General features: G+C 44.2%; 1 protein-coding gene across 1 annotated transcript; it reads right to left on the bottom strand.

The window, feature by feature from the left end:
• Window positions 1-4,330: 4,330 nt before the first annotated feature.
• DOK2 (docking protein 2) lies at window positions 4,331-53,148 on the bottom strand. The gene is made up of 5 exons (XM_077262137.1): window positions 52,600-53,148; window positions 30,767-31,054; window positions 15,245-15,344; window positions 9,369-9,541; window positions 4,331-7,348 (listed from the first exon to the last, which is right to left on the bottom strand). Exons 1-5 carry the CDS (start codon window positions 52,660-52,662, stop codon window positions 6,704-6,706), a joined length of 1,269 nt encoding a protein of 422 aa, XP_077118252.1. The 5' UTR covers window positions 52,663-53,148; the 3' UTR covers window positions 4,331-6,703.
• Window positions 53,149-72,089: the final 18,941 nt, after the last annotated feature.

The following is a 72,089-nucleotide window of genomic DNA, read 5'->3' on the forward strand; positions in this document are numbered from 1 at the left end:
GTGAGCAGCCGGAGAAACTGAAGAGCTGCACATGGACAGATCAGCCGCCCCTGCACCACAGAGGAGATCGTGTGTGTGTGTGTGAGATGTGTGATGCTGCATTTGTGTGTGTCATGTGTGTATTAGGTATCTGGTGTGTGTGATGGCTGGGTGTGTGTGATGGCTGGGTGTGTGTGTGTGATGGCTGGGTGTGTGTGTGTGATGGCTGAGTGTGTGTGTGTGATGGCTGGGTGTGTGTGTGTGTGTGATGGCTGGGTGTGTGTGTGTGATGGCTGGGTGTGTGTGATGGCTGCATGTGTGTGATGGCTGCGTGTGTGTGTGTGTGATGGCTGCGTGTGTGTGTGTGATGGCTGCGTGTGTGTGTGTGATGGCTGCGTGTGTGTGTGTGTGATGGCTGCGTGTGTGTGTGTGATGGCTGCGTGTGTGTGATGACTGCGTGTGTGTGTGATGACTGCGTGTGTGTGATGACTGCGTGTGTGTGTGATGGCTGTGTGTGTGTGTGTGATGGCTGCGTGTGTGTGTGTGATGACTGCGTGTGTGTGTGATGGCTGTGTGTGTGTGTGATGGCTGCATGTGTGATGCATTTGTGTCAAAGCTGCATGTGTTTGTGAGCTGCGTTTGTGATGCTGCGTGTGTATGTGTGATACTGTGTGTGTGATGCTGCATGTGTGTGAGCTGCGTGCCTGTATGTCATTATACAGTATGGAGAACTGTGGCCATAATACAGTATGGAGCATCATGTGGGGTCATTATACAGTATGGAGCATCATGTGCAGTCATTATACAGTATGGAGCATCATGTGCGGTCATTATACAATATGGAGCATCATGTGCAGCCAGTATACAGTATGGAGCATCATGTGTGGTCATTATACAATATGGAGCATCATGTGCAGTCATTATACAGTATGGAGCATCATGTGCGGTCATTATACAATATGGAGCATCATGTGCGGTCATTATACAGTATGGAGCATCATGTGCAGCCAGTATACAGTATGGAGCATCATGTGCAGCCAGTATACAGTATGGAGCATCATGTGCGGTCATTATACAATATGGAGCATCATGTGCGGTCATTATACAGTATGGAGCATCATGTGCAGCCAGTATACAGTATGGAGCATCATGTGTGGTCATTATACAATATGGAGCATCATGTGCGGTCATTATACAGTATGGAGCATCATGTGCGTTCATTATACAGTATGGAGCATCATGTGCGGCCATTATACAGTATGCATGCGGTCATTATACAGTATGGAGCATCATGTGCGGCCATTATACAGTATGCATGCGGTCATTATACAGTATGGAGCATCATGTGCGGTCATTATACAGTATGGAGCATCATGTGCGGCCATTATACAGTATGGAGCATCATGTGCGGTCATTATACAGTATGGAGCATCATGTGCGGTCATTATACAGTATGGAGCATCATGTGCGGCCATTATACAGTATGGAGCATCATGTGTGTTCATTATACAGTATGGAGCGTCATGTGTGTTCATTATACAGTATGGAGCCTCATGTGTGGCCATTATACAGTATGGAGCACTGTGTGGCCATATTTTTTTGTTTATAACTATTGTATATGAAACAGTGTGATCAGCAGTGCTAAATGGGTGTGCTTGGGACGTGGATATGGGTGTGACTAATTATGAATGGGTGTGGTCAGAGGCGTGGCCTAAAATTTGCGCGCCGCAAACTTTGTCCCTCTTTCCCATCTTCAAAAGTTGGGAGGTATGATATACAGTAGATAACACAGGATCCACCATTCACAATAGGTGATGTCACATAATGCTTCTCCCATGTGAGCCCCTGATAATAGACCCCCAGCAGCATCTCTGATTCTCCCATGTGCCTTGTCAACCATCCAACAGGAGACCACCTATACCACCCTTAAAGGAGAATGCAACACTTTTGCCCCATAACAAAATGATGTGACATTTTCACATGGAGCATAAGTATGACCCTGCCGTGTAGAACATGACCACACCTTCAGACAGCTTTATTAAGGAAACAACAGGCGAGACGAATGACACACTGACATGTGATAAATGCAGAGTGCCATCTGCTGGACACCAGTGGCAGCACACGAAGAGCTGTAAATGGATATGAAAACACATAAAACTAGTTTTTACATGTTAGCAGATTATCACATTATCACTACTGTAGTAACAGACCCAACACTAGTAACAGACCCATGACAACACTTCTGGTAAAAAGATTTACTAAGATGATTGCTCCAAAATAATGGTGCACATACTTAAATACCTTAATAATATTACTAAATCCTACGTGTGCCAAATGCTTGGGTGTAAAAATATTAGTAGACTGGTACAGCAGGTTACGATACTTCACAGACCAATAAATACGGTAAATAATTTAAAAAAACATGAACTATCAGTTGTCAAACCTCCCTAAAGTACCCATAAGCGAGACTGAATTTCAAGCAGCCGGACTTTAATAAGCTTTTTTTTAATTCATTTTTATGTTTTTTCTTGCAGGCCATTTTTTAAATGCAGCCATATTAGGTGTCCTGCTCAGTTTCCTAAATCCTAGCATATACAGTCTTTTTTTTTTATACATGTTCTATCAATAACATAGTAAAAAGATTTTGCCATCAGAATTTAAGCAGCTAATTTAATGGAAACCTTGAAACTACGGCCGAACTTCCCGTAGTCACATTCATAAAAATGTCACCCCCAACCGAGCAAAAAAATACAATATCTCTGTGCGTAAAGCAAATTAAAATGACCAAACTCTAAGGCCTACTAGATAGAACGTTAGGTTTATTGTACCACCTCCCCAAGACCCCTGCCTAGATTCCCTTTATATCCCTATAGGGGTGTTTATATATATACAGTATATATATATATATATATATATATATATATATATATATATATATATATATATATATATATATATATATATATATATATATATTAATATCTTTTTGTATTTTTGATGTTTAATAAATTTATATTTTTTAAGAGAAACATGCTAATTATGCAAATTGTCTCTTCAGAGCGGAAGAGAACTAGAACTCTAGTGCCACCTATTGGAAGGTAGCAATCCAACAAGTCAATGTCGTGCTTAGCATGTCAATCTCCGCAAGGAGAAACGATACTTCTTGGATATTTTTTAAGGGGTAATTCTTCTTTTTGGTTTTTGATTGGCACATGCTACCCCTCCATTCATATTGGTTATTGATGGCATAGTGTGCAAACCACCTGTCGGTTATCGGTAGCACATTCCATGAAGGAACGCCATGCCAGGAGCTCTTTTGAGCTGTCTTTGGTGTGCTGATTTCAGCAGCGTGGTGAGCAGTAGCAGCCGGCATACTGGCTAGGGGCCGCCCGCTGTGCCTTTCCACCCTGCTCCCTCCTTTGCTGTGCTGCTGTGACCTCCTCCTCTTCCTCCAAACTGGAGGCCTCCGCTCCATGTGGGGTCAAGGACCTCATCATCCCTCGCATCATCTTCCACCGTCTCCTCAACCCTGCCCTCTTTACTGGTCTGCAAACTTCAGAAGGACGCTGCAGATGGCAACTGAGTTTCGTCATCATACGACATGTCCTGTGATGGTCTATTGATCGTGGGCACTAGCCCTGCCACGTACTCATCCTACAACATAATAAGTGGTTGGGCATCAGTGCACTCACTCTCTTCCACTTCTGGGGTAGGGCCAAGTGGATGGGCCACGGAGCCACAGCCAGTGGAGTCATCAAAAAGGAGAAGAGACTGCTGCATGACTTTGGGCTCAAATTGCTTGTCTGGTTTGTAAGGGGGTGAGGTGGAAGTCGGATGGCCATGGTCCTCAGGTGCCAACTGTGCACTTCCTGCAGTGCACCGGGTGGAACTGGAGCCACTCTCAGCCATCCAATCTAACACTTTTTTAACATCTTGTGGCCTCAGTATTCGTGAGGCATTATTGGGATTTACGAAAGGACGCATGACTTTCTGTCGCCTGCGTGCACCAGAGGAAGGTGCTGTTTTGGGCATGTAACAGGTACAGAATGACCACGTCCTCTCCCTGCGTCAGCTACACCACCACCATCAGCAGCTACACCAGCACCACCATGGCCACGTCCCCTGTATGATGCTCTCCTTATTTTTGGAAGTGATTTTTCTAATTTCTACTCTCAAAGTAGATTTGTTTGAAACAGCACTAGAAAACACACTGGTCCACAAATCATTTCTTTGGCATACTGATGGCAATAAGATGGCCGATGCCACTTATTTGCAACCCTACCAAAAAAAAACACAGAGGTCCAGAAAAAATATTTCTTTGGCTTACTAAAGAGGTGTTCCTGATGCAATTATTTATTTACAAAACAACTAGAAAACACACAGAGGTCATAAACAATATTTATTTGGCCTATAAATGGCAATGAGATGGGTGATGCCAATTATTTACTTGCAACACTACTAGAAAACACATAGCAGTCCTGAAAAATTATTTATTTAGCTTACTAATGGCAACAAGATGGCTGATGCAAATTATTTCCTAGAATACTAGAAAACACACAGCGTCTTTTTGGCACAGTACTCCCACAGGTGGGGGAGTGGGGGGCAGAGTACACAGTGGCTTTTGGCACAGTACTCCCACAGGTGGAGGGTGCAGAGTACACACAGCGGCTTTTTGGCACAGTACTCCCACAGGCGGGAGAGTGGGGGCAGAGTACACACAGTGGCTTTTAGGCACAGTATTTCCACAGGTGGAGGGTGCAGAGTACACACAGCGGCTTTTTGGCACAGTACTCCCACAGGCGGGGGATTGGGGGCAGAGTACACACAGTGGCTTTTTGGCACAGTATTTCCACAGGTGGAGGGTGCAGAGTACACACAGCGGCTTTTGGCACAGTACTCCCACAGGTGGAGGGTGCAGAGTACACACAGCGGCTTTTGGCACAGTACTCCCACAGGTGGAGGGTGCAGAGTACACACAGTGGCTTTTGGCACAGTACTCCCACAGGTGGAGGGTGCAGAGTACACACAGTGGCTTTTTGGCACAGTACTCCCACAGGTGGAGGGTGCAGAGTACACACAGTGGCTTTTTGGCACAGTATTCCCACAGGTGGAGGGTGCAGAGTACACATAGCAGCTTTTTGGAACAGTACTCACACAGGCGGTGGGCCAGAGTACACACAGCAGAACACAGTGATGCTACACCAGTGGGATGAAGCACACAGTGTTGGGATGATGCACATAGTGAAGTCATATTAGTAGGATAATGCACACAGTGAGGTCGCAATATTAGGAAAATGAACACAGTGATTTCACAATAGTGGGATGATGCACACATGATTTCACAGTAACGCAATGATGCACACAAAGATGTCACAATTGTGGAATGGTGCACACAGTAATGTCACAGCTCAGGCATAATGAACACAGTGAAGTCCTGCGTATACATAATCCAGTCAATAATGATCATAGAACAGCACATAAGAAGATCCCCATGTACACAATGACTTCAGAGCACAGGAAACACCATGATGATGTCACAGCACAGAAATAATGCAGATAGCCATGCCCATCCATCTACCATAGTCATCAGTGACTGCTCCTTATGTGCGAGAGGGCCCTATAGCTGCGGCTATGGCTGCTAACCTTGCAGTTACACCCAAGGAGAGAAAGCTTTTTTGGGCTCTCCATCATAACTAATTAGTAAGGGTCTACGGAAGGTTACCCCCTCTATGACTATATGGTAATAAGAGAAAAAGGGGCAGGGGTTGTCCAGTTGGGACAGGCAACTTGACTCCTAAATACTACGTAGTAGAGTTCATCAGCCCATACTACAGATGTGTCTGATATGTATGGGGTGTAATGAGTTGTGTAGTTTGGCGAATCGGGTTCCCACAAGTGAGTTTTAGTACTAAGTACATACAAACATTAACCTTAATAATATCCTTTCCTAGTAACTAGCCAGCTTGTTGACATTTTCCACTGTAGAATAAGACAATTTTCTACCCTGCAAGTAAATGCTAAATAAATGAAAGCATAAATAATAGTAAGTGCAGCTAAACTTAATCCAACACTGGTAGTTCATATGTTGACTTGGCTAATCTTGAAGAAAAGTAAGAGTACCCAATAAATACTGTACTGACTAATTAAAGGGAATTTGTCATCAGGTTTTTGCTATTTAATCCGAAAGCAGCATAATGTAAGGGATAAGACCCCGATTCCAGTGATGTGTCACTTACTGGGCTACTTGCCATAGTTTTGATAGAATCCCTGTTTTTTCTGGTGCAGATCTAGCAGTGTTCTCTGAATGCTGAGCTGTGTATAACCCCACCCACACCACTGATTGGCTGTTTTTTGTGTACAATGTCAGCAAGCTGCCAATGAGCGGTGGGGGCGGGGTTACATAGATTAGCCTGACTGCTCTGCACGCTACAACTAGTCCTCTAGTAATAATCAGCTGCTAATAAAACATCTACAACTAGTCCTCTAGTAATAATCAGCTGCTAATAAAACACTAATTATATTTCAACGACAGAAAGCTGCTGAACAAGTGACACACATCGCTGAAATCAGGGTCTCTGCCCATACATTATGTTGCTCTCAGAATAATTAGCAAAAACATGTTGACAGATTTCTTCTAAAAACAGAAAAAAATATGTACATTAATTTTCTGTACCGAACACTAGGGGAAAATATAGGTTTTTCTAGAGAATTTGATAAATGTTTTTCAACTTTCCTTTGTCCCGCGTAATGTAATATTGTCATATTCCCTGTCATTCGTACCCTGTGTTCCCCACTCCTCCTCTTGTTTTTGTGACCCTTCTGGACAGGCCTTTCCCTTTCCCCTGGGCACTGCATAATCATCCCATCCTGGTAAATAAGGATATTCATAGCCAATTTCATGGGCGTCAGTTGCTTGACTTTTCCAGGCATCCACCCTTATTCCCTCTGGCTCATCATACACCGGAGTCAGTTCTGGCTCGTCATAAATATGCTCAGGTTTGCGAACCTTCCTTGATTTTGCCTGTGGAGGAACATTTGGTCCAAGAAGACCTCCGAAGCCTGTAGCCAAAAGATTTTGCGCCACTTTATCGAACGGCACGGCATATTCACTCTCGGGTTGGTTGGCAGGCACATTGTTCTTCAAAGGCATAGTTGAGTGTGAAGGAGCCACTGCTAGAGAAGCTGAACGAACCGATTGACGAGGTAGATTGGAGGCTTCCTCGTGGTCATAGCTGGCCGAGGACTCGTTGCGACTTGCTTTGATGGCGGATTCAATGGCATTGAAAATGTGACTTCCGTGGGCTGTCTCAAATTCAAAGTTGCCTTCTCCTGAAGCACAACGGCGGCCGGCCTCGAAGGAAAACATGGTCTGTTGGTGGGGAGAAATGAGAACGATGAAGACAAGTTCATACCCAAGAAGAGAGCAGGTAAAATGCTAACATAAAACTGCTGCTTATGATCTACTTGGAAGCCACTGGTGATATATGGACATGGGAAACCTTCTAGAAGAGCAAAGTCCTTACATCTCTGTCATAGACCCAAGATCAGAAAACATGGCAACGATTAAAAGCTTATTCCTACCTTACACATTTATGGAAGCATGTGGCATAAACGAACCACGGCTTTCTCAAGAATGGGGGACCTATCTTGTATAGACACTAATTCTCGAGATGGATGAGGGTCCCAGAGGTGAGACCCTCATCTCCCAGATATTTCTGAGAAGGGAACAAACTCTTACCACACAGTGCCGTTTTGTGACAGCACACTACGCCAACTCCCAATCACCATAGCATTAAATGGATTGTATCAATGAGGCAACCTCTTTCAGTAGGATCTTTATTGGCCAACAGCATCTTACAGAGGGGCTCCCCAGTTATACCTCACCCCTATATTAGCCAGAGAGAGGCTATAAAGTGGTATTATCCCTATGGTGGACCCAGATCACCACTGTATTACATAGACTACCGTACTGCAGCTAAAATATTTGGCTAGTTGCAATTGGTGCTGACCACCAGGCCAATTATAATATAAGGGGGTGGTTATGTTCACGAGTAATGTGGATTACTAGGGATAGGATGTTAATTCAGGGTAGTTAGGAGGGATGTAGTGGAGCTATGTAGGGGCTTATCATGTATATAGGGGGCTACGCGGGGACTCACATTGTATATAGGAGTGCTACGTGGGGGCTCATTCTGTATATAGCAGGCTATGTGGGGGCTCATACTTTATGTAGGAGGCTATGTGGGGGCTCATAAGGTATATGGGGCTATGTGGGGACTCACACTGTATATAGGAGCGCTATGTGGGGGCTCATACTGTATATAGAAGGCTATTTGGGTGCTCATACTGTATATAGGGGGGCTATGTGGGGGCTCATACTTTATATAGGAGGCTATGTGGGGGCTCATAAGGTATATGGGGGCTATGTGGGGACTCATACTGTATATAGGGGAGCTATGTGGGGACCCACACTGTATACAGGAGTGCTACATGGGGACTATCACTGTATATAGGAGCGCTACGTGGGGGCTCATACAGTATATGGGAGGCTATGTGGGGGCTCATACTGTATATAGGGGGCTATGTGGGGACTCAGTCTATATAGAGGGCTATGTGAGGGCTCATACTGTATATAGGAAGACTGAATGGGAGCTCACACTGTATGTAGAGTGCTGTGGGGGGCTCACAATGTATATAGGGGGGTTGTGTGTGCTCAAGTGGTATATAGGGGGGCGTCTGCATACTTAATTCTGCTCAATATTATGTGATCCAAGTAATATTAATATAAAATAATAATTATAATGAATATGTTTATAATAATAATGAGCAGAATTAATTTCAGCCTATTGGTTCGGCCCTCCACAACAGTCAAAGCCTTTCATGTGGCCCCTCGGCAAAATTAACTGCCCACCCATCCTTACTGTAGATCAACCCAATAGGATAGTAGTTTGGACCTGTTTTTGCTTCAAACATATCGGAAGACATTTGTCCGGCCTTCCTATCAGTAATTCCCTTCACAGGACACTTTATTCAACTTTTCCGATTATACTAATGAAAGAAAACTTTTTTTAATATCTCATTAAGAAGAGTTTGTCAGGAAAGCATAACTGTTCAAACCAAATATTAGTGCTCAGTGCAACCTTGTTGTGGCCGCGTAGCTTGAAGCACCTTCCCACCTACTTCTTTTCCATCTTTCTCCTTGCCCCCTGTCTCCTGTAAAGCCACATCTGTCAATCAAGGATGGAGGAGGATGATGGGGACAGACGCAAAACAAATAGGCGGGACGTTGCACTGAACTGTTTGGCCAATGCTGGGGTGCAATGAGCACCTATGCTTGCTTTGAGCAGTCATTTTGTGCCGACAGAGTCTTTAAGAAAAGCTCTTCTCACCTTGTCTCGTCCAAACCTCCTCAGGTATGGATAAGGCCAGCTGAAGATCACATTTCCAGCTTGGCGATCTCTCAGAGAAAGACATTTGCCTTCAGCTAGGAGTGTGTATGTACCGGACAGTCTGCAGCGAGACGAAGCGTCTGTCTGCCTCACCCGCACTGCAAACTGGCCACCTAGAAACAAGAAGAAGCCACAAGAAGATTATAGATGTGTGTCCGGATCCAGTTTGTTATATTATAGCTGCTTTCATCCAAAAAACAGCACCACACTTTCCCACAGGTTGTGATGAGTACTGCAGTTCGGCTTTATCCATATCCACCATATCTGACAGATCGGACATTCAGTGTCTCCCTCCCCAAACCACCTCCTCACTTTGCCCCTTGTCTGTCAGTGTTCCCCAAGGCTCAGTTCTGGGACCCCTACTCTTCTCCATCTACACCTTCTGCCTGGGACAGCTCATAGAATCCCATGGTTTGCAGTATCATCTCTACGCCGATGACACACAGATCTACCTATCCGGACCTGACTTCACCTCCTTACTCACCAAAATCCCACACTGTCTGTCTGCTATCTCGGCCTTCTTTTCTGCTCGCTTTCTAAAACTGAACATGGACAAAACAGAATGCATCATCTTTCAAGCATCTCACTCTACCCCTCCACCAGACCTATCCATCAATGTCAATGGCTGCTCACTTTCCCCAGTCCCACACGCCCGGTGCCTCGGGGTGATCCTCGACTCTGCCTTCTCTTTCAAGCCACATATACAAGCCCTTGCCTCCTCCTGCCGTTCAAACTCAAAAATATTTCCCGGATCCATGTATTCCTTGACCGTGACATCACAAAAACACTAGTGCACGCCCTTATCATCTCCCGCCTTGACTACTGCAACCTCATACTCTCTGGCCTCCCCTCTAGCACTCTGGCACCACTCCAATCCATCCTACACTCTGCTGCCTGACTAATCCACCTGTCTCCCCGCTATTCCCCAGCCTCTCCCCTATGCCAAGCCGTTCACTGGCTTCCTATCGCCCAGAGACTCCAGTTCAAAACCCTTACAATGACATACAAAGCCATCCACAACCTGTCTCCTCCATACATCTGTGACATGGTCTCCTGGTACTTACCTACATGCAACCTTCGATCCTCTCAAGACCTCCTCCTCTACTCCCCTCTCAGCTCCTCTTCCCACAACCGCATCCAAGACTTCTCCCGTGCTTCCCCCATACTCTGGAATTCTCTACCCCAACACATCAGACTCTCGCCTACCATAGAAAACTTCAAAAAGAACCTGAAGACTCACCTCTTCCGACAAGCCTACAGCCTGCAGTGATCCTCAACCTACTGAACCACCGTACAACCAGCTCTACCCTCTCCTAGTGTATCCTCACCCATCCCCGTAGACTGTGAGCCCTCGTGGGCAGGGTCCTCCCTCCTTATGTACCTGTGTGCCTTGTTTTTTGCTCATGTTTAATGTATTTGTCTACATTTGCCCCCTTTTCACATGTAAAGCGCCATGGAATAATGACGCTATAAAAATGTATAATAATAATAAATAATAATTAATGGCGCAAGCTGCTATACTGGACAGAACCCGTGACAAGGTGTTTGTTGAAGAAAGCAGCCATTGTACAGCACTATCTAATTTGACTGGACATGTACTGTAGTCCGGATACAGGTAAGGACACACGGTGATCTCTTAAGGGGTGTTATAAATGTGGGGGGACATCACGCTGTGGATTATGCCAATATATACATATGTCTATAAATTATACCCCAAGTGTTACTGAGGCCACATCTGAGATTAAAACATTTACTAATTATAATTGCTCATGTCTTGTCTGTTTAGTCACATGGAAAACGTGTAACCTTCAATATGTAAGTTGCCCTACAAGAAAAAGCTGAAGGTGAGGATTCCGGTAGAAAAAGCAGACCCAAATATTAATAAAAGATCACTCTCACGTCTACTATGCCACTTGGTCATCTAGAATACTATGTCCAGTTCTGGGCACCACATTGTAAAAAAAAACAAAAAACTGGAGCAAATTCAAAGAAGAGCAACCAGGATGGGGAGCGGACTGCAAACAATGCCCTACGCGGAACAAAAGACTAAGAGGAGACTTAACAGCTGTCTACAAATAGTGATTAATGAGTGGAACAGGCTGCCACAAGAGGAGGTGAGTTCTCCTTCAATGGAAGTCTTCAAACAGAGGGTGGACAGACATGTGTCTGAGATGGTTCAGTGAGTCCTGCATTGGACATGATGACCCTGAAGGTCCTTCCAACTCTCACATTCTATGATTCTATGACTTCTTAGAGATGCATAATGGTGAAACAGACAGCTTGCAGATATGTGGCATTGAGAGAGCAGAGGATAGGTCTGCCCTCTCATGCACCCGTGAGGTTTTCTGGATTCTTTGCATGGATACTCGGGCCCTATTAGGTCTGAATTTTAAAACTGACTTATCCTACTATATAATTGTCTAAGGGGTACTTCCGTCTGTCTGTCCCGGATATTCATTGGTCGCGGCCTCTGTCTGTCATGGAATCCAAGTCGCTGATTGGTCGTGGCAAAACGCCCACGACCATTGCCACGACCAATCAGCGACGCGCACTGTCCGGAAGAAAATGGCCGCTCCTTACTCCCCGCACTCACTGCCCGTCGCCCGCATACACCCCTCCGGTCACCGCTCACACAGGGTTAATGCCGGCGGTAACGGACCGCGTTATGCCGCGGGTAACGCACTCCGTTACCGCTGCTATTAACCCTGTGTGACCAAGTTTTTTACTATTGACGCAGCCTATGCAGCGTCAATGGTAAAAACATCTAATGTTAAAAATAATTAAAAAAATAAAAAATGATTATATACTCACCTACTCCACCTTTCCCGCTCCTCGCGATGCAAGCGGCACGTTCCGGTGGCAAGGATGGTCTGGCAGAAGGACCTGCCATGACGTCACGGTCATGTGACCGCGACGTCATGTGACCGCTACACGGTCATGTGACCGCGACGTCATCACAGGTCCTGCGCGACAAGGACCTGCCGTGACATCACGGTCATGTGACCGCGACACGGTCACGTGACCGCGACGTCATCACACCCTGGGACCGGAAGCTGCCGCCTGCACCCCACACAGGCGACAGAGCTACAAAGCGCCTGCGGAAGGTGAGTATATGTTTATTTTTAATTTTTTTAACCTGTGTCATACGTGGCTGGGCAATATACTACGTAGCTGGGCAATATACTACGTGGCTCTGTGCTGTATACTACGTCACTGGGCAATATACAATGTAACTGGGCAATATACTTCGTCACTGAGCAATATACTACGTGGCTGGGCAATATACTTCGTCACTGAGCAATATACTACGTCGCTGGGCAATATACTACGTGGCTCTGTGCTGTATACTACGTCACTGGGCAATACACTACGTGGCTGGGCAATATACTACGTGGCTGGGCAATATACTACGCGGACATACATATTCTAGAATACCCGATGCGTTAGAATCGGGCCACCATCTAGTCTACTATATAATTGTCTAAGGGTCACTTCCGTCTGTCCTTCTGTCTGTCTGTCTGTCACGGATATTCATTGGTCGCGGCCTCTGTCTGTCATGGAAATCCAAGTCGCTGATTGGTCGCGGCAAAACGGCCACGACCAATCAGCGACGAGCACAGTCCGGGGGCAAAATGGCCGCTCCTTACTCCCCGCAGTCAGTGCCCGCTCCATACTCTCCTACAATCAGCGCTCACACAGGGTTACTGGCAGCCGCAGCGGACCGTGTTATGCCGCGGGTAACGCACTCGGTTACCGCTGCTATTAACCCTGTGTGACCAACTTTTTACTATTCATGCTGCCTATGCAGCATCAATAGTTAAAAGATCTAATGTTAAAAATAATTTAAAAAAAAAAAGTTATATACTCACCGTCCGTCGGCCCCTCAGATCAGGCCTTCCCCGCTCCTCGCGACGCTCCGGTGACCTCTCCATGCATTGCGGTCTCGCGAGACCACTACGTCATCATCTCGCGAGACCGCAATGCACTCTTGGGAGCGGAGCACGCGAGGAGCGTCGGTAACAGCTTCGCCTGGATCCGGGGCCAACGGAAGGTGAGTATATAACTATTTTTTATTTTAATTCTTTTCTTTAACAGGGATATGATGCCCACATTGCTATATACTGCATGGGCTGTGCAATATAATACGTGGGCTGTGCAATATAATACGTGGCTGTGCAATATACTACGTGGGCTGTGCAATATACTACGTGGGCTGTGCAATATACTACGTGGGCTGTGCTATATACTACGTGGGCTGTGCAATATACTACGTGGGCTGTCCAATATACTATGTGGCTGTGCAATATACTACGTGGGCTGTGCAATATACTACGTGGGCCGTGCAATATACTACATGCCTGTGCAATATACTACGTGGGCTGTGCAATGTACTACGTGGGCTGTGCAATGTTCTGCGTGGGCTGTGCAATATACTGCGTGGGCTGTGCTATATACTACGTGGGCTGTGCAATATACTATGTGGGCTGAGTTATACACTACGTGGGCTGTGTTATACACTACGTGGGCTGTGTTATATACTACGTGGGCTGTGCAATATACTACGTGGGCTGAGTTATACACTATGTGGCCTGTGTTATACACTACGTGGGCTGTGTTATACACTACGTGGGCTGTGTTATACACTACATGGCCTGTGTTATACACTACGTGGGCTTTGTTATATACTGCATGCGTGGGCTGTTATATACTACGTGAGCTGTCTTATATGCTACGTGGGCTGTTATAATCTACGTGGCTGTGTTATATGCTATGTGGGCTGTTATACACTCCATGGGCTGTGCTATATACTCTGTGGGCTGTGTTATATACTACGTGGCTGTGCTATATACTCCGTGGGCTGTGCTATATACTACGTGGCTGTGCTATATACTACGTGGGCTGTTATATACTACATGGCCGGCCGCGAACAATCAGCGACAGGCGCAGTCCGAATCCTGTGTATTCAATGTATTATTCTAAAATCTTCATAAATAAACTACATACATGTTCTAGAATACCCGATGCGTTAGAATCGAGCTACCATCTAGTTGCATTATATTAATGGTTATGTGCATTATATTGTGTAATTATGGGTAGTTTTTGGCAATGTCGTGGATTTATGTCCCAGTTTATAGGAGAGAAATATGAATTGGTTTAATATGTGGTTACATGGTATTGGTTCTGAATAGAATCATGGGTGGATAGAAACGGAACGATTAACATGCTCTTTAGTATGTGAGAAAATCATGTGTTACAAAACAGTGCTATTATTCAGGGCATGGAAATGCTCGATACGCGCGTAGGCCTAGTGTTATGTCTTTTTCTACACGTTTTTAGACCATATCAATAAATGATGTTTCAAGCATAACTTTTGGTTGCTTGTTTCTATTTGTAATATTACGGTGGACAGTTTTCCAGCCAAATTCATAACATTTGTCTAGCACTTGGGCGCAGACGCTCTTCTAATCAGGTCATTGTCCTTTAAGATCTGAGACCAGAGGAAATTAGAAAATGATTCAGCTTCTATTAAACCCCCCATCTCCTGCCCCATAATTATCTCGTCCCCCGCCGTGCCATCATCTGCAGATGCTTCGTCTATAGCGTCTGCATATTATCTATTGCCGGCACAGAGTTTTCCTCTGCACCTGCCGAATGCAGCTTCTCATCTCCGGCACAAAGCTTCCTCGCTACCACATCAAAGACTTCTCACCTCATTAGTTTCCTACATATGCACAAGCATGCATCTAGTACTGTGTTCTTGACCCGTTTCCATGTCATAAGATATTGTAGCCACGTCACCCGCTAGGTCTCCTCACCTGCTGAGGCCTTCTTGCTGGTGCTGTATAGAGAGTTCTCCTGTAGTTGGAGATTTGAGATGAGCGGCTGACTGGTTGTCCTCTCCAAAGGTCGGCGTTCCTGAACATAGACACAAGCACACTCAATCTGTAGCCAAAAACTTTTTTTTTTTTTTTTTTAATTCAACCATTCTAGACTTGGGAGAGACTCATCGCTTTACAACTAACAACCAGCATTCAAGAGATCACAGGTTGAAGTTCCTCAAAAGAGTTAAAAAAAAAGTAGTATCAAAATAAAAAAAGTAAAAAAAACCCTAAGAATTCAAAATTTTCTTTTGCCATTTGATAAATTGAGAAAAATCTGAAAAAAAACCATTGTTTTTAGGACTTTAGTACTTTTGTCTCTACATATAAGCAAATCAATTTAAGGGTCCTTGTCTAACGTCAAGGTCAGTATTCGGTGGCTGCCGGGCAGAAGCCTCCTGCCTGATGGCATTTGCGGCTCCGCTGTTGATTAGCCATCCCGGCATGATGTCGTGTGTGCAACGCTGAAGTCCAGTGGGACAGATTACTGACCCGTCCGCTTTAGCAAGATCCAGAAAATGCATTTACTCATCTCTTATTGTCTCTCATAGTGAACGTCATAAATAAAATAAACAAGTGGAAACCCTTATTCATCTTGAGGTCCTTGCCTTAAAGAGAATCTGTCACCAGGTATTTACTGGCCGATCTGAAAGCAGAAAGATGTAGGGGCAGAGACCCTGATTCCAGAAATGTCACATTAGGCTACTTAGTGTACTTTTGATAAAATCACTGTTTTATATGCTGCATATCTACCAGTAATCTGAATGCTGACCTCTGTATAACTCCGCCTACACCACGGATTAACAGCTTTCTGCCTACACACAGTGTACACAGAAAGCTTTCAATCAGTGCTGATCCTCTAGTGATAATCTGTTGATATTAGGATATATTGCCGATATTAGCATCTAGAGTATTAATGAGTTAATTTTCTTTAAATTCAAGTGGGTGTTGTCAGACAGTTTTAACTGGGGGTGTGTGCTTCTTCCCCCTGTATGATGCTGCCCAATCATAAGCAGGCAGCAACACACTAAGGAAAGAAGAACACGCCCACATCATAGCTTAGAGCAGGTTTGTCAGTGTGTGAGATATAATAATACAGCCCTGATCTCCAGGTCTAACCTCCTGCATAAGTCAATGTGAGGGGTAGCTCACTGCAGATATAAGTGTGATTACTAACACTCTCAGTAATCAGGAGAGCTGATATAAAAAAAAAGTTGACTTAAAAAAAATTAACTCATTTGGTGCCAAGTACTTTAATTGACAATATCTCAGCGAAGAGAGAAAATTTTTTAAAAAAAGTTTTATTCCACAATAAATGACAAATGACAATAAATGGCTTCACCCAACCGCTAACCATGAGTGGAGAAAAAGTTTTGGTGTTATGATTCATATTCTCTGGAAAAAGGCCAAGAAAGCAAAAATTCTGCCGGGGTATGTAAACTTTTGAGCACAACTGTATTACAAATTTGGCTATATATTCTTACAGTATTGATTCAACGTTTGTTGAAACGACAGATATGGATATGATTCCATTATATTTTGATTGATCCAATGTTTTTCTTAGCACAGAACTTTTTTATGGTTATGGAGAACATCAAGCCTATAGACAAAATAGCGCTTATATTGATTCAGTCTATATGTAGTGTCCATATTCCAAGTCTGCAATTTGTAAAAATGACATTTTTACTGTGCAGCAAAATGCAATGTAGTCATTGATCACAGATACGAGAGATACACAACACAATAAGTATAAATCTTCCTATGTCATATCCATAGCTTTTCTTCTACCAAATATATATGTCAGTCAGCAATTACATCAATCATTAATAACATTAACCTCGTCCTGAAAAGGCAAATTTTTATTTTTCCATTTTTGTTTATTTTACCCTCGTTTCCATGAGCATTAACTTTTTTTGTGTTTTTTTCCATCAATATGAAGTCTTGTTTTTTATGGGATGAGTTCTAATTTTTAATGACAACATATAATAAACTGAAAAAAGGGGGAAAAAAATGCAACATGGATAAAATGGTGAAAAATGTTAATTTAATCTCTGTTTTTGTGCTTAATTTTTACTAAATTTGTTGTGCTGTAAAAACGACCTAGCAACAGGATTCTTCACGTCAGATTTCGGAGAAACCAATCTTGTGCATTTTTTAACATTTTAGTGATTCAAAAATATTCTGAAGTTCGTTAAAAAAAAAATTGGTTTGTGTCACCATTTTCTGAACCCCGTAATAGTCTCATTTTTCCGTTGATGGAGCTATGTAAGGGCTTGGCTTTTGTTGCGTGATGAGCTAAAGTTTTTATTGGTCCTTACATTTTAATTGATTTTTTATTCCATTTTTTGGGAGAATTTTAAGTTATGAAAAAATTCCAATTTGGGTGATTCCACTTTCTTTTTCTGTAGATCATTTGGCGTATGGATCAATTAATTTTATAGTTTCATAGATCAGATTTTAACGGATGGTGCAATACTGTATAAGGATTTTTTCTGTTTGTTTTTTTTTTTTACTTGAAAAAGTGTGGGTGATTCAAACTTTTATGCTTTTTATTTATTTTTGTTATATTTTTAGAAACTTTTACTTATTTCTGTAATACGACTAGAGGACCTGAACTTGTGATTGATTGCTTGTACTATATACTGCAATATATACATATCCAGACTCCTTAACATTGGAATTGTAGCACCAAGAGAGAAAAGTCGTGGAGTTATGGAAATTACAGGTTGGGTAGACGCGTTAATTTTCTGCAAATGATGAAATAATGGAAACAAAATTTTCAAAACATCTCGATTTATTCAGTATCGAGTATTAGCGCCACATGCAGAAACACACCTTGGCATGTTATCGTTATAAGTAAGCCAAGATCCTCCTGGACAATGATCGTGAGCTGCATCCAACATTTATAAATGTGGGCAGAAAACATTCCTAAGCGTTGGATGTGCCGATCTACCTTTTCTCCATTTTCTACATACAGAATACCACAGTGCTGAATGTCCAATCTTAGGACCGAAACGGTGGTGTACTCAAGTATTCTGTCAATATACATCTGTAATAACACAATGGATTCATGAAAATACGAAGCATTGCTGGACTGGATTGTTAATAAAAGCAATCTGATGAGCATCAAAGGTGTTCTGGTTTCCTACTGAAGATTGTGAGTTGGAAAGACCTCCCTCTTCGATGGGCACTTACCTATCTTCAGGCTGCCCAACATAATTTAATAAATATTGGCATGCTATCAATGAGGCTGTTTTATGGTTGTTTTTAGGAATATTCTGCTGAGCTGAATGCACTTTGGCACAAAAATCATCAAGATCCGCCACTGGCAGCTCCTTTTACAATTGCCGATCAATGACGTCCCAGATGTACTCAATGGAAGACAAGTCTGGATATGCTGCCGGCCATGGTAGGACATTTAGATCACACAGGCTGGTCTGTCATGATTCCCAATGGCAGGGACATGGGCAAAAAACGGACTAGCTCTAGGAAGATGGTATCTCAGGTAACCGCGATGCTGAACCTAACACGCAAATAAAAATAGCCAGGGGGTGTGCCTACGTTGTATCCCTAGACACCTCGCGCCAGCCGGAGAGCTAACTACCCCTATAAGAGGAATACACAGACCTGGCTTGCCTCCAGGGAAACCCCAAAAGTTATAGTAGCCCCCCACATGTAATAACGGTTAGGTAAGAGGAAAACACAAACGCAGTATGAATATAGATTCAGCAAAGTGAGGCCCTCTGACTAGATAGATGAAAATACAAAAGAGGACTTCGCGGTTACCTCAAAACCCTAAGCAGCCATCCTGAAACTACCTTAACTCCGTTATCAACTCATGACACCGGAGTAGTAATTTCAGATCACTAGAGCTTCCAGCAGCACAAGAAATATAAATGCATGTTGGACAAAACAAACACAAAAAGCCAAAGATTTCAACTTAGCTGAATTGCAGACTTGGAGCAGGTAGCAAGCAACAGAGATGCTCTGGTAACATTGATTGCCGGCACTAGAGTGACTGAGAAGCCAGACTAAATAGGAAACTCCCAATTTCCTGATGAAAACAGGTGCACTGGAAACACAAGACCAAAGTCAACCAGTACCACCAGTAGCCACCAGAGGGAGCCAAAAACAGAATTCACAACAGTACCCCCCCCTTAAGGAGGGGGCACCGAACCCTCATGAGAACCACCAGGGCGATCTGGATGCGCCCTATGAAAGGCGCGAACCAAATCAGAGGCATGAACATCAGAGGCAGTCACCCAAGAATTATCCTCCTGACCGTATCCCTTCCATTTAACCAGATATTGAAGTCTCCGTCTGGAAATACGAGAGTCCAAAATCTCCACAACATACTCCAATTCACCCTCCACCAGCACAGGAGCAGGAGGCTCAACAGAAGGAACAACCGGTACCTCGTACCTCCGCAACAACGACCTATGGAAAACATTATGAATGGTGAAAGATGCTGGAAGGTCCAAACGAAAAGATACAGGATTAAGAATCTCCAAAATCCTATAAGGACCTATGAACCGAGGTTTGAACTTAGGAGAAGAGACCTTCATAGGGACAAAAGGAGAAGACAACCACACCAAGTCTCCAACACGGAGATGATGACCCACACGACGATGACGATTAGCAAACTGCTGAGTCTTCTCCTGAGACAACTTCAAATTGTCCACCACATGACTCCAAATCCGGTGCAGTCTATCCACCACAGAATCCACTCCAGGACAATCCGAAGACTCCACCTGACCAGACGAAAAACGAGGGTGAAACCCTGAATTGCAAAAGAAAGGAGAAACCAGAGTAGCAGAACTGGCCCGATTATTGAGAGCAAACTCTGCCAACGGCAAAAAGGCGACCCAATCATCCTGATCAGCAGACACAAAACACCTCAAATACGTCTCCAAGGTCTGATTAGTTCGCTCCGTCTGGCCATTAGTCTGAGGATGGAACGCAGATGAAAAAGACAAATCAATGCCCATCCTGGCACAGAACGCTCGCCAGAACCTAGACACAAATTGAGATCCTCTGTCAGACACGATGTTTTCCGGGATACCATGTAAGCGAACCACATTCTGAAAAAATAAAGGAACCAACTCCGATGAAGAAGGCAATTTGGGCAAGGGTACCAAATGAACCATCTTAGAAAAACGGTCACACACCACCCAAATGACGGACATTTTCTGAGAAACCGGGAGATCCGAGATAAAGTCCATAGAGATGTGCGTCCACGGCCTCTTCGGAATAGGCAAGGACAACAACAATCCACTAGCCCGAGAACAGCAAGGCTTGGCCCGAGCACAAACATCACAAGACTGTACAAAGGTACGCACATCCCGAGACAGGGAAGGCCACCAGAAGGACCTGGCCACCAAATCTCTGGTACCAAAAATTCCAGGGTGGCTGTTATGACCCCAGTGGACAGGGTCTCAGAGAAACGTGTAAGTCTGCGAGATTCAAAAATCCAGCTCATAGGGCTGTGGTAACTGGGTTGACCAAATAGCTACTCCTAACGCCAACACTAGAAGTAGCCGGGGATCATGCCTACGGATCGCTAGATGACTCGCGCCAGCCGGAGAATCTAACTACCCCTAGGAGAAGAAAACAAAGACCTCTCTTGCCTCCAGAGAAAGGGACCCCAAAGCAAGATACAAGCCCCCCACAAATAATAACGGTGAGGTAAGAGGAAATGACAAACACAGAAATGAACCAGGTTCAGCAAAGAGAGGCCAGCTTACTAATAGCAGAATATAGCAAGATAACTTATCTGGTCAACAAAAACCCTATAAAAATCCACGCTGGAGATTCAAGAACCCCCGAACCGTCTAACGGTCCGGGGGGAGAACACCAGCCCCCTAGAGCTTCCAGCAAATGTCAGGATACAGATTGGAACAAGCTGGACAAAAATACCAAACAAAACAAAAGCAAAAAGCACGGAAGCAGACTTAGCTTGAAATACAGGAACCAGGATCATAGGACAAGAGCACAACAGATTAGCTCTGATTTCAACGATGCCAGGCATTGAACTGAAGGTCCAGGGAGCTTATATAGCAACGCCCCTGAACTAACGGCCCAGGTGAGGATATAGGAAAAGACAGAAGCTCCAGAGTCAAATCACTAATGACCACTAGAGGGAGCAAAAAGCAAAATCACAACAGTACCCCCCCCTTAGTGAGGGGTCACCGAACCCTCACCACGACCACCAGGGCGATCAGGACGAGCGGCGTGAAAGGCACGAACTAAATCGGCCGCATGAACATCAGAGGCGACCACCCAGGAATTATCTTCCTGACCATAGCCCTTCCACTTGACCAGGTACTGAAGCCTCCGCCTGGAGAGACGAGAATCCAAGATCTTCTCCACCACGTACTCCAACTCGCCCTCAACCAACACCGGAGCAGGAGGCTCAGCAGAAGGAACCACAGGCACAACGTACCGCCGCAACAAGGACCTATGAAATACGTTGTGGATAGCAAACGACACAGGAAGATCCAGGCGAAAGGATACCGGATTAAGGATTTCCAATATCTTGTAAGGACCAATAAAACGAGGTTTAAATTTGGGAGAGGAAACCTTCATAGGAACAAAGCGGGAAGAAAGCCACACCAAATCCCCAACACGTAGTCGGGGACCCACACCGCGGCGGCGGTTGGCAAAGCGCTGAGCCCTCTCCTGTGACAACTTCAAGTTGTCCACCACAAGATTCCAGATCCGCTGCAACCTATCCACCACAGAATCCACCCCAGGGCAGTCAGAAGGTTCCACATGGCCCGAAGAAAAACGAGGGTGGAAACCAGAGTTGCAGAAAAACGGCGAAACCAAGGTGGCGGAACTAGCCCGATTATTAAGGGCAAACTCAGCCAACGGCAAGAAGGTCACCCAATCGTCCTGATCAGCAGAGACAAAACACCTCAAATAAGCCTCCAAAGTCTGATTAGTTCGCTCCGTCTGTCCATTAGTCTGAGGATGGAAAGCAGACGAAAACGACAAGTCAATGCCCATCCTACTACAAAAGGATCGCCAGAATCTGGAAACGAACTGGGATCCTCTGTCTGACACAATATTCTCAGGGATGCCGTGCAAACGAACCACGTTCTGGAAAAACACAGGAACCAGATCGTAAGAGGAAGGCAGCTTAGGCAAAGGAACCAAATGGACCATCTTGGAGAAGCGATCACATATCACCCAGATAACAGACATGCCTTGAGACACCGGAAGATCAGAAATGAAATCCATGGAGATATGTGTCCAAGGTCTCTTAGGGACAGGCAAGGGCAAGAGCAACCCGCTGGCACGAGAACAGCAAGGCTTAGCTCGAGCACAAGTCCCACAGGACTGTACAAATGACCGCACATCCCTAGACAAGGAAGGCCACCAAAAGGATCTGGCCACCAGATCTCTGGTGCCAAAAATTCCTGGGTGACCTGCCAACACCGAGGAATGAACCTCGGAAATGACTCTGCTGGTCCACTTATCAGGCACAAACAGTCTGTCAGGTGGACAAGAATCAGGCCTATCAGCCTGAAATCTCTGCAACACACGTCGCAGATCAGGAGAAATAGCTGACAAGATAATACCATCCTTAAGAATACCAACAGGTTCAGCGACTCCAGGAGCATCAGGCACAAAGCTCCTGGAAAGAGCATCGGCCTTCACATTTTTTGAACCTGGTAAATACGAGACAACAAAGTCAAAACGGGAGAAAAACAATGACCAGCGGGCCTGTCTAGGATTCAGGCGTTTAGCAGACTCGAGATACATCAGATTTTTGTGATCAGTCAAGACCACCACACGATGCTTAGCACCCTCGAGCCAATGACGCCACTCCTCAAATGCCCATTTCATGGCCAACAACTCCCGATTGCCCACATCATAATTTCGCTCCGCAGGCGAAAACTTCCTAGAGAAAAAGGCGCAAGGTCTCATAACAGAGCAACCAGGGCCTCTCTGCGACAAAACGGCCCCTGCTCCAATCTCTGAAGCATCCACCTCAACCTGAAAGGGAAGCGAGACATCAGGCTGGCACAAAACAGGCGCCGAAGTAAACCGACGTTTCAACTCCTGGAAAGCCTCCACGGCAGCAGGAGCCCAATTAACCACATCGGAGCCCTTCTTGGTCATATCCGTCAAAGGTTTCACAATGCTAGAAAAGTTAGCGATAAAACGACGGTAGAAGTTAGCGAAACCCAAGAACTTCTGAAGACTCTTAACTGACGAGGGCTGAGTCCAATCAAGAATAGCTCGGACCTTGACTGGGTCCATCTCCACAGCAGAAGGGGAAAAAATGAACCCCAAAAAGGGAACCTTCTGTACACCAAAAAGACACTTTGAGCCCTTGACAAACAAAGAATTTTCACGCAAAATTTTAAAGACCATCCTGACCTGCTCCACATGCGAGTCCCAATTATCAGAAAAAAACAGAATATCATCCAGATAAACGATCAAAAATTTATCCAGATAGTTCCGGAAAATGTCATGCATAAAGGACTGAAAAACTGAAGGGGCATTAGAGAGCCCAAAAGGCATCACCAAGTACTCAAAATGACCTTCGGGCGTATTGAATGCGGTTTTCCATTCATCTCCTTGCTTAATGCGCACAAGGTTGTACGCACCACGAAGGTCTATCTTGGTAAACCACTTGGCACCTTTAATCCGGGCAAACAAGTCAGACAACAGCGGCAAAGGATACTGAAATTTGACAGTGATCTTATTTAAAAGCCGATAGTCAATACAAGGCCTCAAAGATCCGTCCTTTTTAGCCACAAAAAAGAATCCCGCACCAAGAGGGGAAGAAGACGGACGGATGTGTCCTTTCTCCAGAGACTCCTTGATATATGAACGCATAGCGGTATGTTCAGGTATCGACAGATTAAACAGTCTTCCCTTAGGAAATTTACTGCCTGGAATCAAATCTATTGCACAGTCACATTCCCTATGAGGAGGCAATGCACTGGACCTGGACTCGCTAAAGACATCCTGATAGTCAGACAAATACTCCGGAACTTCCGAAGGCGTAGAAGAAGCAATAGACACAGGCAGGGAATCCTCATGAATACCACGACAGCCCCAACTAGACACTGACATAGCCTTCCAGTCAAGGACTGGATTATGGGTCTGTAACCATGGCAGCCCCAAAACAACCAAATCATGCATTTTATGTAGAACGAGAAAACGTATCACCTCGCGGTGTTCAGGAGTCATGCACATGGTAACCTGTGTCCAATACTGCGGTTTATTTTCTGCCAATGGCGTAGCATCAATACCCCTAAGAGGGATAGGATTTTCTAATGGTTCAAGAATAAAACCACAGCGCTTAGCAAATGAGAGATCCATAAGACTCAGGGCAGCACCTGAATCTACAAACGCCATGACAGGATAAGATGACAGTGAGCAAATCAAAGTTACAGACAGAATAAACTTAGGATGCAAATTACCAACGGTGACAGGACTAACAACCTTAGATATACGTTTAGAGCATGCTGAGATAACATGTGTAGAATCACCACAGTAGTAGCACAAGCCATTCCGGCGTCTATGAATTTTCCTCTCATTTCTAGTCAAGATTCTATCACATTGCATCAAATCAGGTGTCCGTTCAGACAACACCATGAGGGAATTTGCGGTTTTTCTATCACATTGCATCACATCAGGTGTCTGTTCAGACAACAACATGAGGGAATTTGCGGTTTTGCGCTCCCGCAACCGCCGGTCAATTTGAATAGCCAGGGACATGGTATCATTCAGACCTGTGGGAATGGGAAAACCCACCATAACATTCTTAATGGCCTCAGAAAGGCCATTTCTAAAATTAGCGGCCAGTGCACACTCGTTCCAATGTGTCAGCACGGACCATTTCCGAAATTTTTGGCAATACACCTCAGCCTCGTCCTGGCCCTGAGACATAGCCAGCAAGGCTTTCTCTGCCTGAATCTCAAGATTGGGTTCCTCATAAAGTAAACCGAGCGCCAGAAAAAACGCATCAATATCAGCCAATGCCGGATCTCCTGGCGCCAACGAAAAAGCCCAATCTTGAGGGTCACCCCGTAAGAATGAAATAACAATTTTTACTTGTTGAGCAGAGTCTCCAGACGAACAAGGTTTCAGGGACAAAAACAATTTACAATTATTCCTGAAATTCCTACACTTAAATCGGTCTCCTGAAAACAGTTCAGGAATCGGAATCTTGGGTTCAGACCTAGGATTTCTGATAACATAATCTTGTATACTCTGCACACGAGCGGCAAGCTGGTCCACACTTGTAATCAAGGTCTGGACATTCATGTCTGCAGCAAGCTTAAGCCACTCTGAGGTAAAGGGGAAAAGAAAAAAAAAAAAAAAAAAAAATGAGAGAGGGAAAAAACCTCAAAATTTTCTTTCTTATAATCCCACTTCTGCAATGCATTAAACATTTAATACTGGCCTGGCATACTGTTATGACCCCAGTGGACAGGGTCTCAGAGAAACGTGTAAGTCTGCGAGATTCAAAAATCCAGCTCATAGGGCTGTGGTAACTGGGTTGACCAAATAGCTACTCCTAACGCCAACACTAGAAGTAGCCGGGGATCATGCCTACGGATCGCTAGATGACTCGCGCCAGCCGGAGAATCTAACTACCCCTAGGAGAAGAAAACAAAGACCTCTCTTGCCTCCAGAGAAAGGGACCCCAAAGCAAGATACAAGCCCCCCACAAATAATAACGGTGAGGTAAGAGGAAATGACAAACACAGAAATGAACCAGGTTCAGCAAAGAGAGGCCAGCTTACTAATAGCAGAATATAGCAAGATAACTTATCTGGTCAACAAAAACCCTATAAAAATCCACGCTGGAGATTCAAGAACCCCCGAACCGTCTAACGGTCCGGGGGGAGAACACCAGCCCCCTAGAGCTTCCAGCAAATGTCAGGATACAGATTGGAACAAGCTGGACAAAAATACCAAACAAAACAAAAGCAAAAAGCACGGAAGCAGACTTAGCTTGAAATACAGGAACCAGGATCATAGGACAAGAGCACAACAGATTAGCTCTGATTTCAACGATGCCAGGCATTGAACTGAAGGTCCAGGGAGCTTATATAGCAACGCCCCTGAACTAACGGCCCAGGTGAGGATATAGGAAAAGACAGAAGCTCCAGAGTCAAATCACTAATGACCACTAGAGGGAGCAAAAAGCAAAATCACAACAGGTGGCCCGCCAACACAGAAGAATGAACCTCTGAGATGACTCTACTGGTCCACTCATCTGGAACAAACAATCTCCCAGACGGACAACGATCAGGCCTATCAGTCTGAAACTCCTGCAAAGCACGTCGCAAGTCTGGGGAGACAGCAGACAAAATCACTCCATCCTTAAGGATACCCGTAAGCTCAGAATCACCAGAGGAGTCAGGCTCAAAACTCCTAGAAAGAGCATCTGCCTTCACATTTTTCGAGCCCGGCAAGTATGAAACCACAAAATTAAACCGAGAGAAAAACAATGACCAGCGCGCCTGTCTAGGATTCAGACGCCTGGCGGACTCAAGGTAAATCAGATTCTTGTGATCAGTCAAGACCACCACCTGATGTCTAGCACCCTCAAGCCAATGACGCCACTCCTCAAATGCCCACTTCATAGCCAAGAGCTCCCGATTACCGACATCATAATTTCGCTCAGCGGGCGAAAACTTTCGAGAGAAAAATGCACATGGTCTCATCACTGAGCAATCGGGACTTTTCTGCGACAAAACCGCCCCCGCTCCAATCTCGGAAGCATCAACCTCAACCTGAAAAGGGAGCGAAACATCAGGCTGGCGCAACACGGGCAGAAGAAAAGCGGCGCTTAAGCTCCCGAAAGGCCTCCACAGCCGCAGAGGACCAATTGGCAACATCAGCACCCTTCTTAGTCAAATCAGTCAGAGGTTTAGCAACACTTGAAAACCCAGTTATAAATCGACGATAGAAATTAGCAAAGCCCAAGAACTTCTGAAGACTCTTCAGGGAAGTAGGCTGCGTCCAATCACAAATAGCCCGAACCTTGACAGGATCCATCTCAACAGAAGAAGGGGAAAAAATATACCCCAAAAAGGAGATCTTCTGAACCCCAAAGATACACTTTGAACCCTTTACAAACAGAGAATTGGACCGCAAAACCTGAAAAACCTTCCTAACCTGTTGAACATGCGACTCCCAGTCATCCGAAAAAATCAAAATATCATCCAAATACACAATCATAAATTTATCCAGGTATTTACGGAAAATATCGTGCATAAAGGACTGAAAGACTGAAGGAGCATTAGAAAGACCAAAAGGCATTACCAAATACTCAAAATGGCCCTCGGGCGTATTAAATGCAGTTTTCCACTCATCTCCCTGCTTGATCCGCACCAAATTATACGCACCCCGAAGATCAACCTTAGAGAACCACTTTGCCCCTTTAATACGAGCAAATAAATCAGTCAGTAGTGGCAAAGGATACTGGTATTTGACTGTAATCTTATTCAACAGGCGATAATCAATACAGGGCCTCAGGGAGCCATCTTTTTTACCCAGGAAAAAAAACCTGCTCCTAAAGGGGATGAGGATGGACGGATATGTCCCTTTTCCAAGGACTCCTTAATATACTCTCGCATAGCAGCATGCTCAGGCACAGATAGATTGAACAAACGACCCTTGGGAAACTTGCTGCCCGGAATCAAGTCTATAGCACAATCGCAATCCCGGTGAGGGGGGAGAGAACTAAGTTTAGGCTCCTCAAAAACATCACCATAATCAGACAAAAATGCTGGAATTTCAGAGGGAGTAGATGAAGCAATGGAAACCAAAGGTACTTCCCCATGAGCCCCCTGACATCCCCAGCTTAACACAAACATTGTTTTCCAGTCAAGGACTGGATTATGAGTTTGCAACCATGGCAATCCAAGCACTAAGACATCATGCAAGTTATGCAACACAAGGAAGCGAATCACCTCCCGATGGTCAGGAGTCATACACATAGTCACTTGTGTCCAGAACTGTGGTTTATTCCTAGCCAAAGGTGTGGAGTCGATACCCTTCAGAGGGATAGGAACTTCCAAAGGCTCTAGGCTAAACCCACAACGTCTGGCAAAGGACCAATCCATAAGACTCAAGGAAGCGCCAGAATCCACATAGGCATCCACAGTAATAGTTGATAATGAACAGATCAAAGTTACAGACAAAATAAACTTAGACTGTAAGGTGCCAATTGCAAAAGACTTATCAACCTTTTTTGTGCGTTTAGAGCATGCTGATATAACATGAGCAGAATCACCACAGTAGAAGCACAACCCATTTTTACGCCTATAATTCTGCCGTTCACTTCTGGACAGAATTCTATCACATTGCATAATCTCCGGTGCCTGCTCAGAAGACACCGCCAAATGGTGCACAGGTTTGCGCTCCCGCAAACGCCGATCAATCTGAATAGCCATAGTCATGGATTCATTCAGACCTGTGGGCGTAGGAAACCCCACCATGACATCTTTAACGGCGTCAGAGAGACCTTCTCTGAAATTCGCCGCCAGGGCGCACTCATTCCACTGAGTAAGCACAGACCATTTTCGAAATTTTTGACAATATACTTCAGCTTCATCATGCCCTTGAGAGAGGGCTAGCAAGGCCTTTTCAGCCTGAATCTCCAAATTAGGTTCCTCATAGAGCAACCCCAGTGCCAGAAAAAACGCATCCACATTGAGCAGCGCAGGATCCCCTGGTGCCAATGCAAATGCCCAATTCTGGGGGTCACCCCGCAACAAGGCAATAACAATTTTAACCTGCTGAGCGGGGTCTCCAGCGGAACGAGATCTCAGAGAAAGATACAATTTACAATTGTGCTTAAAATTCAAAAAGCGAGATCTATCTCCAGAAAAGAACTCAGGTATAGGGATCTTGGGTTCAGACATAGGAGCATGTATCACATAGTCTTGGATATTTTGAACCTTAGAGGCAAGAGTATTAAGATTAGAAGCTAAACTCTGGATATCCATTTCTCAACAGCAGAGATCTGAGCCATTCAGGGGTTAAGAGGAGAGAAAAAAAAACAAAAAGAAAAAAAAAACAGCAGATTGCAATTATGGCTAGACAGAACCTCTGAGTAAAAAAAAAAATGTCAGAAACTTCTTTTTTCTCACCTTCTTTAGCCAATACCTTTAATACATTAGGGCCGGCAATACTGTCATGATTCCCAATGGCAGGGACATGGGCAAAAAACGGACTAGCTCTAGGAAGATGGTATCTCAGGTAACCGCGATGCTGAACCTAACACGCAAATAAAAATAGCCAGGGGGTGTGCCTACATTGTATCCCTAGACACCTCGCGCCAGCCGGAGAGCTAACTACCCCTATAAGAGGAATACACAGACCTGGCTTGCCTCCAGGGAAACCCCAAAAGTTATAGTAGCCCCCCACATGTAATAATGGTTAGGTAAGAGGAAAACACAAACGCAGTATGAATATAGATTCAGCAAAGTGAGGCCCTCTGACTAGATAGATGAAAATACAAAAGAGGACTTCGCGGTTACCTCAAAACCCTAAGCAGCCATCCTGAAACTACCTTAACTCCGTTATCAACTCATGACACCGGAGTAGTAATTTCAGATCACTAGAGCTTCCAGCAGCACGAGAAATATAAATGCATGCTGGACAAAACAAAGACAAAAAGCCAAAGATTTCAACTTAGCTGAATTGCAGACTTGGAGCAGGTAGCAAGCAACAGAGATGCTCTGGTAACATTGATTGCCGGCACTAGAGTGACTGAGAAGCCAGACTAAATAGGAAACTCCCAATTTCCTGATGAAAACAGGTGCACTGGAAACCCAAGACCAAAGTCAACCAGTACCACCAGTAGCCACCAGAGGGAGCCAAAAACAGAATTCACAACACTGGTCACAGTAGCATGAGCAACAATGGACCTGGTCTTATCTTTAAAAAGCTCCTAGGACAATTTGGAGAAATGGCCCTAAAACTGATTCCACCACCAAATCAATGTTATTGTACCTAGAATGAAGACTATAAGGATCCGGCTACCATACATTATGCCACCACACACTGTAATCCTGAGAGAAGCAGTATGATGTTATTCAGTGATGGCCTCTTCATAGCATTACCCACGTGGTCTCCAGACCAATCTTCAGCTATCAGTGCATCCAAGACAAAATCGGGACTCATTGCTGAAGATAAACCTCTGCTCCAAGCTCTATAGCTTCAGACCATCCTTCCACATGTGAAACTGCATGAATTGGCCATCACGAGGGAAAGTCACACTTACTCCCGGGACTATGGTGTGAGTTGGGATAATATACACAAGCCGGACACCTCAGTTTTGGGACAGTGACTACCTGATTAGGTCTAGGCACTCTAGTGGTCACTGACTGCTAGTATCTGCCTCCTCTGGTCTCCGCTCTTCACTCTTGGTTTTGCACAAGCCGGCGTCAATAAGCACAAGCTACTCAGGAAACTTACCTGTGGAAATGCCAAACCGCAGAGGGCCCTCACCCAGTTTGGCTGTTCGGGGATCTCACTAGCGATCAGGTAGACCCTCTGTGCCGTCTCGATGCTGAATGCCCGAGTATCCTTTGGACAACTCTCTCCACAACGATCTGATAAACTCACACATTCGCTGAGTTGTAACAGTTTCCAGCATTCTTGCTTACGTCCTGTTTCAGGGGGTTGGGTGCCCTCGTACATCTCCAAGCGTGCCAGGCCGCTGGAAGTAGCTTCGAATAACAGTGCCCATACTTTCTTCCATTTCTGTGGGAGGGGAAAAAAAGCAGATTTAATAGGGTGGTGTTACCTGATGACATAAATTCCTGTGTCTTATCACCAGTCAGTACCATCCCGTCAAATAATTTAATTAACGTGCAACACATAAAATATGATTGGAGGAGACATTAGTACAATTTTTTATTAAGGCTAGAGATCACAGTGCTACAGTATCGTATAACTGGAGAAAGGTACTCTCTCCCTGCCTCAGTTTTGCAGACACCTTACGGCTCGTTCACATATGCAAGGTAGTCGGGTCTCAGCTTACAGTCGGACCCCAGAAATAAGTCATTAATCATTATCCTGTGGATAGGGAATAAATGTATTGGAAAACCCATTTAATTGTCAGCAAAGCAACTTCTTTGCTAAGAGGAAGGCTCACACCAGGAGTTTCTGGGAGGCCGTTGAGTTCCATTGGGCTTCTCTTCGCTTTTGATCTTTCCTCCTTGCCTTCCACCAACACTCCTCAACTTAAAAATGGCAATACCAAAAAGAAAAAGTCATGGAATTATGGAAATCAGAAGATGGATAGCCATGATCTGCAAATGGTGAAAAAATGAAAACAACATTTTCAAATCATCTTGTTTAATTCAGTATGGGGTATGAGCGCCACGTGCAGAAATCTCCACACTTACAGCCTATCAATGAGGTTATTAATGGTTGTCTCAGGAAAGTTCTGCTGCGCTGAATGCACATGGGCAAATCATCAAGATCCGCTGCTGGCAGCTCCTGTGCAATTGCTGATGAATAATGTTCCAGATGTGCTCGATGAGGGAGACAAGTCTGGAGACTCTGGAGGCCATGGTAGCACATTCAGGCCTCACAGTCTGCTGACAGTAGCAGCAACAATATTGTGGTGTTATTGTGTTGAAAAATGGCTTTTGAGACACTTTGGAAAAATGACCGTACCACTGGTCAAATGACAAAAGAAAAGTAAGTGAGTCCAAGTGACCAAACGGCAGCTTTTCCCATTTTGCTTCTCACTATATTGGCTAAATATTGTATAGTTTATTACTTGCGACATTTATGCACGCACCGATGACTAATATGTTCATTTTATTTTTAAGGGTTTTATTTACTTTTATTTATTGGGGTAGAAAGGTGGTAGTTTGTACTTTTTTGTACATTTGTCCTTTTCACATTTGTTATAATTCATTAATGACTTTGGCTGGACGTTGTCATTTTCCTGCTGCAGAATAATGTTAGAACCAAGCAGACACCTCCCTGATGGTATCACATGATGGATAAGTACCTGCCTGTATTTCTCAGCATTAAGGACACCATTAATCCTGACCAAATCCTCATCTCTATATCCTGAAATGCAGCTCCATAATTGCAGGACCTTCCACCATGCTTCACTTTTCTTGCAGAATCTCATTATTGTGCCGTTCTCCAACCCTTCAGTGAACAAATTGACTTCTGCTACAGCCAAATATTTCACATTTCATCTCATCAGTCCAGAGCACATGCCACCATTTTTCTGCAACCCAGTTCCTATGTTTTTTTGGCCACAATTCTTACATGAAGACCACTTTTGGCCAGACTTCTCCAAACAGTAGACAGATGTTGCTGTCATTTCTGAGCTGATGTCACTGCTGCCATCTTCTGATTTCTAAGGAAAGTAAGCATGATGTGTCTTTCATCTGAGTCCCACTGGTTGCTGCCATTTCTGAGCAGATGCCACAGCTGCCATCTTCTGGTTTCTAAGGAAAGTAAGCATGATGTGTCTTTCATCTGAGTCCCATGGGTTGCTGCCATTTCTGAGCAGATGCCACAGCTGCCATCTTCTGGTTTCTAAGGAAAGTAAGCATGATGTGTCTTTCATCTGAGTCCCATGGGTTGCAGCCATTTCTGAGCTGATGCCACAGCTGCCATCTTCTGGTTTCTAAGGAAAGTAAGCATGATGTGTCTTTCATCTGAGTCCCACTGGTTGCTGCCATTTCTGAGCAGATGCCACAGCTGCCATCTTTTGGTTTCTAAGGAAAGTAAGCATGATGTGTCTTTCATCTGAGTCCCACTGGTTGCTGCCATTTCTGAGCTGATGCCACTGCTGGGCATCTTCTAATTTCTAAGGAAAATAAGCATGATGTGTCTTTCATCCGCTGCACCTTTCCGATAAATGCATCTACTGTCCGTAACAATGCTCATAACATTGGTATCGGCGTAATCGTACTGAACGGAAGAACCATGTTGCCTGGTCGTTATTACCGTAATAAAAGCAAAACCCAAGAAAAAAAATAGACAGAATTCAGCAAAGAGATGTAAATGGTTTAGTTTAAAATTACTACTCTTGTAAAAAGGGGAGGAAACTAACGATAGCACAAAAATGAAAACTCTCCCATGAGCTAGAAAAGTCACATAATTAGAGTATAATCACATTGTCACTTGATTTCTGTATTAAAACACCTACAGTATAACCAAATAGGTCAACGTTGTGGAGGAATATAGGTCAGGTTTATAAAAAAAAATAAAGTTTCCCGTGAAAATCACGGTCTCCTTCAGGGACATGGATGTAATATTTTCAGGCAAGCAGCTATCGGTTCCAGCTCTGGAGCCTGAGCGTACTGCCTCTTAGGGTGCGTGTCTGCAGCGCCCCCACCGCCGCAGGGCCGAGGGGGTACCCGGTACCGGGCCTCTGAGTCTCTGTTCTGGGGTTGTCACGGTGGCTAGGCCCGATCCGTGACCCTGCCGAGGGGCGCCCAAATAAAGGAATGACAGTTCGGTGTGTGGTGCAGGACGCAATCAATCACAAGGACACAGGGGTGCAGTCTCTTTACCTCTTTACTGAAGGTCTCAGGGTCCTCAGTCCTGGGTACGGTTAAACGGGCTGCGCAAGTCCGGCCGGTCCGATGGCACCTCCAGAGTTGCCTTTGCAGGTGGAAATCTGTGCCTACCTGCTAGCGCTTGTGTGTTGTGGTCCTCCCCTGCTGTGCTTACGGGATAGTCCCCACAACTGTTGTGTCTGTTTCTTGTGTTCCCTCACAACTCGGTTCTGATGATGTTCTTCTTCTCCGTCCCTCCCTGATGCCTTGGTTGGGACGCACCCGCATGACGGGTAGGCTCGGAGCTCTTCCGGGACCCTAGAGTCGCCCCTCTCCTAGTGTGCCCCCTATGTCTTCGTAGGTGATTTAGGTGAGACAGCCCGCCTGTAACTGACTGTCCTGCCGTAGGTTTGAAGTATTGCCTGGAGCTCTATACTTCCTCGGCGTTCCGGCCACTGGTTAATTGCTCCTCAGTAGGATGTTGCCTCGGTCTAACAGCACGACTCCTACTGGTATTTCTCCTTGTTGCGTTGATCTCGTTTCTCACTCAGCACAATAAATCTTGCTTCTTGTCCTTTCTTAGGGCACCGCCGCTATGAAGTGCAGGCGCGGTCCAGTAACTTTCTCTCTGATTGCCAGGCCTCTGTCAGGATCCCACCCCTGACAGGGACCCTACCGAATCTTCCCCTACAACACCCTCTGCCACAAGGTGTTGCCTGGTTCCAACCCAGTCAGCTTTCTTTTTAACTTCCTGCCTAACCCCCAGTTTTACCAAAGTGTGAGGAGTGGCCTAATGAATAATACCCTTAGCTCCCCCTGGAGGCCAGACTGTGAAATGTATTGGTGTATGTGATACCTGGTCAGATGAATTCCTTCAGACCATCAGACGTACCATAGCCCCCCTTAGTGGCGGAGCAACAGTACTGCAACGACCAGGACTCTGGGGCGCTGCACGTCCACGGTCAGGATGGCCGGCGGTATCGCCGGAGCGGCGAAGCCGCCCGGCGCTAAGCCCCGCCCCCTTTCTGGGACACGATCATGCCGGATGTGTTAACTCTTCACATCCGGGATCATCGCTCTCTCCCATAGGGCCCTGTGATATGCCTTGCGGGGACGCTCCCCATGTAGTTGGCTGTCAGCATGTCCACATTACACCTGAACGGCTCTTTTATCCACGTTTCGGGGCTCTAGCTTTTCAGACCTCATCATCAATGATTTTTTTTTTTGGTACGCAAAAAAATGACTGATTTTCATCAGTGTTTTGGATCTGATTTTCATCAGTATTTGGTCAGTGTCGGTTTTTACCATGAGTTTCATCAGAAATTTTCTTATATGGAAAAATAAATAAGTTAGTTGAAAATCTTTCCTTCTCCATTGTAAAGTAAGGCCTAATTCAGACATCAGTGACGTCTGACGCACGCAAAAAATTGTCCGAGTGTCATCAGTGTTTCCATCAGAGTTTCATCAGTGTTTTTGATCCGATTTTCATCAGTGTTTTGATCCGTGTCAGTTTTTATCATTAATAATGATCAGAGATGGATAAAGAAATTACTGTAATTACAAAGCTTGTTCTATCCATTACAATACTAATCACAGACTATATACTGATGGCATCTGATTTTCAGGAACCCATAGATTTTTAAGGCAAATTTAAATATGTGCTTCCCAAAAAACACAGTCTATGGGTCCATGAAAAAAATCAAACACCACTCCGATAACATACAATTGCTGTCCGTTTTTCACTGACTGTTACATAAGAGAAGGTAGAGAAACTTTTTATTTTTTATTTTTTTCACATATGAGAAAAACTGATGACAATATGACAAAACTATGGCCATTATAAAAATAATTGATGACATTTGGTCTGTTTTTCTTGTATGTGAAAAAACCTGCCATCTGTATGAGGCTTTGGGGCTCAATCATACGTCTGATTTTTCCACTTTGGTGAAATTTTTGATTAGACTTTGACAAGAGTGTGGTCTGAATGTCATCAATTTTTCTCGTACGTGGAGATATTAAAAAAAATGTTTCTCCATCTTCATCTGTTATCTAACAGGCTGTGAAAATTGAACCATATTCGGATGACATTCGAGTGCGGTCTGATTTTTTCAAAGACCCATGGACTTGTATTCCTAATTTTGATCCAAAAATCGAACATGTCTCCTCGATTTTCCTCGGAATGCTCCTTTTGCGTAAAATCAAAGACATGTGAACAGCCTTATAAACTATCACATGGATAGCACTCATATGTGAAAATAGGACGAGTGAATGAGGCCTAAGGGTACTGTCACACAGTGCAATTTTGATCGCTACGACGGTACGATTCGTGATGTTCTAGCGATATCGTTACGATATCGCAGTGTCTGACACGCAGCAGCGATCAGGGACCCTGCTGAGAATCGTACGTCGTAGCAGATTGTTTGGAACTTTCTTTCGTCGCTTGATCACCCGCTGACATCGCTGGATCGTTGTGTGTGACAGCGATCCAGCGATGTGTTCGCTTGTAACCAGGGTAAACATCGGGTAACTAAGCGCAGGGCCGCGCTTAGTAACCCGATGTTTACCCTGGTTACCAGCGTAAACATTAAAAAAACAAACAGTACATACTTACATTCCGGTGTCTGTCCTCCGGCGTCTCAGCTTCTCTGCACTGTGTGAGCGCCTGCCGGCCGGAAAGCGAGCACAGCGGTGACGCGGTGACGTCACCGCTCTGCTTTCCGGCTATGGTGCTTACACAGTGCAGAGAAGCTGAGACGCCGGAGGACAGACACCGGAATGTAAGTATGTACTGTTTGTTTTTTTTACGTTTACGCTGGTAACCAGGGTAAACATCGGGTTACTAAGCGCGGCCCTGCGCTTAGTTACCCGATGTTTACCCTGGTTACCCGGGGACTTCGGCATCGCTCCAGCGCCGTGATTGCAAAGTGTGACCGCAGTCTACGACGCTGGAGCGATAATCATACGACGCTGCGACGTCACGGATCGTGCCGTCGTAGCGACGAAAATTGCACTGTGTGACAGTACCCTAAGTGTGGGATAAATCATATCCAGGCTTTGGAAATTTTCAACTGAACCACTGTGGTTAATGTGGGCTGCTGCTCTGGATGCAAAAATGTGAATGGAGGAGATTAGAACAGAAGATTTCTGGTCAACTTGACCTCTTGGCTGCCATGGTCCCAATTCACTACATAGTCCTGCCTTCCATAGACCTAGTGACAAGCCCAGCTTTCCTACATTGCTGGGTACTTTTGTATACGGCTGGTAAATTTTATTTTGGATTTTGTGATGCACTCAGCTCTGCTAGAAAATCGAGTCAACTCTGCCATATCTCTGGGCTGCTCAGCTCCTCGTTGCTGAGTCTACTCTGCTTCTTTGCCTCCCATTTGCGCCTCCTGTTGCCGTTCTGCCAGAACACCTTCCATCATTCCATCTGGATGTCCTTGCTGCACCAACATCATCGGTCTGTGCCGCATAGCAACTGCTCATCCAGACCAAGGGCTTTGAGAATCCACCTCACCAAGAGGAACATGACACACATCTTCTGCCACATTCCATACATCGCTATCTGATGGCACCATCCTCCTTGTGAGACTAGATATTGTTATGCCTCAAGTTGTGAGGTGGATCAATGAAAGCCCTTGGTCTGGATGAGCAGTTGTAATTCAGCACAGACAGATGACGTTTCGCAGAAGTGTAATCTAGTTTTTTCAGATGTAGAGACTGGGTAACAACCAGAGGAGCAGATTAGTTAGCAGAATCTAGCTAGTTGCCCAGTGGTGAGGCAAAGCAGAGTATCTGTTGGAATATTATGCATTATGTGTAAGAAGTATAGCAGAGCCCAGAGATGCAGCAGAGCTGGGTATGTGAGGAGACTCAATATACAGGTAATCAGCAGAGTTGCACAAAGTAGCAGAGCCCAGAGATGTAGCAGAGCTGGGTATGTGAGGAGACTCAATATACAGGTAATCAGCAGAGTTGCACAAAGTAGCAGAGCGCAGAGATGTAGCAGAGCTGGGTATGTGAGGAGACTCAATATACAGGTAATCAGCAGAGTTGCACAAAGTAGCAGAGCCCAGAGATGCAGCAGAGCTGGGTATGTGAGGAGACTCAATATACAGGTAATCAGCAGAGTTTCACAAAGTAGCAGAGCCCAGAGATGCAGCAGAGCTGGGTATGTGAGGAGACTCAATATACAGGTAATCAGCAGAGTTGCACAAAGTAGCAGAGCCCAGAGATGTAGCAGAGCTGGGTATGTGAGGAGACTCAATATACAGGTAATCAGCAGAGTTTCACAAAGTAGCAGAGCCCAGAGATGCAGCAGAGCTGAGTATGTGAGGAGACTCAATATACAGGTAATCAGCAGAGTTGCACAAAGTAGCAGAGCCCAGAGATGCAGCAGAGCTGGGTATGTGAGGAGACTCAATGTAGAGATGATTAGCAGAGTTATGCAAGGTAGCAGAGCCCAGGGATGTAGCAAAATTGGGTACATGGGTATGCACCACCTGAGCCGACCTGTATGCCTGAATGCGTGACCTCATTGGAGCACGGCAGGGTACCATGCTACCCTGATGCACAGAAGAAGCCGGTCGAGGCAGAATGAGAGCAGAGAGGCTGGAGCTGGGACAGGTGAGTAACAGATACACTTGACAATTATTTAGGATAATCTTACCCTTAATCCACATTTTCTTTTTTCTATCGTTCCTACCTTTCTTTCTGTTTCTTGAAATTAAGTATCTAAAGTAATAATTAGTTTGGATATATTATTACATCTTTCCTGATGACTCGGTATTATCCTAGATAATGTATATGATAATTTCTCATATGTTCTTTGCGTAGCTTAATTGTCAGCATTCCTACATTCATTCATGTACCAAATGTCACACTGCTGCTCTACTAGATAGCAATAGAGTGGAGGGTGTGCTGCACACAGCAGGAGCAGACCTACAGTGCAGCAGCGAGGCCACCACTAGGTGGCAGCGGAATAGTAAAACAAGCGGGATCGATATTAGTGTGTAGCGCAGTACCAAAGGAATAACCAAGCACAGAATGAGAAACAAGTCAAATGTGTCAATACCAGGAGCAGATATGCCAAAGACAAGAAACAAGACAGCAGGTCAGAGTCCAAGCCAGGTCAGGTAGCAGGGAATCCAAACACGAACGGAGAACACAGAGTCAGGACGGGAAGAAGGAAATAAACAGACATGGGTACAGTCAGCAAAGCAGAAGATGAATCAGGGTATGAAGAGTCAGCTACACAGGCCGTAGGCAGAAACTATAACTGACACCGGCTGCAGGATGCAGCAGAGTTAAATAGCAAACCTGAACCGAGAATGAGGCAGAGCAAAGTTAACCCTTGACATGATCAGCCGGGGAAAAGGGCAGACAGGACTCAAAATCCGGACTGGATCATGACACCAAGACTGCAGTAATTACTTTCTCTGTTTTCTTTAAAAAAACAGATTATTCAACCATATAAAAAAATCCCAAAGAAATGAAATTATTTAGCAATTAAAGAGAATCTATCATGAAATCAAAAGTGCCAGTTTTTGCTCCTGTTTTAGTCCCGCTGCTTTCCTAAATATTCTGCTTTTTATTTCTTTTAAACCTTCCATTATGGTTCCAGAGACATGGATCTTTTTATTTACTGCTCATTTTTATGGTCTTTAAGTAGGCATTGCTTACAGGGTAATTAAGCAGAGCAACCTAAAGACACGCCCCAGAGGATCCTGTGAGTTACGCCCCCTTAGGAAATACCATAAAATCAACACTAAATAAAAAGGTCCATATCTCTGAAACCATATGGAGGATTTAAAAGAAATAAAAAAAATGAATACTACGGGGAACAGTGTGAATAAAATAAGGAAAAAAAAATGATCATAGAATGTTAAAAAAAATGAAAAAAAAATGTCACCAGGCCAAAAGTGATCGTTTTTTTTTCTTATTTTATTCCCATTGTTCCCCGGAATATTCCGTTTTTATTGTTGTATGAAATGTTGTCTTTAAGTATGTACTTTTTTTTTTTATTGCTTTATCACATTTCCTACTTTTAGCCCCTATTTTGAAAAATCATGAAAAAATTTTTTATTTATAAAAGAAAATAAAAATGTCCTGATGACATGCAGCATATTCTTGGAAGATTTAATTAAATTCTGGTACTGAAATTCGGCTACTGAGGAAGTGAAGAATCTGCTCGGGTAGGAGTTGCTCACATTGTTGGGGAAGTAGTGCTTATGTAATTCACATGCTCTATCTCCCATATACGCAGACCCCTGGCCCAGACTGCACCAACATGACTGTTAGTTCCTTTCAGAAAGTAAAGCTAAAAAAAACAGTGGCCAGGATTAAAGAAAATAAGTGATGTCCACAAGTAGGGGCTTAACATGACGAGTTTCGGGCTGAAGCTGAACTTCTGTTTTATCTGTTGGTCGCTGCAAATAACTTGGTCAAAGTGGAGTGAAAACTCGAAAAGTTGCAAAATTTTACCGCAGCTTCCATTTGCACCAAAATTTTGCGACTTTTTAAAGCTTTGATCAATCGAGTCTCTTATGTCCACAGCAGCACAGAAACCAAACAGAATAGCAGCTCTGCAGGGTCATAATTCATCTTGAGTGGAATAGCTAAAATTGTCTGCGCCTGTTTCCCCCATATGTCGGGTGATCCACCCCTCACATGATTTTCACTCTACACAATATTACCAAACCGAACAAAGGTAAGCCACCAAAAAGATTCCTTTGTATCTGAAAATTCTAAATTGCAACCAATATCTGTTATTGTTCCCTATAATATAGTCTTATAAAATAATTTATTGGAAAGGCAGTACCCACATCTGATGCCATACACCAGTCTGCACAGGAAGTGAAAACTGATGTGTCAGTGATCACAGTATAAATAACTGAAATTTGCAGAATGATGTAAAGAAGCCGAAATATGAGATACAGGAGGTTTCTAGTCATTGCTTGTTTCACTGGTCATGGGCACAGTGCCTTATGTATAGGGGCCAAAGAAAGAAACTGCTCCACACACGGTGGAACGGTGGAGAGCTAATATGCCAAAACTGGTGACCCTCTCCTTTGGTCTAGCACCTTAGATGCCATGGTGATTTATAACCACGGCATTTAAAAGTTTAAATGGCCAGGATCGGAGGTTTCTCCTTGAGTTTGGACTGGTGTTACAGCTCAGTTCAAATTGGCACATTGAAGGTTCGATGAGGATTTTGGCACAAATTATGCAATTCATTTAAAAAAAAAAAAATTTCATTCTGCATCCAGTGTGGTTCTTGTTTCTCTTTGTTATTAGCCATCTCTCTGAATCTGTCCTCATTCAGCAGTTTTTTCCAGAAAAGGTCCACTTTTTTCTTGGAGTAACTCCTTCCTTGCGTCCCATTCACCATCTTGTGTTCTTCCTCTTTACCTCAGAGAGGAGTTGCGTCTCCCACTGCTTACAGGCCCCATCAACATTGGCACTGTTGTATCATGACTCCTACTCGAGCCTCCTGACAATACTCACCAATACTCATGTCCTGGTAGCCATAGGTAGAAATACATTTTCTGGGGCCTCTGCACTCCACAGCCTTTCCTGATGTGTTCGGCCTCAGCTTTACTTCAGAACAGTCACTCTAATGTGCACTTGGTAGCTTATCCTCCATGTTGGAAGCCATGTGGCTTCCCTGGGTCTTCACAGACCCTGAACAGTAGTAGCCACATTACCGTGAACATCTCACCCGAGTCCTCTGGTGTTCGGGACTCTTGCTTGTTTCTCTTGCCTCCCCTGTCAGGTTGGTTTGGAGAACTGTTATGGACTGGTAATTTAGGAGCGACATACGACTAGCTCTGGGCAGGTGGTAACTATACAGACCGCAGTCCCTGATCTTAACACAACACTAGCAGTAGCCGTGAAATGTTCCTGTCACTCCCTGGACATCTCGTCACAGCCAGAGAACTAGCTACCCCTAAAGGTAGAAACAGGAAAGCTATCTTGCCTCAGAGAAAATCTCCAAAGGATAGGACAGCCCCCCACAAATATTGGCTGTGAGAGGAGAAGGAAATGACATACGTAGTATGAAACAAGATTTAGCAAAAGAGGCCAATTCTAGCTAGATAGACAGTAAGGAAAGAAACACTGTCAGTAATAAAAACTAGAAAAAGTCCACCGCAGAGATATGCAAAAATCTCCACACCTGACTAAAGGTGTGGAGGGCAAAATCTGCAGCCCAGAGCTTCCAGCTTAGCTAAATAGATACATACTGATAAGCTGGACAAATGAACAAAACATAAATGTGCTGAACAATAAGTCCACAACAAGTGGACTGCAAAAGGACAAGCAAGGACTTAACTTTGCTGAACGGGTCAGAGTGTCAGGGAAATCCAAGAGCCGTGCCTCCAGGCAAGAACAATTGGCAACTGGCATTGATTGAGGGATAAAGCCAGACTAAAATAGCCGAGCAGAAAGAAGATCAGTGGAAGCAGCTGCTAATACTAAATCCAAGAAGCAGCTATACCACTCAAAACCACAGGAGGGAGCCCAAGAGCAGAATTCACAAAAGTGCTACTTACAACCACCGGAGGGAGCCCAAGAGCGGAATTCACAACAGTACCCCCCCTTGAGGAGGGGTCACCGAACCGTCACCAGAGCCCCCAGGCCGATCAGGACGAGCCAAGTGAAAAGCACGAACCAAATCGGCGGCATGGACATCGGAGGCAACCACCCAAGAATTATCCTCCTGGCCATAACCCTTCCACTTGACAAGATACTGAAGCCTCCGCCTCGAAAAACGAGAATCCAAAATTTTTTCAACCACATATTCCAATTCCCCCTCAACCAACACCGGGGCAGGAGGATCAACAGAGGGAACCACAGGTACCACATATCTCCGCAACAACGATCTATGGAAAACATTGTGGATGGCAAAAGAGGCTGGAAGGGCCAAACGAAAAGATACTGGATTGATAATCTCAGAAATCTTATAAGGACCAATAAACCGAGGCTTGAACTTAGGGGAAGAAACCTTCATAGGAACATGACGAGAAGATAACCAGACTAAATCCCCCACACGAAGCCGAGGACCAACACACCGACGGCGGTTAGCAAAACGCTGAGCCTTTTCCTGAGACAACGTCAAATTGTCTACCACATGAGTCCAAATCTGCTGTAACCTGTCCATCATGGAATCAACACCAGGACAATCAGAAGGCTCAACCTGCCCTGAAGAAAAATGAGGATGGAAACCAAAATTACAAAAAAAGGTGAAACCAAAGTAGCCGAACTGGCCCGATTATTAAGGGCAAACTCGGCCAACGGCAAGAAAGCCACCCAATCATCCTGATCAGCAGACACAAAGTATCTCAAATAGGTTTCCAAGGTTTGATTAGTTCGCTCAGTTTGGCCATTTGTCTGAGGATGGAACGCCGAAGAAAAAGACAAATTAATGCCCATCCTAGCACAAAAGGAATGCCAAAACTTGGAGACAAACTGGGAACCTCTGTCAGACACAATATTCTCCGGAATGCCATGCAAATGAACCACATGCTGAAAAAACAATGGAACCAAATCAGAGGAGGAAGGCAATTTAGACAAAGGTACCAAATGGACCATTTTAGAGAACCGGTCACAAACCACCCAGATAACAGACATCCTCTGAGACACAGGAAGATCCAAAATAAAATCCATGGAAATATGCGTCCAGGGCCTATCAGGGACAGGCAAAGGCAAAAGCAACCCACTAGCGCGGGAACAGCAAGGCTTAGCCCGGGCACAGGTCCCACAGGACTGCACAAAAGAACGCACATCCCGCGACAAGGAAGGCCACCAAAAGGACCTAGCAACCAAATCCCTGGTACCAAAAATCCCAGGATGACCGGCCAACACAGAACAATGGACCTCAGAAATTACCTTACTTGTCCATCTATCAGGAACAAACAGCTTCCCCACAGGACAGCGGTCAGGTTTATCAGCCTGAAATTCCTGAAGCACCCGCCGTAAATCAGGGGAGATGGCAGAAAGAATCACCCCTTCTCTAAGAATGCCAACCGGCTCAAGAACTCCAGGAGAATTAGGCAAAAAACTCCTAGAGAGGGCATCCGTCTTAACATTCTTAGATCCCGGAAGATACGAGACCACAAAATCGAAACGGGAGAAAAACAGGGACCATCGAGCCTGTCTAGGGTTCAGCCGCTTGGCCGACTCGAGGTAAATCAGATTCTTATGATCGGTCAAGACCACAACGCGGTGCTTGGCCCCATCAAGCCAATGTCGCCACTCCTCAAATGCCCACTTCATAGCCAACAACTCCCGATTGCCGACATCATAATTGCGTTCCGCAGGCGACCAACTTTCGGGAAAAGAAGGCACATGGTTTCATCAAGGAACCATCAGAATTCCTCTGTGACAAAACGGCCCCTGCCCCAATCTCAGAAGCGTCAACCTCAACCTGAAAAGGAAGAGACACATCAGGCTGACGCAAGACCGGGGCAGAAGTAAATCGGCGCTTAAGCTCCTGAAAGGCCTCCAGAGCCTCAGAGGACCAATTTGCCACATCAGCACCCTTCTTCGTCAAATCAGTCAGGGGCTTAACCACACTAGAGAAGTTGGCAATGAAACGGCGATAAAAATTAGCAAAGCCCAAAAATTTCTGAAGGCTCTTCACAGATGTGGGTTGAACCCAGTCATGAATGGCTTGGACCTTAACAGGATCCATTTCTATAGACGAAGGAGATAAAATAAACCCCCAAAAAGAGACCTTCTGGACCCCAAATAGGCACTTAGACCCCTTCACAAATAAAGCATTATCACGAAGGATCTGGAATACCATCCTGACCTGCTTCACGTGAGACTCCCAATCATTGGAAAAAATCAAAATATCATCCAAATACACAATCAAGAATTTATCAAGATAATTGCGAAAAATATCATGCATGAAGGACTGAAATACAGAAGGAGCATTAGAAAGCCCGAAAGGCATCACCAGGTATTTAAAGTGGCCTTCGGGCGTATTAAATGCAGTTTTCCATTCGTCACCCTGTTTAATACGAACAAGATTATACGCCCCTCGAAGGTCAATCTTGGTAAACCAACTAGCCCCCTTAATCCGAGCAAACAAATCAGAGAGCAAAGGTAAAGGGTATTGGAATTTGACCGTGATCTTATTAGGAAGGCGATAATCAATACAGGGTCTGAAGGAGCCATGCTTCTTGGCAACAAAAAAGAATCCTGCTCCCAATGGTGACGAAGACGGCCGAATATGCCCCTTCTCTAAAGACTCTTTAACATAGCTCCGCATAGCGGCATGCTCTGGCACAGACAGATTGAAGAGTCGGCCCTTAGGGAACTTACAGCCAGGAACCAAGTCGATAGCACAATCACAGTCCCTATGAGGAGGAAGGGAACTGGACTTGGGCTCATCGAATACATCCTGGAAATCTGACAAAAATTCAGGAACATCAGAAGAGGGGGAAGAGGAAATTGACATTAAAGGAACATCACTATGTACCCCTTGACAACCCCAACTAGTCACAGACATAGATTTCCAATCCAACACTGGATTGTGTACTTGTAACCATGGAAAACCCAGTACAACAACATCATGTAAATTATGCAACACCAGAAAATGACAATCTTCCTGATGTGCTGGAGCCATGCACATAGTCAGCTGAGTCCAATACTGAGGTTTATTCTTGGCCAACGGTGTAGCATCAATACCCCTCAAGGGAATAGGACTCTGCAAAGGCTGCAAAGAAAAGCCACAGCGCCTGGCGAAATCTAAGTCCATTAAATTCAGGGCAGCGCCTGAATCCACAAATGCCATGACAGAAAAAGATGACAATGAGCAAATCAGGGTCACAGACAGGAGAAACTTAGGCTGTACAGTACTAATGGTAACAGATCTAGTGACCCTCTTAATACGCTTAGGGCAATCAGAAATAGTATGAGCAGAATCACCACAGTAAAAACACAGCCCATTCTGACGTCTGTATCCCCTCTGTTCCGCTCTAGTCAGAATCCTATCACATTGCATAGGCTCAGGATTCTGTTCAGAGGACGCTGCCATATGGTGCACCACTTTGCGCTCGCGCAGGCGCCGATCAATCTGAATGGCTAGGGACATAGATTCGCTCAAACCAACAGGCGTGGGGAACCCCACCATAACATCTTTAAGGGCTTCTGAAAGACCCTTTCTGAAAATTGCTGCCAGAGCATCCTCATTCCATTTAGTGAGCACAGACCATTTTCTAAATTTCTGGCAGTACAATTCTGCCGCTTCCTGACCCTGACACAGGGCCAAAAGTGTTTTCTCAGCATGCTCTACAGAGTTAGGTTCATCATACAATAATCTGAGCGATTGAAAAAATGCATCTACATTAAGCAATGCCGGATCCCCTGACTCAAGGGAGAATGCCCAGTCCTGAGGGTCACCACGCAGCAGAGAAATAACTATTTTAACTTGCTGAGTGGGGTCACCAGAGGAACGGGGTTTCAGAGCAAAAAACAATTTGCAGTTATTTTTAAAGTTCAAAAACTTAGATCTATCCCCGTAAAACAAATCTGGAGTAGGAATTCTAGGCTCTAAGGCTGGAGTCTGGACAACATAATCTTGGATACTCTGAACTCTTGCAGCAAGCTGATCCACACGAGAAAACAAACCCTGAACATCCATGTCTGCACCCAAATCCACCCAGAGATTAAGAGGAAGGAAAAAGACAAAACAGACTAAAGAAAAAAAAATGGCTCAGAACTCTTTTCTTTTCCTTCTTTTGAGATGCATTCAACTCATTCTTGGCCAGTTGCACTGTTATGGACTGGTAATTTAGGAGCGACATACGACTAGCTCTGGGCAGGTAATAACTATACAGACCGCAGTCCCTGATCTTAGCACAACACTAGCAGTAGCCGTGGAATGTTCCTGTCACTCCCTGGACATCTCGTCACAGCCGGAGAACTAGCTACCCCTAAAGGTAGAAACAGGAAAGCTATCTTGCCTCAGAGAAAATCCCCAAAGGATAGGACAGCCCCCCACAAATATTGGCTGTGAGAGGAGAAGGAAATGACATACGTAGTATGAAACAAGATTTAGCAAAAGAGGCCAATTCTAGCTAGATAGACAGTAAGGAAAGAAACACTGTGCGGTCAGTAATAAAAACTAGAAAAAGTCCACCGCAGAGATATGCAAAAATCTCCACACCTGACTAAAGGTGTGGAGGGCAAAATCTGCAGCCCAGAGCTTCCAGCTTAGCTAAATAGATCCATACTGATAAGCTGGACAAATGAGCAAAACATAAATGTGCTGAACAATAAAGTCCACAACAAGGAGACTGCAAAAGGACAAGCAAGGACTTAACTTTGCTGAACGGGTCAGAGTGTCAGGGAAATCCAAGAGCCGTGCCTCCAGGCAAGAACAATTGGCAACTGGCATTGATTGAGGGATAAAGCCAGACTAAAATAGCCGAGCTAGCCGAGCAGAAAGAAGATCAGTGGAAGCAGCTGCTAATACTAAATCCAAGAAGCAGCTATACCACTCAAAACCACAGGAGGGAGCCCAAGAGCAGAATTCACAAAAGTGCTACTTACAACCACCGGAGGGAGCCCAAGAGCGGAATTCACAACAGAGAACATGACCTTGGCTTCTTTACTCATATCCATAGACCCACTCCCTCCCTGGGAAATATAGAGCAAGCTCTCACGTCAAGAGGTCTTGCTTCACAGGAACACAGAGCGGCTTCAGAAGCGACCATACTGATAATTACCGACAATGAGTAAAAGCAGAGTAGAGTTGCACTCCCTATTCTACTGATGGAGTCACTTGGTACATACATTACATTATGTTACTTAACTGATTTACAGCCTGTACTACACTCCAGAACTGCCTTCACAATTCTGCTGGTTGTTATTGGTAGCCATCAACTTTGCTGTCTGTGATAAAAATGCCTTAAAACATTCTCTCTCTCTCACTCTTCTGGTATTTGGCAAATATTAGTAATTATGGTAATCCTAATTGACCTTAAACAGGAAAGGTTTATTCTGATTTTATGTCAGATATTGAGGAAAAACATGCATATGTGTCTTTTTATATAGTGTATGTAAACTTCTGGTTTCAACTGTAGGTAATTTTCCAATACCCTGCATTATTACAGTATTGCAGTGAAGTGTTCTAGACCTCTAGTGATCACAGGTTCAAGTCCCTTGGGGGACCAATAAAAAGAAAAATATTTAAAAATTAAAAAACGCATATCCAGTATCACTCCAGGCAAACTGTACAAACCAATAAATTATCATAATATTTCTCCCACAGGGTGAACGTTGAAATAAAAAATGGCTTAATCGCTGTTTTTGGATCACTTTGACTTTCAAAAAAGTGTTAAAAAGAGATCTGAAAGGTATATGGACCCCAAAATTGTATTGATGAAAACTACAGCTCACATTGCAAAAAAAAAAATTCAACTCTTATCACCAGATAAATAAAAACGTTATAGCTCTTGGAAGGATTGGGTGAAAAAAAATCAAAAGCATAAAGGAGACCACTAGGACTCTGTCACCCAAAGGACCACATAAATCTACAGCAGACCCTGATTTCACAAAGCTTTCAGCCCAATTGTGGCTTCTTAACGGAGAGGTTCAGGCTTACTCCCTCCCATATGGCACTGCAGGTCTCTCGGGCACCCCCTTTGGTTTTACAGTAAACAATTCCTCCCTGGTGCCAAACCTTTCCTCTAAATAAACTTCTCCTATCCCCATCTGATCAGCACTACTATCCAGTATTTTTGCACCAAAACTCCTATCAGGGCCCTCCTAGGCCTACACTGATGCTCAAACCTTCTCCAAGGGTATGTGCACATTGAGCCTTTTTGCATAGTTTTGGGACTCGGAGTGTAAACTGAGCATAACTTTTTGAGGAGTTTTGAGATTTGGAGAAAGATTTGTAGAGTTTCCACTCAGTTTCTACTCCAAAAGCTCCTCGAAAAGCTCTGCGTGCACACAGCTTTAAAAGCTGGAATTAACAGAAATTACCATCCCTGCTGCCCGGTGACTTTGCCAGAACATGGCAGTGCATCAGTCCTTCACAGTACAGCACACAAGGTGCTCAGTAATTACATGCAGCACAAAAAGCACACAAATACATATTTTATCTGTATCTGGTATTGCAGCATGGAACGGAGACTGGATCCCTTGTTACAAACATCTACGTTTTACTCTATATTGCTGCAGTGTTTTAGAGGAAAACATACTTAAAAGCGTGGCAGAAGTGACTAGTCCAAGTGGCCAATTCACGCTGGCTTCTATCTACCCAAGTGTCAGGCAATAAAATTCAACATGACCCATCTGTCTTTACTGCTCATCTTTCAGAGAGATGTAGAAAGCTCTTTATACACATATTTGCCAAGTCCTGCCAAAATTGGCATGGTTGGTCTACTTGGCTCTAATGTGTGTAGGCACCTTCTTGGGTTATTCCTAGAACTTCCAGTTAGCGTTGATCCTATGGATTGGGGATAGCTTATTGATTGTGTGTGTGGGGGGGGGGGGAATGCTAGGATTCCTAGCGATTCCAAGAACGGAACTCTTAAAATTATATGAAGCTGTCACTCTGAGGTCTGGAGTCCCGCGGCCAGTGCTTGCATTGTGGTCCATGCTCGGACCATGATGCATGGAAGTCTGCATGCGGCATGAGATGAGTCTTTGGATCGTTACGGGGCTGCCGAAATCAGTGAATACAGCTGAGATTGATCTAATAGGTATAACATAAACCAGGGAATTACTAATTATACAACTGCATTATTAATTCATTAACACAGCTACAAAGGTGGGTCTTCGTTTAAAGGGGATGTGAACATCAATCCTCATTTTTAGGCAACATTCACACTACAGTATTTTAGGTCTCATTGTTGTACGTGAAAGAGAATTGACCTCACGCAGACGGCACTTGAACCCATTGTTATTCCATAGGGATGTTCAGATGACCGAATGTCTGTATTAAACCAAAAAGCAGCATGCAATAGTGTCTTCTGCATTTTGACCATTCGCCCATTCAAGCATATGGGTGGGAAAAAAAATCAGATCTAATACGGACCAACCTGTATAGCCAGTGGCGGATTATAATGAGGTCAATCTGGGCGGTAGCCCAGGGCCCAGTGGTGTGGGGGGGCCCTGGGCAACCACTCAGATTGACCGCCGCCATTAGGGCTTACTGCCCTGAATGGCATATGGGCCCGGTGGGCAGAGGGGGCCCGCATCGGTCCCCGTCTCATCTGCTCACCGGGCCCCTACTGGCGCTGCGGCAGTTTAACGCTATTGATGTGCGGGCACGCGCCTGCATGTCAATAGTTAACAGCCACCAGCAAATTGGAGGCTGGCAGCTCACGTCAACCACAGCGCGAACGTCGCTGGCGTCTGATGTCATTGTCAGTCGCCGGCGAGTGCGCGCTGCTGGAGGTAGCTTCGCCGAAGGAGCGCGGACAGGTGAGGAGAACTAGTTTTTTTGGTTTTTTTTCTTATTGCGAACGGCAATCCGGGGGGCCCGGGCCAGAATGCTGGACACACTGGGGGCAATATGCTGGAGACACTGGGGCAGATTGCTGGACACACTGGGGGCAATATGCTGGAGACACTGGGGGCAATATGCTGGAAACACTGGGGCAATATGCTGGACACACTGGGGGCAATATGCTGGACACACTGGGGGCAATATGCTGGACACATTGGGGGCAGGATGCTGGACACACTGGGGGCAATATGCTGGAGACACTGGGGAAGATTGCTGAACACACTGGCGGCAATATGCTGGAGACACTGGGGGCAATATGCTGGAGACACTGGGGCAGATTGCTGAACACACTGGGGCAGAGATGCTGGACACTGGGGGCAGAGATGCTGGACATTGGGGGCAGAGATGCTGGACATTGGGGGCAGGATGCTGGACACATTGGGGGCAGAGATGCTGGACACTGGGGGCAGAGATGCTGGACATTGGGGCAGGATGCTGGACACATTGGGGGCAGAGATGTTGGACACTGGGGGCAGAGATGCTGGACACTGGGGGCCGAGATGCTGGACACATTTGGGGCAGAGATGCTGGACATTGGGGGCAGAGATGCTGGACACATTGGGGGCAGAGATGCTGGACATTGGGGGCAGAGATGCTGGACACTGGGGGCAAAGATGCTGGACACTGGGGCAGATATGCTGGACACATTGGGGGCAGAGATGCTGGACACTGGGGGCAGAGATGCTGGACACATTGGGGGCAGAGATGCTGGACATTGGGGGCAGAGATGCTGGACACTGGGGGCAGAGATGCTGGACACTGGGGGCAGAGATGCTGGACACTGGGGGCAGAGATGCTGGATACTGGGGCAGATATGCTGGACACATTGGGGGCAGAGATGCTGGACACTGGGGGCAGAGATGCTGGACACTGGGGGCAGAGATGCTGGACATTGGGGCAGAGATGCTGGACACACTGGGGGCAGGACTGGACACAGATTGGGCAGGATTGGAGACATGGAAAGAATGTAGATATGGGGCTTGATTTGAGACACGGGGCAAAATGAAAGACATGGGGCAGGATTGGAGACAGATCGTGCAGGATGATGGGGCAGGATAAATACAATGGAGACTGATGGGGCAGAATGGGGAGATCATATGGGGCAGGATACTCATGAGGGCAGGATGGGAGAACATATGGCTGGAGCCAGGAATGAGACACACAGGGCCAGGATGAGGGATATTATTATTACCATAGGGGCTAATTAAGGGATATTATTACTGCAGTGATGTATTTATTTTATTTTTTGAGGACACTGTTTTAAATGGGGGGAGCGGTCCTGTTACTGTGTAGAGTGACAGTATGTTGCCTCTTTTTCTTCATGTGGTGTAATGTAGAAGTTGGGAAAAATTAAGTAATGTGTTTTGCAAGCAGAGCTCGAGATAACTGTTTTATTTCCTGCAGAGATGAGCCCTGACTGGAAGAAGTGATGACGGTCTGTGCTGGATGAAAGATGAAGGACTTCACCTAGAGACGTCACTGGTGAGTCAGTGTGTTACCTATTCACTGACACTATACACTGTATACAATATACAGAGATCCTGTGTACAATGTAACCGGTGATCACTGTATTACCTTTACACAGACAGTGGATACTAAGTCAGATCTCCTGTGAATACTGGCACTTATGGTGATAGTATTGTGTGGGTTTTTTTTTCTTCTTAACTGAAGGGTAAATTGACTAGATCAATGGATGTTTGACAGGTTATAGTTTCACACAGCAACTATTTTTCTGGAATAATCTGGTTCAGGTATATGATGACCCCGTCACATGACCGGGGGGCCCACAGTGTCTGCACAGCCTGGGGCCCTGGCTACCCTTAATCCACCCCTGTGTATAGCATCCGATTTTTAGGGATACGTTAGAATTCTTAACATGGGAGACTGTATTTGGTCTTATTCGCTGCCGATGTATAAAAACGGATTCCATATGGATGTGCAAATGGATACATACATGGCATACAGATGAGAATACAGATAAAAAATTATTTTCTGGATAAAAATCAGTAGATTTTCTTATGCGGTCATGTGAACTCAGCCCAAAAGACACAATTTACATGACAACTATTCAAGTCACTGGGCTACTGTGTGGTACACTATCCTGAAATGTGTACCAAAATGGGAGCCACACATGGAACTTTGATAAACAGAGGGGTCCATGTACACTAATACATAGAATGGAGACACAAAGCAAAGCAGAAAAGTGGAAAGAGGATATATGAAGAAGATGGTGGTGCACTCACCTTTCCGAACCGTTGCTGATGCTGTACATACAGAGACCCCTGTTTCACCAAACCGCCATCCATCACCTATTCCAATTGGTTTGCGTATTTCAGGGAACACTCTCGCCTCCTCTCTTTAGAGCAGTGTTACCCACCGTCTTGCAATGTGACAGCTGTCTCTTCACAGTCGGCACCACTAACACTACTATCTGCTCTACCTCTACTCCTCAGTCCCTCTTCCTCTACGTAACATTTAAGGCTTCCACATCATCTCTGACGATTTTCTCTCATTATTCCCGCAAACGTCAACATTGCTACTTTATGGTGCACTCTTCTGTTCCTCTACTTCTACGCTTGCTCCCTCCTGACAGCATCAATCCTTGAGCCCATATCTTTCGTGGTCTCTACTGCTTTGCACTGCCCGTCTAATGTTTTTTTTTTCTTGACCGTTTCTTGCCCTTCAGTACGAAGCTTACTTTGCAGACTCTTTCTGCATTTTTCCACTGTTCCCTTCCTCTTGTTTGCGGTATCTCTTGTGCAAGGCTTGTCTTTCTGCCTTTTTGCTGTCTCTCAGTTCCTCCCTCTATTGAACACACTTCCGCTTTAAAACCTATGCTGTATTTGGTGACAAGTGTGTTTCTACAATATGTATTTATGCATATTGGCTGCTTACCTCTTCATTCGAATATAAAATGAGTAAACACTGATTCTCTACTAAGCGGCTTTCTTTGCTGGGTATCTGCAGTGTTCTCATGCTGGGCAGCAATATAAATGACCAAAGCCAATTGAGATGTTACTGGTTGCCATGTATATACATTATGTTGCACTGCATATAATGTTTTATTTTGCAGGTTTGGCTGGATGATGGGCTCTGATGCTGTAACTGGACACAAAGAGAGTCTTCTAGGTGACAGTCACATAGCAGATGATAACAACTCGCTAAGCCAAGGAAAAGCCCTACGCAAATTAGCGGCAGAGCAAGGAGATGCCAATGTGCTGCATTACCACACTGTCAAGGGAGTGCTTTGGAGAGACTAAGTAAGGAAGTGTGAACTAACGATGTGAATTCCTAAAGGGTCTATGCATTTGTTAGGCCAGGATCTGGTCACCTGTTGAAGGCTAAAGTGTCCTTCTGCAGTGAAGCGATGGAAACTGATGTTTCTGGAAATGGAAAAACAGAATTTGGAAGTTATGAAGGTGGCCTGTGCAGAGATAAGGAAAAGTGTCATCTGTTAGAAAGTTAGAGGACCCGGGAGAGCAAAATTATGGAAGACAAATACAAACATAAATGAAAAATCGGTTTTAGGTTAAGGCCAGTTTCATTCATTCATGAAACATGGACCATGGTCAGATGAAAAGACATGGCCCAAGTCTCCTGATCGGTGAAGTTTTCTGCTATCCGTCTAACCAAAATTTGCTAATACCAGACGTCAGAAAGTAGGGAACGTTTGCCCAACTCATCGTTCACATCTCCAACATAGAGGAGAGCATGGGAGTGTGTAGTCTGGAGGCTACCTTAAACTATTGTGGCTCCTGTAAACTAGTTGCAGTATAAGAATTGTGTTAGAGTGGATAAATGATCCATGAGCTAAAAAAGAAATCCCCAAGTCTCTCCCCCAACTGAGCATGTAGAGTACGATGAGGTTGGAGAATCAGTTGTGGGAAACCACAATCAAATAGATTTGAAAAGATCAAGGTGGAAAATACCCGATGTCTCACACAGGTGAGATAGAAATGGTGTATCAACCAGTGAGGGGCTGAAGATGTGATGTTGTTTAGATAATTTCAGTAGGTGTCGAATTTTCAAGAAATGCTTATTCCTGCATCGATTAGCAAATATCCAATCTCGAAATGTGCCAATTTCCATTGTGGGTTGGAATGGATGGATTTCCATGGGAGAATAATTGAGTTAGGTAAATGATAGCCATGGAAAGCCACTTTCAGTGTGGATCCAATAGTAGGATATATACAGTAAATACCTCCATTGGCTTTCATTAGTTGAAAAAAAAGGACAATAGTTAAGTATGGAGAATTCTCTCAATAACTGGAGTCTGGGGATAAGTGAAATGTGAGTTTGGGAATTCAGATGATTTTAAGTTCCTCTTCCTTCTGGTAATTAAAAAAAAAAACTGGACAAAGCAGAATATTTACACAATTAAGTTATAAGGTTGACTGGTGAAATCCGCAGGAAATGAAAAAGAAGAGCAGGTTGCCCAATTATACTGTTACCATAGAAAAATCACCATAGTGGACTCCAGTTTTATTAAAATTGGCCTGAGATGGGTTCCAGACATAAATATATGGGTATTCCTGATGTTTGCCATATAAAACCTTTTTTTGCCAACTTTTTTAAAATACCTCTGGAGGCGAGTTGAGGTTTTTTCATGCATACCTATGGTTCTTTGCAAACCCATGCACCTTCTGTTACCTTGTTTTCCACCGTATAATGTGCATCTGGATGAAGCAGCTTAGTCTCAGGAAGAAGCATTTTGAAGCGAAACACACCAGGGAGGCAATGTGTTCCAGGACCTCGGAGGCTACTTTAGCGTCATGGGAGATTTGCCAACTCTTCTTCAGAGTAAGTCTGGGGAAGAAGTGATGGTTTACCTTTACTGTTGCCAATTGGAAGGAATCAAGACTAGTTATCTTCACCATACTGGTACACAGACCAATGAAGAAGAGGGTTTCGTCTACACAATCTAAAGTGTCCTATTTGAGTGCTTTGTCTGGCTCTTTCAATAATAACAATTCTTTGTAGTCGGTTCCTGAAGTCATTCTTCCTTCCATCTATCCTCTACTTATGGCTGATCCACCTTATGGACGTCAGCATGAAATAGGGGATGAATAAACGTAAATATGATACATCAACCCTATGCTAAATGAAAACACAAAATGTAGGCAAAATTTAGGCTTGTACGTGGTTATACAGGACTTGTTAGATGGTTGACCGCATACGTTTTAGATGTATGTTCTTGCACGACAAAAGGTGACCATCTCTGCACACCACTCCCATACTAACACTATTAGTGCCAGATGTAGAACATGCAAAACAAGAGGAGCGGTGACTTCCCCGCTATCTAGCAGAAAGCCTACTTCCGTTGCACATATAAATATGTATGTAGGCTATAAATAGACAAAGAAAAGAGAACTTTCTGAAATAGACACAAGGATAGAAACTTACATACACAGATGATTAATCGAGAAGACTGTCTACGATGCCCCAGAAACCTGGCGCATTCATGCTGGACAGCAACATGATGAATGTCTCCTGCAGAAAGCAGCACATTGTCTGCAACCTACCTGACTCTATTAGTGCACACAATGAAGACTGAAGAACAAATATGAAATAAACACTGCATTGAAATGCAGGACTGCCTCATGTTGGCCTTTGAAGTGTTGCCCTCACTGTTTACAATGCTGAGCAGCTCATGAATCCTACAGAACTTTAGGTGCTAGCTATAAATTTCTAGCCGCACCGATTACGTGAAGCGTTGCTTGAGGGGAACCTGTCAGGACGGTTTTATTAATCAAGCTATGGCTGTGCAGGACGTAGAACAACAATAACAATGATTCATGTTTTGTAATAATTCGATATGCCGTCGCTGACAAGTCAAGCTTTGAAGCCAGATGTAAACTACCCTGAAAGTGCATTCAGGGGGTGTCATGTGTTCCAAGTGCACTGACATGCCTTCAAACAAATGTTCTGCTCTTGTTTGGCGAAGATCCTGGAGGAGGTCTTCATTAAGCTTTGGTGTATGTTGTCTAAATTTTTTTGAAGGATTTTTTCATCTTCCTTGAGATCTTCATTAACTCCAGTTTTTCTTCTTCACCAAAGTTCTTCTTATTGGTTAGAGATCTTCTTCGAAGGCTTGATCTTGAATGACTTTCAGGATGATTGTTAGTCTGAAAAGCTCTTCCTGAAGGTCTTCAGTATTTATAGCATAAGATGTAGATTTAGTTCTGGCAAGAACAGATACTGTACTTGATCTTAACTAAAAGGCTTCAAAACTTGATTTCTCATCATTTTCACTAGAGATGGGGGGATTGATTCGCGGGACACAAGTCCATCTGCACAGTCAGTAGTCTCCGGCTGCTGGAAGGGAGGCTCATGAATCAAATACCTTCCAGGATCCCTGTTGTGGCTTTTGATTAGCTCGATTAGCGCAACATCATCTGTGGGTCACACCACAACAATTCCAGGATTGCTGTTTCGGCTCTTGATTAGACTGATTAGCGCAACATCATCTGTGGGTCATGCACAACAATGATGTTGCGTCACCCAAAGCTAAACAAAAGGCGCACTAGGAATCACGGAAATTGACTTGCAAGCCTCTCGTGCAGCAGCCTGAAACTACTGGTGTCCCACAAATTGATCCACCCAACACTAACTTGCACATTAGATTACCACAATACAGGTATTATTTTTAATTTTGTTCTCCTACCTATTAGGCCATACTTTTAGTTCAAGTAAAATTGTCCTTAGAGGTTTCGTTTAAAGGGGCTACCCACTAAGATATTGATGGCTTATGCTTCGGACAGGTCATCAATATCAGATAATTTCAATAGATGAGCTGCAGAACCCGATAATGGCCACTACACAGCTTACAGAATTGCGCTGTTCGGCTCCGTCTGTCCATGAACGACTCTGAAAAAAAGGCTGATTGGAGGGAATGCTGAGTGCTGAACTCCACCAATCTGATATTGTTGACCTATGCTAATGGTAGGCCATTAATATCTAGATACTGTAAGTACTTGACAACTCCTTTAAAAGTATTATCAGTAGAGGGAAAATATTATACAGAAAATCCAGTACTTCATGGGCACTGGCAGAGCACAACCTGCACAAACAAGAGGGGAAATCTCTCCACCTCTGCCTTAAAGCATGGTGGTACTTTTAAAGTCCTTCAGGGATCACATTCATACACAGCACATTACAGTAATGGTGCTGTGGATTAGATTTTAACAAAATCTTATCCAAACGCTTTGAAGAAAATCCACATTGCAGATTTCAAATTTGCTGACTGTCAATTTGTGCTGCTGATATTTAGACAATTTAGAGTAAATATTGTTTCCATTCCAGGTAGGTCCCCATTTCTACATACGGTATAATTAATAGGTGATAAATAAATAATCTAATAATAATCTTTATTTTTTATATAGCGCTAACATATTCTGCAGCGCTTTACAGGTTGCACACATTATCATCGCTGTCCCTGTTGGGGCTCACAATCTAAATTCCCTATCAATATGTCTTTGGAATGTGGGAGGAAACCGGAGTACCCGGAGGAAACCTAAGCAAACACAGAGAGAACATACAAACTCTTTGCAGATGTTGTCCTTGGTGGTGTTTGAACCCAGGACTCCAGCGCTGCAAGGCTGCTGCGCCACCGAGCTGCGCATAAACTAGATGCGCCAACCTGTGCTAAAAGTAAGACAATATGTGGGACATTTTCCACCAAAGTTGAGTTGCACCGAAAAGAGTAAATTTGTGCCAATATTTTCCTTTTTTTTTTTACTTACACCATAAGATATATGGAAATAATGAACTGGTACATAGTGAGCACATCAGTGTCTTCAATGAGAACAGAAAATAACTAGTTGGTTCACCAAGCTGTTTTCTCATTGGTGTCACCGCAGAAGTGTGAAAATTCTATTCTCACAGATTTGTCTTGTCTGTCGGTGCTTTTTTACTGGTGAAATACTCCCTGGCACCTCACAAAGTGAACTTGTGGGTCTCAAACAGTGATATAATCTGTTGTGTCACATACTACAGGACAACCAAGACGAGGACAACACATCATCCAAAGTCATAAGCGACTTATGCAGCGCAACCATTGCAAAAAAATACTGTGCCGTTTCGTAGGTTGCAGAAAGCAATGTGACACCTTTCCAATAATAGAATGCAATGTTGATGCATGATCTTTTTCTCACAACACACGAGTTAGTGTGTAGCCTAAGAATTTAGCTAATAGCAGAAAGGTTGTATCCAAGCTGCAAATCTCACCTATCTGTGTAAGGCTGCACGCAACTTGCAAGGAAAGCCAGACAGTGCTGGATTTTTGTGGGAGGCTAAAATTATAAAATGTTAGAGTTTGAAGGGACCTCCAGAGTCTTTGTGTCCAACCCCATGCTCAATGCAGGATTCACTAAACCATCTCAGACAGGTGTCTGTTCAGCCTCAGTTTTAAGACTTCCATTGAAGGAGAACTCACCACCTCTCGTGGCAGCCTGTTTTACTCATTGATTACCCTCACTGTCAAAATCTTTTTTTTTCTAATATCTAATCTTTATCTTCTCCCTTTCAGTTTCATCCCATTGCTTCCCGTGTTTCCATGTGCAAATGAGAATAAGGATGATCCCTCTACACTGTACAGCCCTTCAAATATTTGTAGACAGCTATGAAGTCTCCTCTTAGCCTTCTTTTTTGTAAGCTAAACATTCCTAGATCCTTTAACCATTCTTTGTAAGACATAGTTTGCAGTCCATCCTGGTAGCTCTTCTGTTATGACCCCAATGGCAGAGGGTCTCAGGAATAATTGCTAAGTCTGCAAACACAGAAAACCAGCTCATAGGGCAGTGGTAACTGGGCTGACCATATATCTAATCCTAGCACCACAAATACCAGCAGCCGGGGAACGTGCCTACGTTGATTCTAGACGTCTCGCGCCAGCCGGAGAACTAACTAACCCTAGAAGGGAAAAGAAAGACCTTTCTTGCCTCCAGAGAATAGACCCCAAAAGTTGGATACAAGCCCCCAACAAATAATAACGGTGAGGTAAGAGGAAAAGACAAACATAAGAATGAGCTAGGTATTTAGCAAAGAGAGGCCCACTAGCTAATAGCAGAATATAGAAAGATAACTTATATGGTCAGCAAAAACCCTATCAAAAATATCCACACTGGAAATTCAAGAACCCCCGAACCGTCTAACGGCCCGGGGGGAGAACACCAGCCCCCTAGAGCTTCCAGCAAGGTCAGGAATCACATTTAGTACAAGCTGGACAAAAATGAGAGCAAGCAAATAACCCAAAAAACAAAGAAGCAGGACTTAGCTTAATTTTGCACGAACCAGGACCAGCAGATAGGAGCAAACAGAATGTGTCTGATTACAACGATGCCAGGCACTGGACTAAGGATCCAGGAGGTTATATAGCAACACCCCTGAACTAACGACCCAGCTGGGTGCAAACTGAGGGAAGAAAATCCCAGAGTTATATAACTAGTAACCACAAGAGGGAGCCAAAAAGTCTAATTCACAACACTCTTCTATGAACTTGCTCCAGTTTATCAATGTCTTTTTTAAATGTGGTGCCCTGAATGGAATACAGTATTCCAGATGAGGCCTGACCAAGAAGGAGTAGAGGGCGATAACTACTTCCCGTAAACTAAACTCAATGGTTCATTTAATACATCCCAGAACTGTTTTTGCATTTTTTGCTGCTGCATCACACTGTTGGCTCATGTGCAGTCTGTGAACTATTAGCATACTCAAGTCTTTTTCACACGTGCTGTTGCTTAGATCTATTTCTCCTATTTTGTAGATGTAATTTTCATTTTTCTTGCCAGATGTAGAATCTTGCATTTCTCCCTGTTAAATAACATTCTATTAGTTGTTGGCTATTGTTCAGGCTTATTCAGATCCTTCTGAATCCTTTCTCTGTCTTCTCTAGTGTTAGTTATCCCTCCTCGCTTTACATCATCTTCACATTTGATTAGTTTAACCTCAGTTCCTTTATCTAGACCATTTATAAAAAATGTTGAACAACACTGGGGCCAGGACAAAGCCTTGTGGTACCCCACTTGAAACACTGTTACAATTGGATATGTAACCATTTACCGCTCTTTGAGTATGATCACCGAGCCAGTTATGAATCCGCCTAACCATAGTATTTTCAATCCCATACTTGGTAATTTTTTAAATAAGGATAGTTTGACATACTTTGTCAAATGCTTTGCTGAAGGAGAGATAGACTATATCTACCGCAATTCCCTGATCCACCCAGTCAGTGATTCCATCATAGGAGGAAATTAGATTAGTCTGGCATGACTTGTTTGCTACGAATCCATGATGGCTCTGGTTAGTTACTGTATTCTTGTCCAAGTATTCTTGTCCAAGTACTTACATACATGCTGTTTAATAATGTGTTCAAAGATCTTTCCTGGTATAAAAGTAAGACTCACTGGCCTGTAATTTCCTGGCTCCATCTTCTTTCCTTTTTTGTAGATAGGTACATCATTTGCCCTACTTCAATCTTCTGGGAGTTATCCTGTTCTCCAGGATTTTTCAAAGATTCTGGCTAGTGGTTCTGCATTTTCCTCTGGTATCTCTTTCAGTACACTAGGATGTAATTCATCTGGACTAGGAGATTGAAGTTCATCTAAATTAGCTAAGTGTTCCCTCACCAATGCTCCATCTGTATGTTTATAGATAGTATGGATTATTTTATTCCTTCCATAGCACAGTGAAGATTAGTTGATGTTACATATGCTTTCTTAAAGAACACAGATGCAAAATAGGAAGTTCGGCCTTAACACAATTTTTGATCATTTCACCCTTTTCATCCTGTACAAATCCTATAACATCTTTGACATTTCTTTTGCTCTTGACATACCCCCCAAACTTTATTAATGGCTTTAGCTCTTCTAACACTTCGATCCGGTCCGATTTTTTCTTCCCGTTCTACACCCCCCCTGCTGAAGATGTTTTAAATCTTCACAATAAAGATTGGGTTTTAGAAACGGTGAGTGCCACCCTTTTTTCTCTTCAGTATATGGATTCTTCTAACATTTGCTCTGCATTCTCTGCAGACAGCATCATATTCTTCTTTAGATATGATATCTTTTAGATATGCCCCACTCTTTCCATTTGATATACATTTCTTTTTCCTTTTTAGCAAGTGTTTAAGTTCGACGTTCATCCATCCTTGTCTCTTTAAATGCTTCCAATTCTTCATTCTTTAGGTATAGGTACCGATTGTGCAGTGAGAATTTCATTTAGCAAAATCTCCCATTCTTCTTGGACATTTCTGTAATTTAGAATATCCAGCCATTGGACCTTTCCCACCATTTTTTAAAATTCATTAAAATGTGCTTTTCGGAAATCCAATCTTAAAGTCTGAGTCCTCGCTGGTCTTGCTCCTCTTGTAATTCAAAATTTCGAGGGTAGAATGATCACTGCCTCTGAAATTCCCAGTCACCTTTACTTCCTCAATCATTTCCTCCCTGTTGGTAAGAATTAGGTCAAAGATGGCAGATCCCTCTTGTTCTCTCTTCTATCTTATGAAAGATAAAGTTGTCAGCGAGAGAAGATAACAATTTTCTGGACCCAGTACTTTTGCCTGAGAAAGATTCCCAACAAATATCTGGATAGTAAAAATCTCCCATGATCACTATGTCGAACTTTTTGGAGAACAAAGACATCTGATGTAAAAAGGGTTCATCCATATCTTCAATCTGTCCAGGTAGAATATAATAAACATCTACAATAGTGTCCTTTCTTTCCTTGTATTCTTACTTAAACAATTTCTACAAAGCCACCATTCTTTGAAGCTTGGATCTCTGTGGAGATATATATACGCTTTCCTAACATACAATGCAAAACCTCCACTACACTTGTTAATCCTGTTTCTAATAAATAAGTTGTAGCTTTCATGGTTTGTATTCCAATCATGTGTATCATCCCACCAAGTTTCAGTGATGCCTATGAGATCATCTCTCTATTCCTGTACTAGCAGCTCCAATTCTCCTTGTTTGTTTCCCATGCTCTGTGCACTTGTGTAGACACATTTTAGATTGTAGTCTGTTTCTCTTGCCCCTATATTTTAATCATAATTTGCTGTTTTTGTTCATTATTTACATTTCTAATAGCAGAGTTTTCAAAAGAATTAATTGGCTGCATATTTCTGTGGAGCAAGTACAACAAGTAACTCTACCTGCAGCTCTTACCCCAATGATGGGAATATCTGGAAAAGGTATGCATACTGTACATACTAGCATATGTGTAGAAATGAATTACCATACTTTCTCTCACTGAGAGGCTTGAAGTCTTCCAAAATGGGCAAGAAATCTTGAACAAGTTCATCTCCTGCAAAGGTTTTTAGCAGCTGCCACTAAAGAGATACCACCAATCATCCGTAAATTATAAAACAGCTCTGATCCATCGAGGCCTCCACTGATCTGACATGTTTTTCCAGCACATCTCACAGATGATCAATCAGACTGAGATCTTGAGGATTTGGAGATCTCCTTGTCATGTTCCTCACACCATTCCAGACAATGTCGGCAGTATAGCAGGGTTTACCAGGTACAACGTACAATGATTACGCAGGTGTCACATCCACATGACACAAGGTTCTCCAGAAGGTCACACTGCCTGCACCATCTTGTCTTCTCATAGCGCATCCTGGTGGCATATCTTCCAAGATAAGTGACACTCAGGCACCTGGACATCCATAAGATGTTAAGGAGATTGTCCACTACTTATACATTGATGACCTATCCCTAGGATAGGTTATCAATGTCTGGTCTGCCGGGTTCAGACACCCGGCACCCCTGCCAATCAGAAGTCATCGGTGTCAGCAGCCGCCAGCCGGAAGTACTTATCAAGCTGCTCCGTCTACTTGTAATGGCCGGGGATTGGTACTGCACGTCTGCTTTCTATTCAAATCAATAGGAGGTGGACGTGTAGTACCCGGCGGTAGCCACTACAAGTAGCCGAGGCAGTTCGGCAACTGAGTACTTCCGGCCAACAATCACCAACACCGGTAACAGCTGATCGGAGAGGGGGTATCGGGTGTTGGTGGTGGTAAAAATAACCTGGAAACATGATTTTCCCAGTCATTACAATTACGGTGATACCAAATATGGAACTTTTTATGTTAAAGGGAACCTGTCACCCCCAAAATGGAAGATGAGCTAAGCCCACCGGCATCAGGGGCTTATCTACAACATTCTGAAATGCGGTAGATAAGCCCCCGATGTATCCTGAAAGATGAGAAAAAGAGGTTAGATTATACTTTCCCAGGGGCGGTCCCGCTGCGGTTCTGGTCCGATGGGCGTCGCGGTCCAGTCAGGGGCCTCCCATCTTCTTACGATGACGTCCTCTACTTGTCTTCACGCTGCGGCTCTAGCGCAGGCGTACTTTGTCTGCCGGGAAAGGTCAGAGAGGCCCAGCGCCTGTGCACTGCAGTACTTTGCTCTGCCCTCAACAGGGCAGACAAAGTATGTCTGCGTCGGAGCCACAGCGTGAATACAAGAAGAGGACGTCATCCTATGAAGATGGGAAGCCACGGACCGGACCGCGACGCCCATCGGACTAGAACCGCAGCGGGACCGCCCCTGGGTGAGTATAATCTAACCTCTTTTTCTCATCTTTCAGGATACATCGGGGGCTTATCTACAGCATTGCAGAATGCTGTAGACAAGCCCCTTATGCCGGTGGGCTTAGCTCATCTTCCATTTTGGGGGTGACAGGTTCCCTTTCAGGGGTGAAACAAAATTCAGAAATTTGAAAGCCCAAAAAATTTTGCACGGGTCACCATGTCCATGTTTTATTTTTTTTCGTCAATTGAGTTATGTGAGGTTTTTTTAATTGTTGTGTCCTAAGCTGACATTATTTATAACATTTTGGGATACATAAAATGTTTTGATGGCTTCTTATTGCATTTTTATTGGTGGAGTTGTGTCGAGCAAAAAACCCCACAATTTTTGTGTTTCATTTCATTTTCTTCGATGTGTAAAATCAGGTTAAGTAATTTTATGTTTTCATACAATGGACTTTTATGTACATAGAGATAACACATATATGGATTTTTTAATATCTTTATTTTGAATGTGGGAAAAGGGGTAATAATTCGACTATTGCTGTATATAGCATAGTGCATGGTCTATCAACGTCAAGCACAGGCTGTCAGGAGCAAATGATGGCTAAATAACACAGCCATCTTCTGCCATGTATGGGCTGGGCTCATCGCCAAGGTGTTGTCCTCAGAATAGATGATAACTTGCTGATCAGTAGTATATTAACGCTTCTGCCTTCCTGATCACTGTATACAATGTGTTTAACAAGCGCTGGGCCTACAGTACAGAAAGCACTAACAGCCGGTAAGCCAAACCTCCGACTCCTCAATTTCCACGACACCGACTCCACCAAAATAGGCTCCAACTCCACTACTCTGACTCCACAGCCATGCCAGGGCTGTGGAGTCGGTAAGCCAAACCTCGGACTCCGACTTCTCAATTTCCATGACACTGACTCCACCAAAATGGGCTCCGACTCCACCAAATGGGCTCCGACTCCATGACTCCGACTCCACAGCCCTGCTCCGTACCCAGTTACCATGTGAACAATGGGAGCCTGTACCCAACTGAGAGCCACTTACAGTCTCCGAAGGGCTCTCACTGGGGTTAAAATAATAATTTTTGGTAGCCAAAACCCTGTCCACCCAGGGTTTCAACCACAAGTGGGCCAGGTTGAAGCTGCGTTAATTTAATCTTGAATATGTGTTCACCTGCACTGAACACCTAATTAATAAGGGCTCATTTGGGATTTTAAAGGGCACCTGTCACCACGTTTTTGGAAGATGGGATAAAAATAGCGTTAAATAGGAGCAGAGGTGGGCGTTACATTAGTGTGTTTGTTATGCGTTTATTACCCACCGAAGCTGCCGAAATACCTTTGCAAAGTCTCCGTTTTCGCCTGTCAATCAGGCTGGTCTGGTCAAAAGGGCGTGGTGTCTTCCCCCAGATCTTGCTTAGTTTTCGATGCGAACTCTGCTTCAGGAAAATGGCCGCCGCGATCTCCATCTGCGCACGCGCGGCATCCCGCGGCCATTTTCCTGAAGCCGCGGCCAGCAGAGCGCCGCTTCTGCGCACGCGCGGCCAAAGGAAGATGGCCGCCCCCACCAATCACCAATGAAATAGTGCACATCGCGCTCTTTTAACTCCCCTGTGCAGTGGATTCGGGACCTTGGGCATGCGCAAACCACTACGCCACCAACGGAAAACTAAGCAAGATCTGGGGGAAGACACCACGCCCTTTTGACCAGACCAGCCTGATTGACAGGCGAAAACGGAGACTTTGCAAAGGTATTTCGGCAGCTTCGGTGGGTAATAAACGCATAACAAACACACTAATGTAACGCTCACCTCTGCCCCTATTTAACGCTATTTTTATCCCATCTTCCAAAAACGTGGTGACAGGTGCCCTTTAACAAGGTGGCTCTTTTTCGTGAGTGGAGCCAATAAATGAAATCACCAAAAAAAGGTGAAATGCCCAACATTAGGAGGGAGCAGGAGTTGCAGGGTCCTCAATGAACCAGTCAGCTTTGCTATGCATATAGAAGGCTTTATTTCCTCTGTAACTGGCACTAATATACCAGTTACAGGGTAAATCAGTATTAAAAAGAATATATTAATATTTTAAAATTACCCCCGCTCCAATGTCTTTGAATACTTAATGGGAGGCATTACGTGTTAAACAAATAAAAAAAAAAAAGTAAATAGAAATGTAAAAAAAAAAATAAACAAAAACATACACAGTTTCTAGCCCTGCCCCCGTTGAAAAAAAAACATATGTCCAAAATCTAAAAATAATTTCCATGGAAAGGGGAACAGAACTGAAAATGTTTTTAGCGGTCCTTTGTGGTCGTCAAAGAAAAAGGAAAAACTGTGAAGACACGCACAGTGCTTCCTATTTTTCTTCATATATTTCCGCAGTAGCACAATAAAAAAAAGGAATACAAAGCACAATTTTGCTTAATCGGTAATGGTGGGAAAAGCACCCTGACCTTTTTAAGGAAGCAGCTATTTTGGACCTTGAGACAATTTGAGCCCTGCAACTTTTCATTTTTTCTGTTGATATAGCAGCCTTGTTTTATACAGGTTCTATTTATAATGACTCCATTTGGGTACATATGTTTTCAATTAAAAAAATATATAAATATACACTCACCGGCCACTTTATTAGGTACACCATGCTAGTAACGGGTTGGACCCCTTTTGCCTTCAGAACTGCCTCAATTTTTCGTGGCATAGATTCAACAAGGTGCTGGAAGCATTCCTCAGAGATTTTGGTCCATATTGACATGATGGCATCACACAGTTGCCGCAGATTTGTCGGCTGCACATCCCAAAGATGCTCCATACAAGGCAGGATGGATCCATGCTTTCATGTTGTTTACGCCAAATTCTGACCCTACCATCCGAATGTCGCAGCAGAAATCGAGACTCATCAGACCAAGCAACGTTTTTCCAATCTTCTACTGTCCAATTTCGATGCGCTTGTACAAATTGTAGCCTCAGTTTCCTGTTCTTAGCTGAAAGGAGTGGTACCCGGTGTGGTCTTCTGCTGCTGTAGCCCATCTGCCTCAAAGTTCGACGCACTGTGCGTTCAGAGATGCTCTTAGGCCTACCTTGGTTGTAACGGGTGGCGATTTGAGTCACTGTTGCCTTTCTATCAGCTCGAACCAGTCTGCCCATTCTCCTCTGACCTCTGGCATCAACAAGGCATTTCCGCCCACAGAACTGCCGCTCACTGGATTTTTTTTCTTTTTCGGACCATTCTCTGTAAACCCTAGAGATGGTTGTGCGTGAAAATCCCAGTAGATCAGCAGTTTCTGAAATACTCAGACCAGCCCTTCTGGCACCAACAACCATGCCACGTTCAAAGGCACTCAAATCACCTTTCTTCCCCATACTGATGCTCGGTTTGAACTGCAGGAGATTGTCTTGACCATGTCTACATGCCTAAATGCACTGAGTTGCCGCCATGTGATTGGCTGATTAGAAATTAAGTGTTAACAAGAAGTTGGACAGGTGTACCTAATAAAGTGGCCAGTGAGTGTATATTGTGTATGTTTTCTATATTGATGGAGTTGTGTGAGGGCTTGTGTTTTGTTTTTGTTTTTTTTGGGGGGGCGAGCTGGTGTTTTTATTGGTGCTATTTTGAGACACATACTATGTTTTGATCGCTTTTTATCGTATTCTTTTCTAGAGGTGGGGTGATTGTACAAAGGCAAATCTGGAGTTTCATTTTTTTTGCTTTGCGGATTTGTCAACAAGGCAAAAGAGTGAAGTTTGTTCTCCTTTATCTCTCCTACTCAGAAGAAACTTTTTTTGGATTAGGGTGTTTTGTTTTTTTATTCTGGAGATATGGGTCTTTTTATTTATTTTTATGGTCTTCCCCAGGGGGCGTGGCTTACATGGTAATTATGCAAATCAGCCTAAAGACAGGGTCCCAAAGATAACTGTGATAGCAAAATAGTATCTCTAAGTAAAAAGTCCACTACTTTAATATGGCTGGCCTATCCTTAGGTAGGTCATCAATATCAGATCGGTGGGGGTGCGACACCCAGGACCTGTGCCGATCAGCTGTTCCCACTGATATGCTCAATTGTGGAGTGAAACAGCACAGCTCCATCAATTGTATAGTGGCCAGAACTACATTTGCCCTTATTCAAATGAATACAGATGGATGTGCAGTACCCCAAAGTGACCACTATGCAGTTGATGGAGCTGTGATGCTCAGCCTCAGAATTAAGCATATCCACCGACGGCGGCTGCTCCAGGAACAGCTGATCAGTGGGGTGGTCCCCACCAATCTGATATTGATAGGTCATCAAAATAAAAGTATCAGACAACCACTTTAAGGGTCAATTAATTTTATATTTTCATGAATTGGGCTTTTTAAAAACCAGGGATAGCAAAATGTTTTATGTTTATTTTATTTTTCATTTCTTTATTAAAAAGGGGGAGGTGATTTTTACACTTTTATTTGTTTACATTTTTTTAAATTAATTTTTGCTTAATCGTTTAGTCTCCCTTAGGGGACGTGGAACTAGTGACCCAAAATTGCTTATTTGTCTATGTATTGATGGTGTGTAGTACATATCACACTGCTTCAGTCCTGCAGTATGTAGTAAAATTCTAATATTCTCCTATATATCCCTGCTTTGACTAGTGTTGCACAGGGGCCAATGGTACCCATGCGTAACAGTGTCCACACCGATTAAAATGGTGCTGTCACTGAGTGACTAAAGGCATCTAAGTGGCCAAACAGCAGTGATGGGAGTGACAAGTCTGACCGCTGCTGTTACAGATGCCAGCTGTATCACACAGCCTTCATCTGCTGGGCACGGTGCAGCCTCTGCTCTTGCAACCGCCCCATACATGTGCACACACCATTACGTCAGCGTACGTCAAGAATGTGCTATTTTTGTGCATGCACAAAAACAACCAGGCATGTGTGTATATACAGGGGTTGGACAAAATAATGGAAACACCTGGAAACATCAGCAACAGTTAGTTTAATATGGTGTAGGTCCACCTTTTCCAGCGATTACAGCCTCAATTCTCCGAGGTATGGATTCATACAAGGTGTGAATTGTTTCCAAAGGAATTTTAGCCCATTCTGCAGTTAAACACCCTCCAGTTCTTTGGGCGACGATGGCGGCGGAAATCGACGTCTAACTTGAATCTCTAAAATCGACCATAAATTCTCAATAATGTTGAGGTCGGGGGATTGTGGGGGCCAGATGAGATGCTCAACTTCATTAGAATGTTCGTCGTGCCATGCTTTAACGATTCTAGCTGTTTGAATTGGTGCATTATCATTCTGAAAGATGGCGTTCCCCTCCGTGAACAGTGCTTGAACCATTGGATGCACTTGGTCGCCCAAAATGCCTAAATAATCTCGGCTGTCAATTCTTCCATGAAGGGATATCATTGGCCCGGCGGATCTCCACGAAATAGCACCCCAGATCATCACAGAACCTCCACCATGTTTTACGGTTGGGAAAAGGCAGTCTGGATGGAATGCTTCTTTCGGCTGTCTCCAAACGTGCACTCGGCCGGAGCTCAGAAATAGGGTAAACGATGATTCGTCTGAGAATATCACGTTTCCACTGCTCGAGGGACCAATTCTGGAGGTTTCTACACCACTCTAAACGCTTGGAAACATTTGTCATTGAGAGCAGCGGTTTTCTAATTGCAGCTCTTCCGTGGAATCCAGATTTGTGCAGCTCCCAACTAACAGTTTTCATGGAAACTGGGTTCTGTAGGTGTTCATTGAGCTCAGCAGTGATTTTCGGAGCCGTGGTCTTGCCATCCTCTCTCACAATTCGCTTTAGAGTCCGACGGTCTCTCTCAGTCAACTTTGACTTTCGGCCGGACCTGTGCTTTGCTGCTGACGTTTTTCCTTCTCTTTCAAACCCAGTCATTACTTTGGAGGCAGTACCTCTTGACACGCCAAGCATTCGGGCACTTTCTGTTACACTAGCGCCTGCCATACGAGCATCAACAATTTGACCTCTTTGAAAAAATCCGAGAGGTCGGCCATTGGTATCAGGTTCTCATCAATGTTCTTACAATTCTGCTAAACAAACAGTTAATTTACATACACATATCACATAACACAAATAATCAACTACAAAACATTACCATATGTCACAGTTTGCATGGTTATCACATGTTCGAAGATTATGATGCCAAAACATTAGGTGTTTCCACTATTTTGTCCAACCCCTGTATGTGTGTGCATATATTATATATATATACAGTGCCTTGCGATCTCATCAAACCTCACTGAGCTCGAGCTGTTTGCCAAGGAAGAATGGGCAAGAATTTCAGTCTCTCGATGTACAAAACTGGTTAGAGACATACCCCAAGGGACTTGCAGCTGTAATCGCAGCAAAAGGTGGTGCAACAAAGTATTAAGTTAATGGGGCCGAATAATATTGCACGCCCCACTTTTCAGTTTTTGAATTTCCACAGAAATGTAAAATAACCAATACATTTCGTTCAACTTCACAATTGTGTTCCACTTGTTGCTGATTGTTCACCAAAAATTTACATTTGGTATCTTTATGTTTGAAGCATGATATGTGGGAAAAGGTTGAAAAGTTCCAGGGGGTCGAATACTTTTGCAAGGCACTGTATATATATATCCAAAATGAAAGGAGTTTTCCACTTATTTCCCTGGGTTCAGCATTGCGTCTTTGCTGCTGACCCCGCTCTCAGTGTTTTGGCTGCAGCTGCTCTGATGATTGTAGATGGCATCAGCGTAGCTAATTGATTGGATGCAGCGGTTCTGATGATGTAGGCAGCATAAGCGTATCTAATTGATTGGCTGCAATGGTTCTGATGATGTAGACGATGTCAGCGCATCTGATTGCCTGCAGCGGTTCTGATTATGGTAGACGGCATCACCACATCTAATTGATAGGCTGCAGTGATTCTGATGGTGATTGTCACGGATCCCTACTCCGTGGTGTCACTTATTTGTCACGTGCCCGCTCTCACACGTGACTTGGGGTTGTGCCTGCAAGGGTTAATCTATCTCCCCTCTCTCAGTCCAGCATTCAACCTCTGTCCTATGCTGTAATGGGAGCATAAATCACACACCGACCCAGGCCACACACCGGCTCATGCACGCTTCCACCACTCATCGAATACACGGGCGACGAGTCCCGGAAAATAATAATAATACTAATAAAAATATGTTTATCACTCATAAGGCTCACACACCTAAGGCTATGGATTCTTTAGAACATTCAAGGTTCAACTTGTTAAAGTTTTATACTTTAATAACAAAAGGTTCAATGCTTACAATAAGAAAAGGTATAAAAATATGATAAATAAAAGACATACAACTTATGCAAAACAGTATCAAAATAAACAGGAGAAAAACTTACAGAAATCATCTGTTAGTTTGCTTTCTGCTCCCTGAGGGGGGGGGGGGGGGTGAATGGAGTTGATGGAACACATCAGCTTCTCAGGCTGCCCTCACATGTGAACACAATTCTTTGTCTGCAGCCTAAATTTATAACTTTGGTCTGAGGTCAAGTTTCTAGACCGGCCCCTAAGGTTAATATCATAATTGCAGGCAGTTTGATTGGCCACGGCCGCTCTACTAATGAATATATTATTTTCTCTTTTGAGACACTTGTGAAAAGGTTCTCAGGAATAGTTCACTTCAGGCCGCATTTAGCATCTCCCCTCCAAGACCTAAGAGGTGCCAAATGTTACTTTTCTTCTTGGCTCTAGCTAGACCCCCTGGTGAGATATGGGGATGCAATGTCTGCTAGTCCCAAGGAAGTACCTATTAACACCTAGATGCGACTTGCCTTCAGGACAGATGTTACAATATCACTAGACACACATATAACCCTAGATATGTCACTACACACATATAGATATATATACACATATTTCACCACAGTGATAGACGGCATCCGCGCACCTAATTGATTGGATGCAGTGGTTCTGATGATTTAGATGGCATCAGCTCATGTCATTGATTGGCTGAAGCAGTTCTGTAGATGCATCCGCAAATCTTATTGATCGACTGCAGCAGTTCTGATGGTGTAGATGGCATCAGCACATCTAATTGATTGGCTGCAGCGATGGCGTGTGCTGTAGACCAGACATTACTGTTGGAACACAAAACAATGAGACCAAAAAGTGGGAATGCGGAAAACCAACCCCCTTTAAAAAAAAGGGACAAAATCCCAAAA

This window comes from Ranitomeya variabilis, chromosome 5, assembly GCF_051348905.1.
Source record: "Ranitomeya variabilis isolate aRanVar5 chromosome 5, aRanVar5.hap1, whole genome shotgun sequence".
Lineage (NCBI taxonomy): Eukaryota > Metazoa > Chordata > Amphibia > Anura > Dendrobatidae > Ranitomeya > Ranitomeya variabilis.

Excerpts from the sequence above, each read along its gene's own strand:
- DOK2 (XM_077262137.1), bottom strand. The coding sequence starts at position 52,662 with ATGGATGGCGGTTTGGTGAAACAGGGGTCTCTGTATGTACAGCATCAG. Across the intron at positions 15,345-30,766 it reads GCGGTTTGGCATTTCCACAG|GAACGCCGACCTTTGGAGAG; the intron begins GTAAGTTTCCTG and ends GTCTATGTTCAG. Across the intron at positions 9,542-15,244 it reads CAGCAAGAAGGCCTCAGCAG|GTGGCCAGTTTGCAGTGCGG; the intron begins GTGAGGAGACCT and ends TCTTGTTTCTAG.